This window comes from Cherax quadricarinatus, chromosome 11 (genome assembly GCF_038502225.1).
Source record: "Cherax quadricarinatus isolate ZL_2023a chromosome 11, ASM3850222v1, whole genome shotgun sequence".
Taxonomy (NCBI): domain Eukaryota; kingdom Metazoa; phylum Arthropoda; class Malacostraca; order Decapoda; family Parastacidae; genus Cherax; species Cherax quadricarinatus.
In genome coordinates this window covers 54,886,437-54,958,525 of record NC_091302.1, presented here as the reverse complement: position 1 = coordinate 54,958,525, position 72,089 = coordinate 54,886,437, and the positions used below count along the sequence as shown (strand labels likewise).

Genomic DNA, 72,089 nt, shown 5'->3' with positions numbered 1-72,089 from the left:
TCACAGTCATCTGGGAGGACGGTAGTACTTCCCTGGGTGGTTGCTGTCTACCAACCTACTACTGTATATATATGCTTGCACATATATGTGTAGTGTGTCCTAAGTGTAAGTAGAAGTAGCAAGACGTACCTGAAATCTTGCATGTTTCGAGACAGAAAAAAAGACACCAGCAATCCTACCATTATGTAAAACAATTACAGGTTTCCGTTTCACACTCACTTGGTAGGATGGTACAGTAGTACCTCCCTGGGCAATTGCTGTCTACCAACCTACTACCTAGGTATTCTTATATATTTTCATAAATTTTGCTTTTAGAGTTTATTAATTAAAACAACTATACTAAAAATCTAAAAACGCTTTCCAAGGATAATGATTTTATTCAACAGACTTCTGTCCTAGCTGATATAAAATGGTTATGCAGCTCATACTTCTGAAATGACACAAAATCAACATTCTCATAGAAAAATTAAAGATTCAAATTCAGTTCAAATTCAGAATTTTATTTCTTTTCATGCAGTACAAAGATAATGTAGTTTACATGTAATAAAACATTGCTAGGCATGACTGAAAGCCACTAGTATGCAGTGCATATTGGGCAAACTAAAAGTTAGTTAAGATGGTAGTCATTCCTGCATAGAACAGTGTAGGAGTGCTATCATTAATCAGCAAAAAGTGGCATTTAAAAATTTCACTGCCTGATCACTTCCACAGTCATACTATAGACTTAGCCTCCTATTAAGATTAAGATGTTTATTCTGACATGATGCATGGTTGTACAGAGGAATATAATAGTTGGGTATGCATACCAAAAGCCCCTTTGTATGCAGAGCACTTCAGGCAAATTTAAAGATTAACTTAAGATTTGGAGTACATCAGGTCTCATTTCAGGGTTCATTATATTTTCTGTTGTGAATATCAAGCATCAGACAGTAAACATAGGACACATTATTTTAATTATTTCAAGGTATTTACACATAAAATAACCTAATATTTTAAGCTCATATATTTCCAGAAGTTTTCTATTTTCCTTAGTGGGGAAAAAATCTATACAGTTATCATCAGTGATCAAGTACACTCTGGGGGTAGTGTGTGCCAAATTTTCAAAAACATCAGATGATCATATTATCTTTCATGGTCCTTTGTTGTAGCACTTTTTTTTCCTTTGCATTACCTCTTCAATGGCCAGATTGAACAAGACACCAGATAATGTTGGATGCCAGATAATTAGTGTTTTGCTGTACAGTGCTGCACTTTTATGCAGAACCCTGGAAGACTTATTTTATCTTTCTCTTATGCTTTTTTTTTATTTCCGTGGTTTGCTAAAAAAAATTAATTGTACCTTTATGATGTAGGATTGACTTTACAGGAAACAGAATGCCTGGAATTAGAGCTTTGTGGCTTGTGCAATAATTCGTTGCTTCCACTCTTATGCATACCAAAGTCACTCACCAGCCTAAGTTTGGCACATAACCGGAACATCACTTCACTTCAGTTCCTGTCTCAGTTACCTTGTTTGTGTGAGCTTAACATTTCCGGAATAAATGTTAGAGGTAAGTTTATATATACAGCCTACAATAGTATAGCTGGAAAAAATGTACTGTATTTATTTTTAAGTTAAAAGATACATTAAATTTAGCATTAGGCTCATATATTGCTAAAATGCATTACAGACAAATGTGAACCCATTGGCAGTTTACCCCAGGGTTTACAATACCTCAAACTTGTGGGGTGCAGAGTCAGGTCAGCAGATCTGCAAGTATTGATAACAAGCAAGCACGTGCTAACTTTGCGTCACCTTGACCTGAGTGAAAATCCTTTAGGAGGTCCTGAAGATTTCTATTCACTTTGCAAACTCTGTCAGAAACTTCAGAAGGTTTGTACACTAAAAATTTACCTATGGATAATTACTGCATTTGATGACAGTTAGTTTAACCCTTTGACTGTCGCGGCCGTATATATACGTCTTACGAGGTACCGCGTTTGACGTATATATACTCATAAATTCTAGCGGCTTCAAATCAAGCAGGAGAAAGCTGGTAGGCCCACATGTGAGAGAATGGGTCTGTGTGGTCAGTGTGCACCATATGAAAAAATCCTGGAGCACGCAGTGCATAATGAGAAAAAAAAAACTCCGACCGTTTTTTTTTAATTAAAATGCCGACTTTGTGGTCTATTTTTGTATAGTATTTATGGTTGTATTCTCGTTTTCTTGGTCTCATTTGATAGAATGGAAAACATATTATAGAAATAGAGGTGATTTTGATTGATTTTACTATAAAAAGAACCTAGAAATGGAGCTCAAAGTAGGGGAAATGTTTGATTTTTGCCAATGTTCAAAAGTAAACAAATGATGCCATTGTCCAATAAATGTCCAACTAGCCATTCTGATATGCAGTCATGAATGGGTTGATGTTATTTATACAATTATTACAGTATTGCAGTAGTCTGCATAATAGTAAGTCTTAAATTTTTTGTTTGAATAAAAATTCAAAATAGAAAGCAAGAGTAATATCAGAGGGGCCTGGAGACATGACTGATGAGCAAAGAAAATGTTATTTTAGAGCCAGGAATGTCTGCATTGTTCATTCTGGACCTTATTTTGAAATTGTCATATTTTTTAGTTTTCATGAAATTGGCCAAATTGCAAATTTCTGACCACATTATTAGGTAGTTGAAATCGGTAAATGGGCAGTTTCTTGTACTCAATCGATAGAAAAAATGGAGTTCTAAAGAAATAGCTATGAGTTTGGGCGACTGGAACAATGGAATTAGCCGAAAATATGGCTTAAAGTGGGCGAAATCGCCGATTTGTAAACAGCACCGAGGTCGCTAACTTCGCGAGAGCATAATTCCATCAGTTTTCCATCAAATTTCGTTTTTTTGGTGTCATTACAATCGGGAAAAGATTCTCTATCATTTCATAAGAAATTTTTTTTTTTTTTTTTTTTAAATTTTGCGACACCAGGAGATACCTCAGGATTGGGGGTTGCGACAGTCAAAGGGTTAACAGCACTTGCTGAAGGTTCCTCCCAACACTAGGTCATCCGAATGTACAGTTGTAGTGGGGTTTGTGCCTAGGGGTAGGGGGCCTCTTCTTTGGGAGGGGTGCTACTCTTCCCACAGGGTGCTTGCCTAGGAACCCAGCATCTCTTGTAGAATAAATGGTAGCAGTATTATCCTTGTTAAAGTCTGTTGACACAACTGACGACATGTAACAAATTATGGCTCTGGATTGTGGATGTTAGACACAGAATTCCTGTACGTATCTTTAAAGTGCCATATAACTAAATGGTTCTTGGGCTGTTTATATACAATAAAACAAATAAAGCTTAATGAAAGTTTGTATACTGTATGATTGTTAAATCACCACTACCTTTATCATAAATGACAACAATTATGATATTAATAAATAAACTGTTTATTTTCCAAGATATTCCACCATTTCTGGTAAGACTTAGGGTAAAAAAAATTGCTGCCAAATTGTACACTTATGTAGGTTAAACAAAAGACAATTCATTTAATTAAATAGATTTTTTATAGAATTAAAGTGCAAACTACTTTATATCCACTTAGCATGGTAGCTATTTTTTTATTTTAAATTAACACCTACCATTTCCCACCAAGGCAGGGTGACATTAATGAAAAATCACGGTGCAGTTTAAAAGCATGCAGTAAGAAGTATATTTATATTGCACAGATGAATTAGTGTTAGCCTCCAAACATTATTAAGCTAAACATTCGAAAATCCTACAATTTTTAAGTGAAGTTGTGTACACCTTAGCTTCCTTCTGGCAAGCAAATTAAGTAAGGTTATGTGGCCAAGTCAGTGACTGGGCAATAAGTACATGGGAGATCACTGATGACTGAACACTTGGTGGAAGATCATTAACCCTTTCAGGGTCGGCAGGCCCTCTCCTAAACTTGTTCTCAGGGTCGGAAATTTTTTGAAAAAAAAAAAAAAAATTTCCAATGAAATGATAGAGAATCTTTTCCCAATCATAATGACACCAAAGGTATGAAATTTGATGGAAAACTTACGGAATTATGCTCTCGCGAAGTTAGCGGTCTCGACGGTGTTTACGCATCGGTGATTTCACCCACTTTGAGCCCTATTTTCAGTCAATTCCAATGTACCAGTGAGGAAAATCATAACTATTTCACTAGAACTCCATTTTCTCTATCGAATAAGTACAAGAAACCACTCATTTATCGATTTCAACTATCCAATAAAGTGGTCAGAAATTGGCAATTTTGCCAATTTAACATAAATTTCAAAAGATGCCAGTTTCCAAATAGGGTCCAGAATAAACAAGACAGACATTTCTGGCACTAAAATAACATTTTTCTGTTCATTAGTCATGTCCCCAGGCCCCTCTTACATCTCTCTTGCTTTCCACTCTGAATTTTTATTCTCACAAAAAATAAAAGATTTACTGTTATGCAGACTACTGCATTAGTATAGAAATGGTGTAGAAATGGTATAAATAATATCAGTGCACTTGTGAAAGAATATTAGACTCACCAGTTGACGTGTATTGGACACTTGACATGATTTGTTTACTTTTGAAATTTGGTAAAAATCGAACATTTCTGCTACTTTGAGCTCAATTTCAAGGTACTTTTCATTATGAACTAATCAAAATCATATCAATTTCTGTAATATGTCTTCCATTCTATAAATTGAGACCAGGAAAACTAGAATACAACCATAAATACCATTCGAAAATACACTGCAAAGTCGCTGTTTTAAACCAAAAACACGGTCGGAGTTTTTTTTTTTCTCATTATGCACTGTGTGCTGCAGGATTTTTTTTTATAATGTGCACACTGACCACATAGACCCATTCTTTCATATGTAGGCCTACTAGCTTTCTCTCACTAGATTTGAAGGCGCTAGAATACAGGCATTCTAGTACGTCAATAACCCTAGTGCGTAAGCCATACTAGTACAGTGGACCCCCGCATAGCGAACTTAATCCGTGCAAGAGGGCTGGTCGTTATGCGAAATGTTCGCTATGCGAATTAATTTTCCCCATAAGAAATAATGGAAATAAAATTAATCCGTGCAAGACACCCAAAAGTATGAAAAAAAATTTTTTTTACCACAAAAAAATGTTAATTTTAGTACACACAAACTGAAAAAGGCATGCACAATTACATGACACTTACTTTTATTGAAGATCTGGTGATGATTGATGGGATGGGAGGAGGGGAGAGAGAGTGTTAGTGTTTAGAAGGGGAATCCCCTTCCATTAGGACTTGAGGTAGCAAGTCCTTTTCTGGGGTTACTTCCCTTCTTCTTTTAATGCCACTAGGACCAGCTTCAGAGTCACTGGACTTCTTTCGCACAACATATCTGTCCATAGTGGCCTGTACCTCTCGTTCCTTTATGATTTGTCTAAAGTGGTTCACAACAGTGTCATTGTAACAGTCACCAGCACGGCTTGCAATAGCTGTGTGAGGGTGATTTTCATCAAAAAAGGTTTGCACTTCAAGCCATTTTGCACACATTTCCTTAATCTTTGAAGTAGGCAATTCCTTCAATTTCTCTCTCCCCTCCTTTGAACCAGTTTCCCCAGGTCTGGCCTCTTGCTCTTGAAGTTGATCTATCAGCTCATCAGTGGTTAGTTCTTCATTGTCCTCCTCCACCAACTCTTCCACATCCTCCCCACTAACCTCCAACCCCAAGGACTTCCCCAATTCCACAATTGATTCCTCAACTGGTATACTACTCCTCTCAGGGTTACCCTCAAACCCTTCAAAATCCCTTTTGTCTACACATTCTGGCCACAGTTTCTTCCAAGCAGAGTTCAAGGTTCTCTTAGTCACTCCCTCCCAAGCCTTACCTATAAGGTTTACACAACTGAGGATATTAAAGTGATCCTTCCAAAACTCTTTTAGAGTCAATCCAGTGTCTGTGGTCACTTCAAAGCACTTTTGAAACAGAGCTTTTGTGTACAGTTTCTTGAAGTTGGAAATGACCTGCTGGTCCATGGGCTGCAGGAGAGGAGTGGTATTAGGAGGCAAAAACTTCACCTTAATGAAGCTCATGTCCCCATAAAGTCGCTCTGCCACGTCTGTAGGATGACCAGGGGCATTGTCTAACACCAGGAGGCACTTAAGGTCTAATTTCTTTTCAGTTAGGTAATCTTTCACATTGGGGGCAAATGCATGGTGTAACCAGTTATAGAAAAATTCCCTAGTGACCCATGCCTTACTGTTTGCCCTCCACAGCACACACAAATTATCCTTGAGGACATTCTTTTGCCTGAACGCTCTGGGAGTTTCAGAGTGATACACTAATAAAGGCTTAACTTTGCAATCACCAGTAGCATTGGCACACATCAACAAAGTAAGCCTGTCTTTCATAGGCTTATGTCCTGGGAGTGCCTTTTCCTCCTGAGTAATGTAGGTCCTGCTTGGCATTTTCTTCCAGAACAGGCCTGTTTCATCACAATTAAACACTTGTTCAGGTTCCAGTCCTTCAGTTTCTATGTACTCCTTGAATTCATGCACATATTTTTCAGCCGCTTTGTGGTCCGAACTGGCAGCCTCACCATGCCGTATCACACTATGGATGCCACTACGCTTCTTAAATCTCTCAAACCAACCTTTGCTGGCCTTAAATTCACTCACATCATCACTAGTTGCAGGCATTTTTTTAATTAAATCGTCATGCAACTTCCTAGCCTTTTCACATATGATCGCTTGAGAGACGCTATCTCCTGCTAGCTGTTTTTCATTTATCCACACCAATAAGAGTCTCTCAACATCTTCCATCACTTGCGATCTTTGTTTCGAAAACACAGTTAAACCTTTGGCAACAACAGCTTCCTTGATTGCCGTTTTCTTGCCCACAATAGAAGCGATGGTTGATTTTGGTTTCTTGTACAACCTGACCAGGTCGGTGATACGTACTCCACTTTCATACTTATCAATGATTTCTTTCTTAATTTCAATGGGTATTCTTACCCTTTGAGGTGTAGGGTTGGCACTAGAAGCTTTCTTGGGGCCCATGGTCACTTATTTTCCACAAACAGCACCGAAAACACTGTAATAATACGAAATATTCCGAGTGTATGCTTGAATGTTACCGCGGAGGCTAGCTGGTAAACAATGGGACGGGCGGCACATGTGAGGCTGGCTGAGGGCCCACATTGGACGTGTCTCGGACGAAGTTCGCTGAGCGGGTTTTTGTCTACTATGCGGGGCAAAATTTTAGCGAACAAAGCGTTCGCTATGCGGATTGTTCGCTATGCAAGGCGTTCGCTATGCGGGGGTCCACTGTACGTCGGAAACCCTGAAAGGGTTAATGACTGAACACTTGGTGGGAGATCATTGATGACTGAACACCTGGTGGGAGATCATTGATGACTGAACACTTGGTGGGAGATCATTGATGACTGAACATCTGGTGGGAGATCATTGATGACTGAACATCTGGTGGGAGATCATTGATGACTGAACACTTGGTACTTGCAATCACCTTGCCCTTCAAGGCTGAAAGGGGATGGGGGGGGGTTGCCTTGATACTAATAAACAGCTCTTGATCCAAGGAAATGGATCTAATCATCCCATGTATCAAGTATGATTACCTCCCATTCCCTAGGCAATGTATGACCCCCATGGGTTTAACAGCTTCTCTGGAATCTTTATTTTGAAGGCTATCTTTGGTAAATTAATTTTTGTTGTTTCCAAATGTTCCTTAGACTTTTAAGAGCAGATCACTGACTTTTTCTCTTCTGTATTTAATTTCAAACATATAAAGGAAAAAACAAAAAGATAGATAGGAGGCTCAAATTGTGGTGCTATATCCAGCACTCTACCGCTGAGCTACTGGGCTTCTAATAGCAGCAAAGCACTAGACCTGCCACCATCAGAGCCAAGGTTTGAGCCTCTTGTCCATCTTTCTGTTTATTCATTTACAGTTGTTTATTACAAGTTAAACTGAGTTCACACGAAGGAAATTTTAAGAAAATTCATTTTTACTTTTTTTTTCAGGTGTCAGTGCTGGAAGTTGAAAATTGTAATTTAAATACCGTGATTCCTGAACTTCTAACACAACTGATCAACATTCTTACACAAATGCCCACCTTAGCATTCTTAAGACTTAATAGAAATGACTTCTCATCCTGGAGTATTACAAAGCATATTGTATGCCTGGGATACAGCAGAACCATGAGGTGTTTGTGTATGACTGTACCATCTGAAGTCTATATTAGTAAGTTTTTCACTTTTAAATATTTGTTTTGTTAACAGTAATAAGAAACATTTTTTTTTTCAATATACTGGCCATCTCCCACTGAGGCAGTGTGACCTGAAAAAGAAGAGTACTATAAAGTTTATCTTCTTTTTACATATAGTAATTTATACAGAAGGGGTTACTAGCCCCTTGCTCCTGGCATTTTAGTCACTTCTTACGATTCAAATTCAAACTTTATTCTCTATAAGTATTACAATGCTGAGTTTACAGAATTTGGTTATTGTGTGGTTTACATGTAGTAAAATAATAATTACAGAGTGTACCACTAGAATGCCTAGCATGGCTAGGCATTTCGGGCAGTCTTATATTAAATCTTAGGTTTAAAATGTTCCAAAATTATGAGATAAGTTGGTATTATGGCTAAGTGACTAAATACTAGTTGTGAGTTTAGCAATGTGAATGCTTTTGTTTTGGCACTATACATAGTTTCAGTATTGGAGTATAACAGGCCAACTTATGACTAGTTAAGATTCATTATTTTGAGATTGAGATTGATATTTCTGTTTATGGTCAAATGGGTGAGTGAGTGTAAGTGTGAACCACCAGGTGGTATTCGTATTATTAGTTAACAGGGTGTATCAGGGAGATAAGATGTTTTCTGATGGTAGTTTTGAAGGTGATGAATGTGTCTGCAGTTTTGGAACTTTCAGGTAGGGTGTTCCAGATTTTAGGGCCTTTGACATACATTGAATTTTTGTAAAGGTTTAGTCGGAAACGGGGAATGTCAGAGATGTTTGTGTCTGGTGTTGTGCCTGTGGGTTCTGTCACAACTATCAAGAAAGCGTTTTAGGTCAAGGTTAATATTGGAATTTAAGGTCCTGTAGATGTAGATTGCACAGTAGTAAGTGTGGATGTACTGAACAGGGAGTAAGTTTAGATCTATGAAGAGTGGGGGGGGGGTGTTGCCAGGGATGGGATTTAGTGATTATTCTTACTGCGGCTTTTTGTTGGGTTATTATTGGCTTTAGGTGTGTTGCTGCAGTTGAACCCCAAGCACAGATAGCATAGGTGAGGTATGGATATATAAGTGAATGGTATAGTGTGAGAAGGGCAGTTTGCGGCATGTAGTATCGTATCTTGGAGAGGATCCCAACCGTTTTGGATACTTTTTTGGTTATGTGTTGGATATGGGTGCTGAAGTTCAGGTTGTTGTCGAGGTATAGGCCTAGGAATTTGCCCTCATTATGCCTGGTAATTAGAGTGTTGTCAATCTTAATGTTAATTTGTGCATCTCCTGCTCTGCTACCAAACATAATGTAGTAGGTTTTGTCAACGTTAAGCGTAAGTTTATTGGCTGTCATCCAAGTCGATATTTTGATCAGCTCCTCATTAACAATGGTGTTGAGGGTTGCAAGATTAGGGTGAGAGATGACGTAAGTCGTGTCGTCAGCAAAGAGAATGGGGTTCAGGTGTCGAGATACGTTTGGAAGATCATTGATGTATGTGAGGAAGAGCAGGGGACCAAGGACACTTCCCTGCGGAACTCCAGTATCAAGTGGCTGTGTTGTTGATGCTGTGTCTTTAATGGTGACATACTGATACCTATTAGTAAGGTAAGATTTGAAATATGCAAGCGCATGGCCTCTTATACCATAATGGTCAAGTTTGTGGAGTAGGATGCCGTGGACTACTGTGTCAAAAGCTTTTCTTAGGTCAATAAAAATTCCTGGTGGATATTCGTTATTTTCCAATGCTGTGTAAAGCAGATCTAGTATTTTTATAATTGCATCGTTAGTGCTTTTATTTTATTGGCAGGGGTTGAGTATGTTTTGTGACGTTATAAATGAATATAGTCTCCTGTGCATGAGTTTCTCAAAGATTTTGGATAGCAATGGTAAGTTTGATATTGGCCTATAGTTGTTTAAATCTGTAGGGTCACCACCTTTATGTATTGGTGTAGCCCTTGCCGTCTTGAGTAGTTTCGGGAAGGTGCTAGCTTCTAGTGACTTGTTAAAAAGCAATGAGATAGTATGCGAGAGGACATGGGCCGCTCTCTTGTACAATAATGGTGGGACATGAGACAGATTCCCTGAGTTATTTTTAAGTGACTTTATAATCTCGGTGACTTCCGTGGGCTCAGTTGGAGCAAGATAGAAGGAATTTGGGAAATTCCCATCTAGGTAGTCCCCGGCATGGACATTGGTACGTGGGATTTTATTGGCAATTTTATTACGATATGCATGGCTTATGGAGGAAAGATTCTTTTCCCACTTCTCCACGAAGAAAGCATTTTCTTATAAATAATTAAGTATTTTTCTAACATATTTATATTCATCCAGTTCCAGTTATATTTCTGCCTCAGTTTTTTCCTTCCATACATTGAACAGTGGCCTGGATGGCAAAGCTCTCGCTTCACACACGGAGGGCCTGGGTTCGATTCCCAGCGGGGTGGAAATAATTCAGTGCGTTTCCTCACACCTGTTCTGTTCACCTAGCAGCAAATAGGTACCTGGGTGTTAGTCGACCGGTGTGGGGTCGCATCCTGGGGGACAAGATTGAGGACCCCAATGGAAATAAGACAAACAGTCCTCGATGATGCACTGCCTTTCTTGGGTTATCCTGGGTGGCTAACCCTCCGGGGTTAAAAATCCAAACAAAATCCTATCTTATCTGATTTTAGCATATCTAACTATTTCTTTGTTAGCATTTCTGCATTTATGCAACCATGGGGTTTGAACCCATGGCAAGCAAGTCCTAGAACTCCAGGCCAGTGCATAAGCCACTCGACCAGCTGGTTCCAACTAGGAATATTTCTATACACCATAAGGAAGTTAGCATGGGTCCATACTAACTTCCCTACAAATATGTAATTACATAGTACACATCACATAGATAGGAGTGAATGGAGACAAATGGTTTTTAATACTTGACGTGCTGTTGGAGTGTGAGCAAAGTAACATTTATGAAGGGGTTCAGGGAAACCGGCAGGCCGGACTTGAGTCCTGGAGATGGGAAGTACAGTGCCTGCACTCTGAAGGAGGGGTGTTAATGTTGCAGTTTAAAAACTGTAGTGTAAAGCACCCTTCTGGCAAGACAGTGATGGAGTGAATGATGGTGAAAGTTTTTCTTTTTCGGGCCACCCTGCCTTGGTGGGAATCGGCCAGTGTGATAATAATAATAAATAAAACATCACATACAGTGCACATAATGTATTACTACTAATATTTATTTTAAATATTATTACAGGTGATGACTATACAGTTATTGACAAAAGGATTAAGAAGCTCTGCACAGATTTCCTTAGCAGTCTGCAAGCAATGAATGCCACACATGTGGCTGTTGAATGGATTGAAGAATCTCTGTACAGTCGTTGGTTCCACACCATTTGAAAATTTGTCAAAAGGTGATGGTGTAGTTCCTTCATAAAAATTAAATATTCGTCAAGATACAGTTAAAAATATATATAAAATACTGTGTATTACAGAGCTCAAAATTCTAATTTCTTAACAGTGAAATCAGCAAGAGTTATTTGAATGCCACATAAGCTTACTTATGGTACAATATTTCGTAAATAATTTTCAATAAAAACTCTGTATTGCCATACTGTACGATCAAATCCATTAACATACTGGTACACACATACATGGTAGAAATTATAATAAAATGCATGGCTGCAAATATATAAAAAAAAAAAAGATACGTAGGCAAGTACATATTCATACACACAGTGAGATGTGTGGACTAAGTTTACTGTAATCCCTAAATTAGGGATTATCTTTTATTAGTGTTCTACAAGTGATATGCAGCCTTGATGACCACAATGTAGTCAATAAGTTCTAAACTTAATAAATCAACTGGTATCTTCTAGTTTCATTTACTCATCCAATGTAAATCATTTTTATACATTCCATTCTGTGGCCTGGTGGCTAAAGCTCTCGTTTCACTCAGCAAGGGTCTGGGTTCGATTCCCAGCAAGGGTAGAAACACTGGGCGTGCTTCTTCACATGGGTGTCTTCCCCGTCAGTAAAATGGGAACCTAGGAGTTAGTCGACTGGTGTAGGTTGCATTCTGGGACAAAACTGACCTAATTTGCCCGAAATACTCTGCATAATAAGTGGCTTTCTATATAGTAGTATGTCATTGATGTCAGCTATGCCTGTATACCTTGTGCATGTTTTTTTTTTTTTCAACAAGTCGGCCGTCTCCCACCGAGGCAGGGTGACCCCCAAAAAAAAAAAAAAAAAAGAAAGAAAATCCCCAAAAAGAAAATACTTTCATCATCATTCAACACTTTCACCACACTCGCACATTATCACTGTTTTTGCAGAGGTGCTCAGAATACAACAGTCTAGAAGCATACACACATAAAGATACACAACATATCCCTCCAAACTGCCAATATCCCAAACCCCTCCTTTAAAGTGCAGGCATTGTACTTCCAATTTCCAGGACTCAAGTCCGACTATATGAAAATAACCGGTTTCCCTGAATCCCTTCACTAAATATTACCCTGCTCACACTCCAACAGATCGTCAGGTCCCAAGTACCATTCGTCTCCATTCACTCCTATCTAACACGCTCACGGACGCTTGCTGGAAGTCCAAGCCCCTTACCCACAAAACCTCCTTTACCCCCTCTCTCCAACCCTTTCGAGGACGACCCCTACCCCGCCTTCCTTCCCCTATAGATTTATATGCTTTCCATGTCATTCTACTTTGATCCATTCTCTCTAAATGACCAAACCACCTCAACAACCCCTCTTCTGCCCTCTGACTAATACTTTTATTAACTCCACACCTTCTCCTAATTTCCACACTCCGAATTTTCTGCATAATATTTACACCACACATTGCCCTTAAACAGGACATCTCCACTGCCTCCAACCGTCTCCTCGCTGCTGCATTTACCACCCAAGCTTCACACCCATATAAGAGTGTTGGTACTACCATACTTTCATACATTCCCTTCTTTGCCTCCATAGATAACGTTTTTTGACTCCACATATACCTCAACGCACCACTCACCTTTTTTCCCTCATCAATTCTATGATTAACCTCATCCTTCATAAATCTATCCGCCGACACGTCAACTCCCAAGTATCTGAAAACATTCACTTCTTCCATACTCCTCCTCCCCAATTTGATATCCAATTTTTCTTTATCTAAATCATTTGACACCCTCATCACCTTACTCTTTTCTATGTTCACTTTCAACTTTCTACCTTTACACACATTCCCAAACTCATCCACTAACCTTTGCAATTTTTCTTTAGAATCTCCCATAAGCACAGTATCATCAGCAAAAAGTAACTGTGTCAATTCCCATTTTGAATTTGATTCCTCATAATTTAATCCCACCCCTCTCCCAAACACCCTAGCATTTACTTCCTTTACAACCCCATCTATAAATATATTAAACAACCATGGTGACATTACACATCCCTGTCTAAGACCTACTTTTACCGGGAAGTAGTCTCCCTCTCTTCTACACACCCTAACCTGAGCCTCACTATCCTCATAAAAACTCTTTACAGCATTTAATAACTTACCACCTATTCCATATACTTGCAACATCTGCCACATTGCTCCTCTATCCACTCTATCATATGCCTTTTCTAAATCCATAAATGCAATAAAAACTTCCCTATCTTTATCTAAATACTGTTCACATATATGCTTCAATGTAAACACCTGATCTACACATCCCCTACCCACTCTAAAACCTCCTTGCTCATCCGCAATCCTACATTCTGTCTTACCTCTAATTCTTTCAATTATAACCCTACCGTACACTTTTCCTGGTATACTCAGTAAGCTTATTCCTCTATAATTTTTACAGTCTCTTTTGTCCCCTTTCCCTTTATATACAGGGACTATACATGCTCTCTGCCAATCCCTAGGTACCTTCCCCTCTTTCATACATTTATTAAACAAAAGTACCAACCACTCCAACACTATATCCCCCCCTGCTTTTAACATTTCTGTCATGATCCCATCAGTTCCAGCTGCTTTACCCCCTTTCATTTTACGTAATGCCTCACGTACCTCCCCCACACTTACATTCTGCTCTTCTTCACTCCTAAAAGATGGTTTACCTCCCTGACCAGTGCATGAAATTACTGCCTCTGTTTCTTCCTTAACATTTAAAAGTTCCTCAAAATATTCTCGCCATCTACCCAATACCTCCATCTCCCCATCTACTAACTCCCCTACTCTGTTTTTAACTGACAAATCCATATTTTCCCTAGGCTTTCTTAACTTGTTTAACTCACTCCAAAATTTTTTCTTATTTTCATTAAAATTTCTTGAAAGTGCCTCTCCCACTCTATCATCTGCTCTCCTTTTGCACTCTCTCACCACTCTCTTTACCTTTCTTTTACTCTCCATATACTCTGCTCTTCTTATAACACTTCTGCTTTGTAAAAACCTCTCATAAGCTACCTTTTTCTCTTTTATCACACCCTTTACTTCATCATTCCACCAATCACTCCTTTTTCCTCCTGCCCCCACCCTCCTATAACCACAAACTTCTGCCCCACATTCTAATACTGCATTTTTAAAACTATTCCAACCCTCTTCAACCCCCCCACTACTCATCTTTGCACTTGCCCACCTTTCTGCCAATAGTCGCTTATATCTCACCCGAACTTCCTCCTCCCTTAGTTTATACACTTTCACCTCCCTCTTACTTGTTGTTGCCACCTTCCTCTTTTCCCATCTACCTCTTACTCTAACTGTAGCTAAAACTAAATAATGATCCGATATATCAGTTGCCCCTCTATAAACATGTACATCCTGGAGCCTACCCATCAACCTTTTATCCACCAATACATAATCTAATAAACTACTTTCATTACGTGCTACATCATACCTTGTATATTTATTTATCCTCTTTTTCATAAAATATGTATTACTTATTACCAAATTTCTTTCTACACATAGCTCAATTAAAGGCTCCCCATTTACATTTACCCCTGGCACCCCAAATTTACCTACTACTCCTTCCATAACATTTTTACCCACTTTAGCATTGAAATCCCCAACCACCATTACTCTCACACTTGATTCAAAACTCCCCACGCATTCACTCAACATTTCCCAAAATCTCTCTCTCTCCTCTACACTTCTCTCTTCTCCAGGTGCATACACGCTTATTATAACCCACTTTTCACATCCAATCTTTATTTTACTCCACATAATCCTTGAATTAATACATTTATAGTCCCTCTTTTCCTGCCATAGCTTATCCTTCAACATTATTGCTACTCCTTCTTTAGCTCTAACTCTATTTGAAACCCCTGACCTAATCCCATTTATTCCTCTCCACTGAAACTCTCCCACCCCCTTCAGCTTTGTTTCACTTAAAGCCAGGACATCCAGCTTCTTCTCATTCATAACATCCACAATCATCTCTTTCTTATCATCTGCACAACATCCACGCACATTCAGACTTCCCACTTTGACAATTTTCTTCTTCTTATTCTTTTTAGTAATCTTTACAGGAAAAGGGGTTACTAGCCCATTGTTCCCGGCATTTTAGTTGACTTTTACAACACGCATGGCTTACGGAGGAAAGATTCTTATTCCACTTCCCCATGGATATAAAAGGAAAATTAATAAAACCAAGAACTATTAAGATAAAATCAAAGAAAACTCAGTTGAGTGTGTATAAATAAATGTGTACATGTATGTGTAGTGTGACCTAAGTGTAAGTAGAAGTAGCAAGACATGCCTGTAATCTTGCATATTTATGAGACAGACAAAAGACATCAGCAATCCTACCATCATGTAAAACAATCACAGGCTTCGTTTTACACTCACTTGGCAGGACGGTAGTACCTCCCTGGGTGGTTGCTGTCTACCAACCTACTACCTGTGCATGTACTTTAAAAATAAAATTATTATTATTATTTGTACATGACTTTACTATAAGTTGGTGTTGTCTGAATCCTCATTACCCTTATAAAATTTGATGGTGCATCACTGCTTATGAGACCACATAAAAAATTAAGCTTAAAAATCAGAGTGAGCAAGAGTACCCTGTTTTATTAAGCACTGTTATGTTTGATGTGGTAGAGGCCAAGACAGTTTAACGTACAGTTTCCACAAGAAAGTGCTAGATCTGAAAGTCATACTGTACTGAATGACAGGGAGGAGATGCAGTATAAAAAGGTGGCTTATGGCTCCAGTGATAATGCCATAGTACACCGTGGCACTGCCAGGACTCGATCCTGGTATGAGTGGAAATGTTAGGCATGGTTCCTTACATCTATTGTCTCTGTTCACCTTAGTATACCTTGGATATGGCTGGGTTTTGAAATGAGTTGAGGGAGGATAACTTATACTGTCAATTCTGGATAGCTTGTAAGACAATTTAGGAGTTTGAAACAACATATATGGACATAGTTGCAATGTGTATGAAAATGGTGAGTATTAAATATATGTCTCTGCTGTAAAAATGTTGGGGAACTCGGGTAAATGTCCTTGGATTACTCTATCTGGATCCCTTCAAAGAGGAACTCTTAAGTTGCCCAAGGGCTCTTGATCCAATGAAAGGTGCTTCTTCCCCTTCCTCAGATCAAACCTAAATGCCTGCCCCAACCCTCCCTCTGCTCTTGGCTGCATTATTTGGAATATTTCCCTTTATGAAGCCCAGCTACAACACAAGAAAAAACAAATCACTATTGGCCGTTCTAACAGCTTTTTTTTTTTTGGTAGGGCTGTGGTGGTTGGGTCACTACTGGATGGAAATTTCATCATCATAGTGCAAGTGAGTGGCTTAGCGCTTCTTTTTTATTATAATAATAATAGTGCAAGTGAGGTGATCCTCTGTGAGACATCAGATGGTCATCTGGCCACCTGATGTTTCATTGGAAGTTACATGTGGATCCAGAAGTGGCAAATGAAGATACATGGCTCCTGCCATTTTGCTTGCCACTAGTATTAGCTGAAAGACAGTTGCACAGTTAGTTCTCTTGTCTGATCAGGTGGTTTTCCTAAGAATTTTTCTGTTAATTCTGGAGGTGCCATTCTAGTGTTGTACATCAGTTAGGGTAAGAGATGGTTTCAAGGGAACAATAGCATTACGTTTCCTCAAGGGATGTTACTTTATGCCTCTGTGAGGCTCTTGATCTGAAGAACTGAAGTTGTCCTCCCCTCTCTTGGATTGAACATGACTTGCCTCCCCTTCCTCCAGCTGCTGTATGACCCCTACAGGTTTAACAGTTCTCCCTAAATAAAATAATCCTATTCCAAAGGTCCTATATGTGTCTGTGGGTTTTGTGCTCCATATGAATATGAATATGAGGGACTTCTAAACTGTCGTATCAGAGTGCCTCTGCAAAGACAGTGATTATGTATGAGTGATGGTGAAAGTGTTGAATGATGATTTTTCTCCCTTTTTTTTTTTTCTTTTTGGGTCACCCTGCCTCAGTGGGAAACGGCCGATGTGTTAAAAAAAAAATGAATGTGAGCAAGGAGCCTTTAGAGTGACTAGGGGATGTGTAGATCAAGTGTTTACATTGAAGCATATGTGTGAACAGTATTTAGATAAAGGTAGGGAAGTTTTCATTGCATTTATGGATTTAGAAAGGGCATGTGGTAGAGTGGATAGGGGAGCAATGTGGCAGATGTTGCAAGTGTATGGAATAGGTAGTAAGTTACTAAATGCTGTAAAGAGTTTTTATGAGGATAGGCTCAGGTTAGGGTGTGTAGGAGAGGAGATTACTTCCCAGTAAAAGTACGTCTTAGACAGGGATGTGTAAAGTCGCCATGATTGTTTAATATATTTATACATGGGGTTGTAAAAGAAGTAAATGCTAGGGTGTTAGGGAGAGGGGTGGGATTAAATTATGGGGAATCAAATACAAATTGGGAGTTTACACAGTTACTTTTTTGCTGATGATACCGTGCTTATGGGAGATTCTAAAGAAAAGTTGCGAAGGTTAGTGGATGAAACCATACCACGGGCGGGGATAGAACCCGCGATCAGAGAGTCTCAAAACTCCAGACCGTCGCGTTAGCCACTGGACCAGCTAGCTGGTCCGGTGGCTAACCCAAAGGTCTGGAGTTATGAGACTCTCTGGTTGCGGGTTCTATCCCCACCCGTGGTATGGTTTGTTTGCAATCGCGTCATTTCGATTTCGTGAGTTAGTGGACGAGTTTGGGAGGGTGTGTAAAGGTAGATAGTTGAAAGTGAACGCAGGAAAGAGTAAGGTGATGAGGGTATCAAATGATTTCGATGAAGAAAAACTGAATATCACATTGGAGAGTTTTCAGATACAGCAGGGCCCCGCTTTACGGCGTTTCGCTTTACGGCGTTCCGCTAATACGGACATTTCAAATTATGACCAAAACTCCCTATACGGCTCCCCCCACCTGTCTTTCTAATACGGTCACAGCTGCCCACCGAGTTTGTTTACATTCTCCCTGAGCACATCTCCTTATTATGTCTGGAAACTTTCCAAAATTTCAAGTGTTTTAAAGTTATTGTATATTTTATATGTATTGTACTTGATAATTAAACTTGTGTATACCTGTACCTAAATAAACTTACACACTGTGCTGGCATGTAGGTACACATGAAAATCACTAAGTCTCTCTACTCTTGATGCAATAATAATAATAATAATAATAATAATAATCTCTTGGGCGCATTAATGTCGCATATTACGTTAATATAGACATTTCCCTTAATCTATCTATGATATTTTTTTCAAAATTATATAAGAAACACATTATGTAACACACAAACATGATACATGCACCCACAGTATAAAAATTTATACAAATATATATGAGATGTTTACCAAACGGTTTGTAGAAGTTTCGGAAGAATTACGTTTTCTCTAGCCCGTCACCTGTTACTAGGGATAACTAGAAAAATATTCCTTTCGTATGCCTTCACTTTATAGCTATAATTCTGTACTAACTTGTACACAGTGTAAGAGTATTTGTTTCGTGATTTAATTATTATAATAATAATAAAAATATTATAAGGTAAAAGTTTCACAAACTCTTACAAATGTACATGAATGAACTAAAACTGGACACGTATTAATACCGTCTATTTCGCCTGACCGAGTGATCGTCCACAACCTGTTCAGTTTGTTTGTTTACGCTGTCTGAGCTCGGTGTATCATTAAATGTTGTATATTACGTTAATATACACATTTTCATTAATCCATCCGTGATATTTTTTTCAAAATTATATAATAAACACGATACATAACATAAATACATAACAACATATGTGTAGAGAACCTAGGATAACCCAAAAAAGTCAAGAGTGACTTACTTCCATTGCCTTCACTCAGAGCATCATTTCTTCTCAAAATGATTTACATGAGAATGGGAGTGTTCTTCTTTATTTATTCTACTGTATCAATGTAGAGACAACCTGTACACAATGTAACTTGTACACAAACTAGACGTGTACACTGTTTACAAAACTTACCTTCGCCTGGTTTGTTTACATAACTCTGCGCCTGTCCTCTCTCATGCACTCATTCTTTCTCTCTGGTATGGTAGCCTGCCTGACTACCATACATACCACACTTGATTTTTTACAATAAATACTACTCATCTCACCCTATATTTTAAGGTAAGTAATGAGTGAACTGTATATACATTTTATCGCTCTGGGATGCTTAAATATCATAGAATAGTATGTGTGGGTGGGGTGGCCTGGTATGGTAGCCTGGCTGACTACCATACATACCACACTTGATTTCTTAGAATAAATACTACTTGTCTCACCCTAGATTAAGACTATAAATATTTTAAGGTAAGTAATGAGTGCACTATGTGTGTATTGTACTTTTTTATTGTTTTTTTGATGCCTGGTTCTATTGCTAACATAATATATGTTAGTGTAAACTTGTTATCTAGTGTTTGTATGCATTTGTAAGTGGAAAAAAAGGGTGTTCCACTTTATGGCGGTTTCCGCTTTACGGTGGTAGCCTGGAACCTAACCCGCCGTATAAGTGGGGCCCTCCTGTATTTGGGAGTTGACTTGTCAGTGGATGGGGTTTATGAAGGATGAGGTTCGGGCTCAATACGCCGTATGCTGTCAGTGGCCCTGAAACCCAACAGAAGAAGAAGAAGAAGAAGAAGGATGAGGTTAACCATAGAATTGATGAAGGAAAAAAGGTGAGTGGTAAATTGATGTATCTGTTTACCTGGAGTTTACCTGGAGAGAGTTCCGGGGGTCAACGCCCCCGCGGCCCGGTCTGTGACCAGGCCTCCTGGTGGATCAGAGCCTGATCAACCAGGCTGTTGCTGCTGGCTGCACGCAAACCAACGTACAAGCCACAGCCCAGCTGATCCGGAACTGACTTTAGGTGCTTGTCCAGTGCCAGCTTGAAGACTGCCAGGGGTCTGTTGGTAATCCCCCTTATGTGTGCTGGGAGGCAGTTGAACAGTCTCGGGCCCCTGACACTTATTGTATGGTCTCTTAACGTGCTAGTGACACCCCTGCTTTTCATTGGGGGGATGGTGCATCGTCTGCCAAGTCTTTTGCTTTCGTAGTGAGTGATTTTCGTGTGAAAGTTCGGTACTAGTCCCTTTAGGATTTTCCAGGTGTATATAATCATGTATCTCTCCCTCCTGCGTTCCAGGGAATACAGGTTTAGGAACCTCAAGCGCTCCCAATAATTGAGGTGTTTTATCTCCGTTATGCGTGCCGTGAAAGTTCTCTGTACATTTTCTAGGTCGGCAATTTCACCTGCCTTGAAAGGTGCTGTTAGTGTGCAGCAATATTCCAGCCTAGATAGAACAAGTGACCTGAAGAGTGTCATCATGGGCTTGGCCTCCCTAGTTTTGAAGGTTCTCATTATCCATCCTGTCATTTTTCTAGCAGATGCGATTGATACAATGTTATGGTCCTTGAAGGTGAGATCCTCCGACACGATCACTCCCAGGTCTTTGACGTTGGTGTTTCGCTCTATTTTGTGGCCAGAATTTGTTTTGTACTCTGATGAGGATTTAATTTCCTCATGTTTACCATATCTGAGTAATTGAAATTTCTCATTGTTGAACTTCATATTGTTTTCTGCAGCCCACTGAAAGATTTGATTGATGTCCGCCTGGAGCTTTGCAGTGTCTGCAATGGAAGACACTGTCATGCAGATTCGGGTGTCATCTGCAAAGGAAGACACGGTGCTATGGCTGACATCCTTGTCTATGTCGGATATGAGGATGAGGAACAAGATGGGAGCGAGTACTGTGCCTTGTGGAACAGAGCTTTTCACTGTAGCTGCCTCGGACTTTACTCTGTTGACGACTACTCTCTGTGTTCTGTTAGTGAGGAAATTATAGATCCATCGACCGACTTCTCCTGTTATTCCTTTAGCACGCATTTTGTGCGCTATTACGCCATGGTCACACTTGTCGAAGGCTTTTGCAAAGTCTGTATATATTACATCTGCATTCTTTTTGTCTTCTAGTGCATTTAGGACCTTGTCGTAGTGATCCAATATTTGAGACAGACAGGAGCGACCTGTTCTAAACCCATGTTGCCCTGGGTTGTGTAACTGATGGGTTTCTAGATGGGTGGTGATCTTGCTTCTTAGGACCCTTTCAAAGATTTTTATGATATGGGATATTAGTGCTATTGGTCTGTAGTTCTTTGCTGTTGCTTTACTGCCCCCTTTGTGGAGTGGGGCTATGTCTGTTGTTTTTAGTAACTGTGGGACGACCCCCGTGTCCATGCTCCCTCTCCATAGGATGGAAAAGGCTCGTGATAGGGGCTTCTTGCAGTTCTTGATGAACACAGAGTTCCATGAGTCTGGCCCTGGGGCAGAGTGCATGGGCATGTCATTTATCGCCTGTTCGAAGTCATTTGGCGTCAGGATAACATCAGATAGGCTTGTGTTAACCAAATTTTGTGGCTCTCTCATAAAAAATTCATTTTGATCTTCGACTCTCAGTCTGGTTAGCGGCTTGCTAAAAACTGAGTCATATTGGGACTTGAGTAGCTCACTCATTTCCTTGCTGTCATCTGTGTAGGACCCATCTTGTTTAAGTAGGGGCCCAATACTGGACGTTGTTCTCGATTTTGATTTGGCATAGGAGAAGAAATACTTTGGGTTTCTTTCGATTTCATTTATGGCTTATAGTTCTTCCCGCGATTCCTGACTCCTAAAGGATTCTTTTAGCTTAAGTTCGATGCTTGCTATTTCTCTGACCAGTGTCTCCCTACCCATTTCAGATATATTGACCTCTTTTAGCCGCTCTGTTATTCTTTTCCGTCGCCTGTAAAGGGAGCGCCTGTCTCTTTCTGTTTTACATCTACTCCTCCTTTTTCTTAGAGGAATAAGCCTTGTGCATACATTGAGTGCCACCGAGTTAATCTGTTCTAGGCATAAGTTGGGGTCTGTGTTGCTTAGTATATCTTCCCAGCTTATATCGGTTAGGACTTGGTTTACTTGGTCCCACTTTATGTTTTTGTTATTGAAGTTGAATTTGGTGAATGCTCCCTCGTGACTAATCTCATTATGTCGGTCTGGGGCTCCGCGCATACATGACTGAACCTCAATTATGTTGTGATCTGAGTATATTGTTTTTGATATGGTGACATTTCTTATCAGATCATCATTGTTAGTGAAGATGAGGTCTAGTGTATTCTCCAGTCTAGTAGGCTCTATTATTTGCTGGTTTAAATTGAATTTTGTGCAGAGATTTAAAAGCTCGCGTGAGTGTGTGTTTTCATCAGAGCTGCCTCCTGGTGTTATTACTGCAACAATATTATTTGCTATATTCCTCCATTTTAGGTGCCTTAAGTTGAAATCCCCCAGGAGCAAGATGTTGGGTGCAGGAGCTGGAAGGTTTTCCAGACAGTGGTCAATTTTTAACAGCTGTTCCTGGAATTGCTGGGATGTTGCATCCAGAGGCTTGTAGACTACCACAATGACTAGGTTTTGGTTCTCGACCTTTACTGCTAAAACTTCCACTACATCATTTGAGGCATTTAGCAGTTCTGTGCAAACAAGTGACTCTGCAATGTACAGGCCAACCCCCCCCTTTTGCCTGTTCACTCTGTCACATCTGTATAGGTTGTAACCTGGGATCCATATTTCGTTGTCCAAGTGATCCTTTATGTGGGTCTCAGTGAAAGCCGCGAACATTGCCTTTGTCTCTGCAAGCAGTCCACGGATGAAAGGTATTTTGTTGTTTGTTGCTGGCTTTAGACCCTGTATATTTGCAAAGAAGAATGTTATCGGACTGGTGGTATTGTTGGTACTGGGGGGATTTTTTTTCTGTGGAGACAAAAAATGTTATCCATGGAGGCAAAGAAGGGAATGTATGAAAGTACAGTGGTACCAATACTCTTTTATGGGTGTGAAGCTTGGGTTGCAAATGCTGCAGCAAGGAGGCAGCTGGAGGCAGTGGAGATGTCTTGTCTAAGGGCAATGTGTGGTGTAAATATTATGCAGAGAATTCAGAGTGGAAATTAGGAGGTGTGGAGTTAATAAAAGTATTAGTCAGAGGGCTGAAAAGGGGTTGTTGAGGTGGTTTGGTGATTTAGAGAGAATGGATCAAAGTACAATGACTTGGAGAGCATATAAATTTGTAGGGGAACTAAGGCAGGGTAGGGGTTGTCCTCGAAAAGGTTGGAGGGAGAGGGTAAAGGAGGTCTTGTGAGCGAGGGGCTTGGACTTCCAGCAAGCATGTGTGAGCGTGTTAGATAGTTTTTGGGACCTGACGAGCTGTTGGAGTGTGAGAAGAGGAATATTTTGTGAAGAGATTCAGGAAAACCGGTTAGCCGGACTTGAGTCCTGGAAATGGGAAGTACAATGTGTGCACTTTAAAGGAGGGGTTTGGGAAATTGGCAGTTTGGAGGGATTTCTAAACTGTCGTATCTGAGCGCCTCTGCAAAGACAGTAATTATGTATAAGGTGAAAGTGTTGAATGATGATGAAAGTATTATCTTTTTGGGTCACCCTGCCTCGGTGGAAGACAATTTGTGGTCTTTATTGAGGTTTTTATATGGTCTTTGGTCTTTATATGTGGCATTATTTGTCTTCTATATATGTATGTGGCATTTACATGTGGTTTTAGATGTGATCTTAATATGAGGTCTTTATATATGGTCTTTATATATGGTCTTTATGTGAGGTCTTTATGTTAGGTCTTTATGTGAGGTCTTTATGTAAGGTCTATATGTGATGTGTTATATATGGTCTTTAGTGCTTTCTTGTCAATGTAATAAAAATAATTAATTTGTGGTCATGGTAACCCAACTCTTCATTGTCAAGGGGTGACTTTTGTCGTGCTACCCTCCACTGCCCTGGATCAGAGCTTATTATTTCCCAGCACTGTTCAGCCCCTATGGGTTTAGTGCTTCCCCACGAATACAATAACAACATTACAACATTTTATTTAAAGTTTGTAAATGGGAGAAATAATCGCAAAGTTGATAAAGAATGACAGGAAAGAACTACATCCTCTAGCTGCAGATAAGTATGGCACAGTACTGCAAGCTCCATTACTGCTACAGTGCCAAGGATAGGCCATACTACCAGCTTCAATGCCTACAACTGATCATACTAATGGCTACAGTACCAAGAACAGGTCATACTATGAGCTGCAGTGCCAAGAACAGGTCATATTACTGATTGCAGTGCCAGGGACAGGTCATATTATTGGCTAGTGCCAAGAACAGGCCATACAACATCTGCAGTACCAAGAACAGGTGATACTGCTGTCTACAGTGCTAAGAACAGGTAATACTACTGTCTACAGTGCCAAGAACAGGTAATACTACTGTCTACAGTGCCAAGAACAGGTAATACTACTGTCTACAGTGTCAAGGACAGGTTATTCTACTGGCTACAGTGCCTAGGCCAAGTCACTATCGGCTACAGCGCTTAGAACAGGTTACTATTGGCTACAGTGCTGATCATGTCACTACTGGCTACAGTGCCATAAACAGGTCATTCTACTGGCTGCAGTGTCAAGAATAAGTCATATTCGAGCTACAGTGTTGAAAACAGATCATACTACCAGTCAGTGCCAAGGACAGGTCATGCAAACAGCTTCAGTGAAAAGAGCGGGTCATACTACTAGATTAAGTGTCAAGGCCAGGTCATATTCCGAGCTACTGTGGTAAGGACAGGTCTTATTTCCAGCTACAGTGCCAAGAACAAGTCACACTACCAGCTACAGTGCCAAGAACAGGTCACACTACCAGCTGCAGTGCTAAGGACAGGTCATACAACTTAGGGCTGGTCATACTCCTGCCGATGTCAGAAGCCGCACAATGGCACTAACAAACTCTCAGCAGAATACTGGATGACCTTTTAATGGCAATGGACCTGACAATGATGATAAACGTCCTATAAGTGGAGACAGGTCTTCCAAGCCTATTGCTGCTGCTGGCCAACCTATCGCTGGAAATGGATGGGACTGGTGGCTGTATATAGGTCTTGTGTTCTTTGCTACAGTGGCTGTTGGCGAGGAAATGACTGACGAAGCTGGTAAGTCTCTTCACTGGTCATTTTTTTTTGTTGTTGTTGGTTTAAAGCCTATCAACTACACTGAGGGTTATTAAAGTTACATATCACCTGTACAAAACTAGTCAGGATAATTTAATACCTGAAAAAGGGATTATGGAAATACGTCCTAATGTTTCCAGCTGTACAACGTTGCGATCTCACTCTCATTATCTCCATGTTGGTGAGGGGCTCTTGATTTAGGGAATTGGATCTGTGCTCCAGTTCCCCGAATTAAGCCTGAATGCCTTCCACATCCCCCCCCCTAGGCGCTGTATAATCCTCCGGGTTTAGCGCTTCCCCTTGATTATAATAATAATAATAATCTCATTATCTCCAACAGGTTGTATAGTGAAGCACATAGAGCAGAACCAGACCTCAGCCAAGTACCGCTTCAAGGACGGAGAGTTGGTCCTTGGCTTCCTTCCTGAAAAATCTATCGACCAAGTTCTCTCTGGAATTAATTTCACTATTTATAAAAATTTGGAAGAAGCCATATTATCTGCAAACGTTCAAATTCTAAATTTTTCTTCTGTGGCTTGCTACAAAAACAACAAATTAACAGAGTCAAGCGAAATAAAAAAATTTGCCAGCGATAAATATTTTGAGTGGCAGCATATTCATTTGTCTGTCAGCAACAAGACTTTGATTATCAACGGGACTAATGTGGTGTGCTCAAAAACACTATTGGATGACAAATCTTCCTACATAACGGTGACACCAACCAGAGGTCCCATTTATCTGGTTCACAACTGTCATGAAGGTAGGTCTCTCTTCCCTGCTGTCCAGCAGGTAATAGATAATTATGCGTAGGTATATTGTAAGTCACATCATGTGAGACAACTTATAAAAAGATCCATAATATAAATACGCCACAGTGCTTTACAACCTGGTATTACCCAGAGTTTACAATCCTAGTGTTAATAATCATGTAAATATTAAAACAGCAATAAATTTTCACCATATATTATTATCTCGCCTGCAGCTTGTCCTGTCTTCCTGAACTCCATTACTGTTAAAAAAACGTCGTTTAATGTGTCTATGGTGAATACCACCTCAGAAAAAGAGATGAACATGACCACCCACATTAACTGGTCCAACAACACCAAGAACAAGGATACTCACATTATTCCCTCCTCCCTGGACTCCTTCTGGCACCAGCTGCATGTTGAAGTTAGTGGATTTTGTTTGGTGTTACTTGTTGCCAGTTACTACGAAAATAATGATTTTTTAAGTTGTGTGTAAATCACCTGAGGAACAATAAATTTATTCTTGAGAGTTTTTTTGCCCAGAGCATTTTGATCACCTTGTCCAGGCTTCAAATCTAGAGCTTTGATATAATTTTCTTTATTATAATATTGAAGAGGGAGCACTAAACTCATAGGGGTCATTAGCTCTTTGGGAATGGGAGGAATGGGGTAACGAGGAAAGAATAGTTCTATTTCCTTGAACCAAAAACCTTTCACCAATATTAAAACACTAACTACTCTCGAAGGGTAAAAAGTCACAGATTAGATTTAGATTTTGCCACCGAAGTGGCTAGTTTATTGTGCACCCCATATCCATCCTGTGGACGGTAGCGCGAGAGCATATGGATACATCTATCTTATCTGTTACAAGCAAATTTAGGAAATTTGCTTAGTATATCATAGTTATTTGTGGGTGTGTATACAATCTTCACAACAAAACATCTACACACAAAACACAACCAGTATAAATTCATATAAACTCTAATTTTCTCCTGTTTTTTTTTCCTCTTTAGCTTAATCATACACATATAACACTGAAGGTCGGAGACTCCACGATGAACTACAAGGTTGACAACACCAAGGTGATACTGACTGGAAACTCTGTAGCCTGGGTGGTGAACTGTGATCCTGGTACCCTCAAGGACACCTGGAAACAATATTATAGTATGTACTCACCTATGTGCACTTTTATTTATGATTGTTGGGGTCGATTATCAACTGATCCCGCCTCTTCGCTGCTGCTACTGGGTTCCCTCATTATTACCTAGACTGGATTAGATTAGATTTATTATTTTGACAAATTACATGGTTGTACAGAGGAATATAATAGTTGGGTGTACACGAGCCCTATTATGCCTAAATAACAAAAAAGGCACAATACCGTGACTGGAACGATACACAAATAACCCGTGACCGTCAATGGTCCAAGTCCGGACCAAAACGTCGTCGTGAGCTTCTCTCTTTTATGTGCGGGTTATTTGTGTACCTATTATGCCTATTATTAAAGTTAGGTTTAGATCCTGCCTCCGCCACTTCGCTGTACGTATAAGTCTTTCTACTTCCTGATCATTTTAAGGCAAAAGGACTATTTCCAGATTTACCTGTGTTCGTGTACCCGAGACCCGCCTCTCAGACCTACTCTATCCACCATGTCAACCTCTTTTAGCATTTTCTACGCCATAATCGTGCCACCCCTGGCCCTTCTGGTTTTTTTTTTCATATCATCAGGCTTATTTTCTTTAGCCTCCCCACATAGCTTATACCCTTTAAATTTGAAACTAGTCTCGTTGCAGACATTTACACTTTTTTTTTTTTTTTTAGCTTCTTGACAAGCTTTTCCAGATGTCGGTTCCAGTTTCGCTTTTGCTGTAGGCGATTATCACGGTCGATGTGCGCCTCAGGCGATATACTCGGAACTATTTTCTACCTCGAGGTCTTCCTCTTTCACGAGAACTTGCATCCTTTGTCCCAGAACTTATACTCTGTTTACAACCGTCTTTGCCCTTCCCTTCCTCGATGGTCATAATTTTGCATGTACTATGGTTAAATTCTAATAGCCACTTGTCAGACCAGTCCTGAAGCTTGTCCAAATCCGTAGGTCTTTCCTGGTCTGCTTCTGTTTGTAGTCCTCACTAGTTTCAGGTCATCTGCGAACTCTGTGTACTCCTCTATTTGTACTCACGTATTTGTGGTTGCAGGGGGTCGACTCTCAGATCGTAGCCCCGCCTCTTAAAGCGCTAATTGCTAGATGCACTCCCTCATAACCTTGTGGGCCATTAGTACCTAGCTTTAAAGCTTTAAAGCTAGGCATGGTGAAGCCTGCCACAGGATGGATATGGGGTGCACAATAAACTAGCCACTTCGGTGGCAAAATATAAAAAAAATCCAAATCCTCCACCACTTCCTCATCGAGATCATTCCATTTCTCGACCACTCTGAAACTGAAGAAATATTAAAGAACAAAAAGACACAATACCGTGACTGGAACAATACACAAATAACCCCGCACATAAGAGAGAGGAGGAGCTTACGACGACGTTTCAGTCCGACTTGCACCATTTACAAAGTCACACAAACAGAAAAGAAAGGTTAGGTAAGGTTGGTCAGGAAACAGGACAAGTGTTTCCTGACGCGGGTCTTAGATATATATGATGACCCGTCATTAAACCTTTTGGCCATCTGACCGAGGCCTTCCGCTGGCTTACCGGTCCACCCTCCCCCTGAAAAATTATGGTTATAGTTATAACAATTTTTTTTTAACAGAAAGGAAAGGAGGAACCAGTATATATAGGCAAGCTGGCAGGGATGGAGACCTGGAGAGAGTTCCGGGGGTCAACGCCCCCGCGGCCCGGTCTGTGACCAGGCCTCCTGGTGGATCAGAGCCTGATCAACCAGGCTGTTGCTGCTGGCTGCACGCAAACCAATGTACGAGCCACAGCCCGGCTGGTCAGGAACCGACTTTAGGTGCTTGTCCAGTGCCAGCTTGAAGACTGCCAGGGGTCTGTTGGTAATCCCCCTTATGTATGCTGGGAGTCAGTTGAACAGTCTTGGGCCCCTGACACTTATTGTATGGTCTCTTAACGTGCTAGTGACACCCCTGCTTTTCATTGGGGGGATGTTGCATCGTCTGCCAAGTCTTTTGCTTTCGTAGTGAGTGATTTTCGTGTGCAAGTTCGGTACTAGTCCCTCTAGGATTTTCCAGGTGTATATAATCATGTATCTCTCCCGCCTGCATTCCAGGGAATACAGTTTTAGGAACCTCAAGGTGGAAGTAGTAGTAGAAGTAGGGCAGGTAGTGGAAGTAGTAGTGGTAGAGGTAAGGCTGGTAGTAGAAGTAGTGGTAGTGTGAAGTAGGGAGAGTGGTTGGCGGGACAAGAAATAGAAAGGGAGAGAGAAGGTAGGAGCCAAAGGTAGCAGGGAAGGAAGTAGCAGTAGTGGAGTCAGTCAAAGGCCATGAAAGAGGAGCACTGCAGGAGAGCTAAGAGCCCACAAGGGGTAAGACCAAAAACACAGAGGGGGATGGGGGTGTAAAGGATAAAACACCCAAGGCAGAAGAAAGGAAACCCAAAACAAGAAACAGGAAAAAAAAAGGGAAAGGAGAAGAGGTAGAAAGGGGAGAAAAATAATTAGGTTAAGTCAGGTGTGTTCTGAAGTCTGGAGCAGTTTGACAATATAATGGGAAAAGGAAGGCATCTACAGAGACAAAACTAGGACTAAGGTTCATACAAGGAAAGTTATGTACATAAATAGTTCAGAGAACCGACAAGTTGATAAATCAGACACATGTACAACACTTGAGTATCTTTATTGATGAAACGTTTTGTCACATAGTGGCTTCATCAGTCCATACAAAGAAGAATGAAGAACACAAGGAGTTTGAGGTAATCAGTCCCTCAGCCTTGAGTCAATGTAATCAGTCACAGCCATATTCTGCATTCTTTTCAATACTGATTGACATTGCATCGACTTAAAGCTGAGGGACTGATTGCCTCAAACTCCTTCTGTTCTTCACCATTCTTCTTTGTATGGACTGATGAAGTTACTGTGTGGCGAAACGTTTCCTCAATAAAGATACCCAAGTGTTGCACTTGTGTCTAATTTATCAAGGAAAGTTATGTTTTTGGTCTTACTCCTCGTGGGCTCTTAAATCTCCTGCAGTGCTCTTCTTTCAAGGCATTTGACTGGATGGAAATAAATGGTATAAAATATTGACACATTCGTCTCTCGACCTGCGGGGAGAGAGGACGCTTCTACAGTTTCTCTTGCACGCCACCTGGTGAGGAAAACATAGCATTAGCACCAAGATGGCGGACCAAATGAGCCGGCACATAAATCCTGTCTGCATCGAGCTGATCAGGGGATCTTTAAGTAGCGCCATGATGAACGTTCTCCTGCCAAGCATTATCAAGGACGTTTATGGCATCCCCAATGAAGAGTTGTATGGTTTACCTGGAGACCTGGAGTTTACCTGGAGAGAGTTTCGGGGGTCAACGCCCCCGCGGCCCGGTCTGTGACCAGGCCTCCTGGTGGATCAGCGCCTGATCAACCAGGCTGTTGCTGCTGGCTGCACGCAAACCAACGTACGAGCCACAGCCCGGCTGATCAGGAACTGACTTTAGTTGCTTGTCCAGTGCCAGCTTGAAGACTGCCAGGGGTCTGTTGGTAATCCCCCTTATGTGTGCTGGGAGGCAGTTGAACAGTCTCGGGCCCCTGACACTTATTGTATGGTCTCTTAACGTGCTAGTGACACCCCTGCTTTTCATTGGGGGGATGGTGCATCGTCTGCCAAGTCTTTTGCTTTCGTAGTGAGTGATTTTCGTGTGCAAGTTTGGTACTAGTCCCTCTAGGATTTTCCAGGTGTATATAATCATGTATCTCTCCCTCCTGCGTTCCAGGGAATACAGGTTTAGAAACCTCAAGCGCTCCCAGTAATTGAGGTGTTTTATCTCCGTTATGCGCGCCGTGAAAGTTCTCTGTACATTTTCTAGGTCGGCAATTTCACCTGCCTTGAAAGGTGCTGTTAGAGTGCAGCAATATTCCAGCCTAGATAGAACAAGTGACCTGAAGAGTGTCATCATGGGCTTGGCCTCCCTAGTTTTGAAGGTTCTCATTATCCATCCTGTCATTTTTCTAGCAGATGCGATTGATACAATGTTATGGTCCTTGAAGGTGTGGCGCTAAATGGTATGTCAAGGGTCTTCGTGAAGTTCATGAGGGCCGACTTCTACTCCAGCATCGTCGACGAATTTCAAGAAAGTGAGGAGGAGCGTCAATTTGGCAGTGGAAGTATGCTTGCATGATGTTTCTAAGTATTTTACTTGGGTGAAGGTACGGAATGTACCTTGTTATGGGGATATAGGACCCAACATGTATTTATAAGTAACAGTTACTATAATAATACCTAATTATATTGAATTGATGGGGACTTTGCTCTAAATGTCAGAAGGACTGATCAACCTTATGACTGAGAGGCAGCTGGGTCAAACCTATTTTTCTCAATATAATAGGTTATACTATAGACACATAAACACACAATTTAAATAAGTAGTTTATAAAGTTGTATTTCTTTTTGTAAAAGTAAAATTAAGGTGTGGTAGAATTGTGGTAATTGGAGAAGTGTGCTTGGCAACAGTCTTTTGTTTTGGTGGGAGGAGCTTAGGTAGGCTTCTCTCTCTCTCCCTCTCTCTGACTCTCTCTCTCTGTGGCTGACCTTCAACCTGGCAGGATCTCTGGGTCCTTCTCCTATCTTTTGGGGCATCATGTGTGCTCCAGGGGTGAGTTTTTATAATTTAAGTTTTCTCCAGCATACCCAGGGTGACTAAAGTGTGTCAAAACACTGGTTAGCCCAGAGTTATGTCAAGGAGAGAGAAGGAAGAGTGTTGGAACACACCATGTGGAGCACAGTATGGAGTGTGTAGACTGTTTTGAAAATGGAGGCTGTGATTGTATATTCTGTACATATCTATTGAGAATACAGTTATATTTTTATAGTAGTAGTTTACATAACCTGTGAAGAGGGCTGGTGAAAGGGTATCAGAGACACTCAAGATGATCAGCCATGATGTAAGTATTACCCCTAGACAAATAAGGCCATTAACCCTTTGAGGGTTTTCGTCGTACTAGTACGTCTTACGCGTAGGGGTTTTTGTCGTACTAGTACGCATAAATTCTAGCGGCCTCAAATCTCACAGGAAAAGGCTGATAAGCCTAGATGTGAGAGAATGGGTCTGTGTGGTGGGTGTGCGCAGTAGGAAAAAAATCTGGGACCCAGTGGTGCATTGTGGGAATGCCATCATAGTACACAATTTCCACCGTGCCCTGTGGTAAGAAGTTCCTCACTCCTCGGCGAATTGGGACACTTTTGTTCCCCAGTGACAGTTCTAATACAGATGGAAGTGACAGTGAAGATGAGTTTCAAGGTTCTGGTGAGGTTTTGACCGAAACTAATGACCATAATATGGGTAATAGTGAGGAAAACCCAGACAACCCACAGCCTTCCACCTCTGGTGCTGGGCCGTCGTTCAGTTGTACCAGAATCAAAGAGGAAACTCCTATTTCCCAAAATCCCAGACTCAGATGTGAGCATTGGTGATGATAATGATAGTGATTATGAACTACAAGCTCTTCAAACTTGTTCCGAGAATGGAGGAGGAGGAGGAGGAGGAGGCAGAGGAGGAGGAGGCAAGAGGAGGAGGAGGCAAGAGGAGGAGGAGGCAAGAGGAGGAGGAGGCAAGAGGAGGAGGAGGCAAGAGGAGGAGGAGGCAAGAGGAGGAGGAGGCAGAGGAGGAGGAGGAGGAGGAGGAGGAGGAGGAGGAAGAAGAAGAGGAGGAGGAGGAGGAGGAAGAAGAGGAGGAGGAGGAAGAGGAGGAGGAGGAGGAGGAAGAAGAAGAATACGTAATGATAACAATAATACATAATAATAATACATAATAATAATAATACATAATAATAATAATAATAATAATAATAATAATACATAATAATAATAATAGGTAATAATAATAATATGTAATAATAAATGTTCACCCATGACAGTAACAAGATAAGGGGAGATAACATCTGATAAGTGCTGACGTTTGATGAGGGTAAATGAGGGTAGAGCTGATGCCAAAAGATGAGATGAACATCGCCCTCCCTTTGTTTTTGCTGGTATACTAACATTTCTGTCTGTCTATTTGCCTGTCTGTCAAGCTCCCTGTCTATCCATCTAGCTCTCTGTCTCAGAGAGCCACAAGACTGCGTCATCACTTTTACTCACATCTTCAAGCAGAGTATAGCACTTTGTCTGGGTTTCTTGGGTTATCCTAGGTAATTTATACCATGTATTCTTGTATTTATGTGTACCTGTGAGACAGAGATAGACAGACAGATAGAATGAGGGAGAAAGATAATTAGATAGAATGGAGGAGGGGAAGCAGCATCCGACCCCATTGTTTTGACAGGCCGAGGGGGAAAGAGTAATGAGCCAATATGTCACTTTGACAGCTGCGGACTCCTTGTAATTTACACTATGGACAAGGAGGAGAAGGAGTAGGGGGAAGAGGAAGAAGAGGAGGAGGAGGAAGAGGAGGAGGAGGAAGAGGAGGAGAAGGAAGAGGAAGAGTAGGAGGAAGAGGAATAAGAGGAAGAGGAGGAGGAAGAGGAATAGTACGAGGAAGATTAGGGGGAAGAGGAGGAAGAGGAAGAAGAGGAGGAGGAGGAAGAGTAGGAGGAAGAGGAAGAAGAGGAGGAGGAGGAAGAGGAGGAGGAGGAAGAGGAAGAGTAGGAGGAAGAGGAAGAGGAGGAAGAGGAAGAGTATGAGGAAGAGTAGGGGGAAGAGGAGGAAGAGGAAGAAGAGGAGGAGGAGGGTGGAACACTAGTACACTGGTACTGGTACACTAACATTTCTGTCTGTCTATTTGTCTGTCTGTCAAGCTCCCTGCCTATCTGTCTATCCGTCTAGCTCTCTGTCTCAGAGAGCCACAAGACTGTGTCATCACTTTTACTCACATCTTCAAGCAGAGTATAGCACTTTGTCTGGATTTCTTGGGTTATCCTAGGTAATTTATACTATGTATACTTGTATTTATGTGTACCTGTGAGACAGAGATAGATAGACAGATAGAAAGAGAGAGACAGATTGAAAGAGATAGAATGAGGGAGAAAGATAAAACACCATTGTGTATGACACCATGTTTCAGAGTTCCACAAGCTGCAGAACTAATAGGAATATGTTCAGTGACTGTATATTGGTATATATATTATAGAACAATAATAATAAACAATGTTTTGTATTGTTTGTTTTTGTAAACAAGTTTTGTAAACAATATATTGATAATTATGTTTGTGTGCTTATTGTGTTGTATACAACGAGTGTATATATGTACATTGCACCTTACTTTGGTCTCATAGGCCACATAAGTTATGTGAAAAAATAAAATAGTGAAAAAAAACAACAAACCTTCAAATACAAGTAAACTAAAGTTTACCGGGTGAGCGGCAGTCGCCGCTGTTGCCATACGCGGCTCATTTTCTGCAAACTTCATGCATCCATATCTCCGTAAGTATTGATGGTAAATTTTTTTTGTTTATCCTATAATGTTTAGAAAAAAAAAACTCTATTTTTTCATAAGAAAAAATAATTTTTTTTTTTTTTTGAAATTTGGCCGACCCTGAGAACGAGTTTCGGAGAGGGCCTGTCGACCCTCAAAGGGTTAAGTAAAAGCTACCCCACACTAGAACATGTAGTGAGAACCTTACAATCAAAGTAATAAGGGACAAACCAACGTAACATGGGAGCTTGACCGGGAGAGTTATTTGACTGCTAAAATAACTCAAAACATTCTTTGAACTATATGTGCTGGTATGGGGTAATAACAGTTGCATGTTTCTGGTAGAAGATTTACCAAGGTGGTGTCAGTGGAAGTGTTGTTTTCATATATTAGTTTACAGGTTGTTTTTCTCCTAAGGTGGGGGAAAGGGAGTAACACATTTTTGTTGTGGTTATGGTAAGTGCTATGTGCATAGTTTACATTCAATTTGTGTTATTTTATGTGCCTGTGGGAAAACTTTGTCCACTGATACTGTAAGAGGGAAGCAAGTGTTTAAAGATAAAACTATGTCAGAAGATGAGTCTTCAGATTTTTTAGGCTTCAGGGAAGAAGGTAATAATTCATCAGTAAACATGCCTGTTAATAGTGAAGATGAGGAATCACCTACTCCAGGTGATATGGAAATGGAGAGAATGAGACTGAAATTAGCTGTACTAGAGGCTGAAATGAAATTAATGAAAGCTAAGGAGAAAGAACGTCAAAGGTTAGGAGGTTCAGAACAAGAGCCTGAGCAGTACTTTAACATAACTAAAGCTGCAAATTTTGTCCCTAAGTTTACAGAGAGTGACCCAGATAGATATTTTTCTTTTTTTGAGAAGACTGCTTTGGAGCAAGGATGGCCCAAACAGAAGTGGGCTACCCTAGTTCGCACACAACTTGTAGGTAAAGGATTCCAAAGAGTAGAGACTCTGGAGGGGCAAGATTTTTCTGATTATGATAAGATTAAAGAGGAAGTATTGCTTGCCTACCAAATGATACCTGAGAAATATAGACAAAAGTTCAGAAATAAAAAATTTCGGGATGGGCAGACCTTAACTGAGTTTGGGAATGAGAAACTGTTCCTTTTTAAGAAATGGGTTTGTTCTAAAGGAGTTAATAAAGACTATAACAAATTAGTAGATCTAATGGTTCATGAGGAATTGTACAATACAATCCCTGTTGACCTCAGAGAATATTTGGAGGACAAAAACCCAGATAATCTTTCAGAAGCACTGGATCTAGGTGACCGATTCTTGGCTCGCAGGGAATTGGTAAGTAAAAACAGTCATGCTCCTGAAAATTTCCCCACTCGTTCTAAATCTTATCCCAAGTCCTATGGTCATAAAGGTAAGTGGGACAAGAATTTTCAGGGACAAATGAAGGCTGAGGCACCCTCTAAAATAGAAAGAAAAGGTAAGTCAGCTGGAGCTCAAAGTTTACCTAGACAATCAGATAATTTTTCAGGTCCTCGAGTAAACAGTACCAGTCCTACACCAAATGGTAAAAATACCTTTAAGAGTTTTATCTGTTACTACTGTAACAAAACTGGACACACACAAAAGTTTTGCTGGTCAAGGCGGCGAGATCAGGAAAGGGAGGAACCACCCCAGAGGACCCTAACTGCAGAGATACATCCAGTTGCCTGCATTAGGTCTTCAAGGCAAGGTGAGGAGGAACCTTTGGATCTAGACCCCAGGATGTGTATATTTTCTAGTAGGTCCGCAGTTGGTTTGCAAAAGGATGTAGGCAGAGTTGAGAACATACTGTCCTTGAGAGATGGATGTAGCACCTACTCTTTGCTACGTGCTGGAGTGCTGCCAGTGTCTAAGGATACCTATACTGGGGTAGATATATTGTTGAAGGGTATTACGGGTTCAACCATAAGGACACCTGTACACAAATTATGGGTAGAATCTGCATACCAAGTTGGCTATCTCCCTGTAGGTATCTCAGATGAAATTCCCTTCGAAGGGGTCGACCTCTTATTAGGGAATAATGTTATGGGCCTGTTAGACAGTGAGGAACAACTAGTTTGGGGGAAACCAAGTCCGAAATGTTGGGAGGAAATGGCTAGGAAAACCCTGCCAGACCTTCTCCCTGATGGTTCCACCATGAGAAGCATGGCTCATGATCATGCTACCAACAGTCTTCATGATATTTCTCATGAGGATGGTGAGGGCTTAAGTTTGGTAACTCTGCTTTCTGATGTTGAACTGCAATCAACTGAAGAAAAGGATGTTCCAGCCAGAGCTGAGCATGATTGGAGAATGGATCAGTTAAATAGTGTGAGAGAGGCTGCACCTGCTAGGGTGCAATTAATTTCTGTGCAGGAAAATGTCGCTGTTGCTGAGGAAGAGATTTTACAGTTAAATAAGTGTTTTCATTTCAGGGAGGAAACTCTTACAAAGAATTCACCTCTGTTTGCAGTATCGATGGAAGGAGAACAAGGGTCTTATCCCCAGATGGCGATGTCCAAGGTTTCCAGGCATTTCTTCTGGTCTCAGCTGTGGGAGACTGTCAGAGAGTATATTGAGACCTGTCATGTCTTTCAATTTATAGGGAAACCTAGTCGAAGTATTAACCCTGTTCCCCTTCAGGCTATTTCAGCACCAGGTGAACTCTTCAGCAAGCTGGTAGTAGATGTACTTGGTCCATTCCCAAGGACCAAACTGGGAAATGATTATTTACTCACAAATATTTGCTCCACTACCAGGTACCTGGAAGCAGTCCCTCTGCATAAGATAACTGCTCATGTAGTCTTAAGGGTTTTGATGAAGTTCTTTTTTCATGTTGGTTTTCCACAAGCAGTACAAACAGATCAAGGGCCTAACTTTACCTCAAAGTCTTTTAGAAATGTTTTGAAGGGACTAAAAGTAGAGCCTCAGTGTTCAACTGTGTATCACTCTTCATCTCAAGGGGAAATAGAGAAATTACATCAAACCCTCAAGACAATGATGCAAGCCTATGGTATAGACAATACTAACAACTGGGAGGAGAGGATCCCTTTCTTTGTATTTGCTGAGTGGGGAAGCACTCTGGAATCTCTTGAGCTATTGGCTTGGGGATGATGGTGATGCTCCCCCCTCGGAGCTTTTTCTCAGTTTCAGATACTGTTTGGCTCGTATGAGGTGGATGGTACCAGTGAACGTGCCCATCAACCAGACCAGGATGATGATGTGGGACCATAATGTGAACCATAATACTCTGGAGGCTGGAGGGGAAGTGCTGATACTGGAGCCAATTCATGTGAAAATCTGTATGGCAAGTTGCTGTGAGCTGAACATGTTGTGGGGGAAGTTCCCAGGGGTTAGATATAAAACCCACACCCCTGAGCAGAAAAAGAATGAGTATAATGTACACAGTAACCGGTCAAAAGGTTTGAAGTTATGTCAAAAATTCAGAGAGACCAATGTTTTAATGGAATGTAAAGGGCTGCAAAACAATCTGTATGAAATACCAAAAGCGTATTTAAGAAATAACATGTGTGTAAAAGATTTTAGGAAATGCATGCTTGGGTTTAATGAGAAAAATGTTGGAGAGTTGGCTCAGCCACCTTGGAACTACGTATATAAAAGTTTGGGATGTCAGTAATGGGGAAAAATTGAAACTCCATGAGGAAATTGTTAAGGAAACTGAGCCAATTCAACAATTTTGTGTGGGAAAAATCTGTATGAAAAATTGGAGATGGAGGAAGAAGTGAAATTCTTCCAACACCAGTTTGTAGTGCTTAGTGAGAGTCAGTGGGCATTCCCATGCTTCATGGTTCCCAAATTAGATGGCACCCTGGGCATAAACACTGACTACCACAGAGTACGTTTAACAACTAAGGTTTACAGAATTAGAAAGATTGATACTTATGCACTAAAAGATGCAAACATTTTAAATAAGCTAAAACATGGAAGATGTGATTTCCATGGCCTGTGTTCCAGTACCATTTTAATGTGTGTAATGCAAATTGTGTTCATTGTGTGCTTAAAATTTGTGTGTGAGATGGAACGTGATGGTATTTGTGTAAACTTGATGTATCCAACCTGGGTGCAAAGAGATGTCTTTGGTGTTTGTTGTTGCACTGCGAGAGGTTGCAGAACTGTTACTGTCTATGAACAACCTTCTAAGTTTAAATGTCAACATTTTACCACAGGAAAGAAAATTTTCATTTTGGGGCTGGCTATTCAGCATTTGTACATGTCTCAGGATCTCTTCATCCTGTTCCTGTGTATAGTGACTAAAATCAGACTCTTAAAATGGGCTTTGTTCCTACAGCCTTTTAATTTGAAAGTTAAATATATAAAAGGCTCAGAGAATGTGGTTGCTGATGCTCTCTCTAGATGTTTCATGTAGATGCATGGTGCGTACTTTGTACATAGTGTTTGTCGTGTGCTGACCTTGTTGTTTTTGCAGTGGTGAACTCTCGGCGAGCCTGAGTACTCCCTACCAGCCATCTGACTGTGAAGGAGTCGAGTCAGAGCCAAAAGTGTGACGAGGGTCAGGGTGTACTTAAATGTGAGTTGAGGCAGTGGTTGACAACCTTCGGTAACATGAGACGTTCAGGAAGGTATGTGATGTTGTGTCTTGGTGTGCTCTATATACAAAACGGCCCGACGGTTTGCCTTTGTGGTCCCCTGGACCCCTCCATATTCTATGTCAGCCTCCTCTTCATAAGTTTGGAGGATCTGTGTGGAGTGGGACCTCGGAAGATGGGCTTGGATCGTGAGTGTTGACTGGAAGTCTCACTGTTTGGTTCGGCCACCAAGTGAGAGACACCTTGACATGTTTTGTGAAGTTTCCTGCCTGGTGTACACCTGACTGCTCTGGGTTTGGCTCTACTCTCGTCTCCTGATCAGGAAGATGCCACCCTGGAGTACCAGTTGCTTGCTGGATTACCGTAGCAGAGGCACAGGCCTGTTGGTGCGGGCTTTCACAGTGGGCATTGTGTGCAATTTTTGCATTGTAATGTGTATTGTTTAAAAGTCACTAAAATTGTAAATAGTTACACCCTTGAGTATATGGGTATGGTTAAAATGCTTTTATAAAAAATTCTGCAATCTGTTGTAAATAACAGTAAAGTGAGGAGTAGTTATGGTGCTAGGAAATATGTAGCATTTCTAGTAGTCTTGTTTACCGCCTTCAGACTTAAGCAATATACTTTTTACTAGCCGTATCCTGAGGGACACGGCTAGCTTTTGTGAGACTTCGTCTGGAGGTGGGGGTGTTATGGGGATATAGGACCCAACATGTATTTATAAGTAACAGTTACTATAATAATACCTAATTATATTGAATTGATGGGGACTTTGCTCTAAATGTCAGAAGGACTGATCAACCTTATGACTGAGAGGCAGCTGGGTCAAACCTATTTTTCTCAATATAATAGGTTATACTATAGACACATAAACACACAATTTAAATAAGTAGTTTATAAAGTTGTATTTCTTTTTGTAAAAGTAAAATTAAGGTGTGGTAGAATTGTGGTAACTGGAGAAGTGTGCTTGGCAACAGTCTTTTGTTTTGGTGGGAGGAGCTTAGGTAGGCTTCTCTCTCTCTCCCTCTCTCTGACTCTCTCTCTCTGTGGCTGACCTTCAACCTGGCAGGATCTCTGGGTCCTTCTCCTATCTTTTGGGGCATCATGTGTGCTCCAGGGGTGAGTTTTTATAATTTAAGTTTTGTCCACCATACCCAGGGTGACTAAAGTGTGTCAAAACACTGGTTAGCCCAGAGTTATGTCAAGGAGAGAGAAGGAAGAGTGTTGGAACACACCATGTGGAGCACAGTATGGAGTGTGTAGACTGTTTTGAAAATGGAGGCTGTGATTGTATATTCTGTACATATCTATTGAGAATACAGTTATATTTTTATAGTAGTAGTTTACATAACCTGTGAAGAGGGCTGGTGAAAGGGTATCAGAGACACTCAAGATGATCAGCCATGATGTAAGTATTACCCCTAGACAAATAAGGCCATTAAGTAAAAGCTACCCCACACTAGAACATGTAGTGAGAACCTTACAATCAAAGTAATAAGGGACAAACCAACGTAACATACCTTTTGAAGCGACAGCATACAGCCTACAGGATGTGTTCAGTGGTTATGGGACTGTACACTCGGCGAGCATGGGAATGTGGAGGGACGGCCCCTACGAGGGGCTGCCGGAAGGATCCTTCACACTGAGAATGACCCTGAGGAGGCCGATACCATCGTACGTCACATTGCATGGTTATAGAACTCAGGTTTTTGTACACTATGCAGGGCAGCGGAAGACGTGCCGTTTATGTGACTCTTATGAGCACATGGCGGCACAATGCCCCAGGAGACAGGGCCCTAGGGTTCCAGAAAAAGCTTCTGAAAACAAACAGTTAGAAGCCTTGGACGTTATGACAGGTGATTGGAAGGCCGGGGGAAGAGCCTATGGAGTGAGGAGGCTGAAAGAGCAGAGGTGGCCTTGGAGATGTGTGTTACACTACCAGAGGAAATGGGGGGTGGGAATATCGCTGTCAGACAGACCGTTAGGTACTACAGATTCAGCTCAGGAAGGGATTTTGGAAGCTGTGCTGAAGGATTTTTTGGAAGAGTCGGACCATGGTGTGGAAGACGATGTGAGGTTAGGTGATGTCAAGGTGATGGACGATCAGAAACGGGGTAAGGAAGACTTGAGTGAGGTTAGGATGGAGAGCAATGTGGTGGTGGAGGTCCATCAAGAAGATGTGATTGAAGAAGATATGTGTAGAGGGTAGCTCCCGCAAGAGATCAGCGGGGGCATCAGACATGGATGAGGTCCTCACACCAGCTCAGCGGCCTGGGAAGAAGGTTTGGGCAGCTGTGGTGGAAACGGCGAGACAGGGAGGGGGGGGGAAGCAATGGAAAGATCGGCGGGAAGGGACAGGAAGGCAGGAACGAGGGATTGCTGGTGGACCGAGACCTATGAAAGGAGGATCAAGTAAGCCTCAGCGGCATAGGGGTAAGCTGCCATTCTTGTAATTTCAGGTGTGTAACTTTCAATGTAAACGGTCTTAAGACTGAGGCCAAGAGGGTATGGTTAGAGTGGTTTTTAAGGAGATTTAGTATTGATGTCTGTTTTTTGCAGGAACATAACCATAGGTTAGGATGTGAGTTGGTTTTGAAAGGTTATAGGTTGTTTACCAGTGATACTTTGAGGTTGAAAGGAGGTGTGGCTGTGGCGGTAAAGGAGACCAGTCCTTTGCGTATCCTGGGTTGGGAGGAGGGGGGGGGGTGGGAGGGTTGTCAGGGTGGATGGGTTTTGGGGGGCCAGGAGGGTTTGTTTTGTAGGTGTGTACATGCCAGCAACTAGTAATGCTAGGGGTGAAGGTGGATTTTGTACGCGATGTCTTGGTGTATCATTTGAGAGGTTTGCCGGCTATTACAGTGCTTGGCGGGGATTGGAATTGTGTAATTAGGAATGGGGATGTGGTTCTGAGGGGGGCAGGTTGTGTTTTGGGGGCTCTGAGAGACGTTTTGCCAGATGTTGGAGTGGTAGATGTGGTGGGGAGTAGGGGATATGGAGTGGAGCACACTTTTATCTGTAGGGGATATGAGGCACGGTTAGATAGAATTTATGTTAGGCAGGGAATAGGTGTGGAGAGGGTGAGGACTATAGATGTGGGTTTTTCTGATCATCGTGCTGTTATAGCAGATTTGAGGGTAGATGGTATAGTGTGAGTTCATACGGGATACTGGAAATTAAATGTGAGGCTCCTTAGGGACGAGGGTGACACTACAGGATTTGAGGATTGGTGGAAATCCTTTTGGGAGACTAGGAATAGGGAGATGGATTTGCTGGATTGGTGGGGAATGAGGGCTAAAGTTGGAATCGTGATTTTTTTTAAAGTACGGGGTAAGGAGATGGCGAGGTGGAGCTATGGTCTACAAAATTATCTTGAAGGTCAGTTAAATGACTGTTATGCAGAGGACCGAGTGGGGCAGAGTGAGGACATGGAACGTTTGTGAAATAGGTTGGCGGAAATCCATAATGAAAAGTTTGAGGCAATTAGAGTTAGGGCGGGGTTGGAGGATGTTTTAAGGGGGGATAGGCCATCGGGATTTGTACTCAGGAAGTTTAAGGAAAGGCAGACGAAAACCACCTTGGTGTATATAGTGGCAGGAACAGCGGGGGGGGGGGGGGATTTGAGGAGGGTCAAGGCCTATCCACCGCAGAACATATTAGTTTGTATGCCAATTTCTGGTTTAGGGAGAAATGGAGGAGGGTTGGTGGGGGAGTGGGTGAGGGACGTTTTGGGGATGAGGGGTTTAATAGGGTTATAAGTGAGCAGGACAGTGACAGACTCGAGAGTAGTATTAGTGTAGAGGAGGTGGAGGAGGCAGTTTTTGGGCTGTTCCAGGGTAAAACCCCTGGGATAGATGGTATACCCAACGATTTTTATAAGTGTCATTGGGGGAGTGTACAGCATTGTCTGGTGGGGGTTTTGAATTGTATGTTAGGTAGTGGGAGGATGGGACAATCACAAAGAATGGGTGTCACGGTTTTATTGCCCAAAAAGAAGGAATGCAGAGTTTTGAATGATTGCCGTGCAATTACGTTAATGTGCTTGGATTACAAGATTTTTACTAAGATTTTAGGCAACAGAATGAGGAAAGTGTTGGGTTTAGTGTTACATAGGGGGCAGTTGGGGATTCCGGGAAGAAGGATGAGGGATAGACATGGTTTTATTAGGGATTTTCTAGAGAGTTGTACGGGAGGGGGAATACTAGGTTTAGATTGGGAGAACGCATATGATTGCGTGGACAGAGATTTCTTAGGGGTTTGCTTAGAGAGGTTGGGGCTTCGGGAGGGGGTAGTGAGGTGGGTAAACACCCTGTATGCTGAGGCGGAGGTGAGGGTACAGATCAATGGGAGGTTGGGTGAAAGTGTACCAATGGAGAGAGGTTTAAGGCAGGGTTGCCCGCTATTGCAGCTGCTTTTTGCGTGTGTGCAGAATCCTTTTTATGAGTCTGTTGAGCGAGTGATGGATGAACAGGAGAGGAGAGGTGCAAAGGGGGCATAGTTGGGTATGTGGATGATACTACTGTTTTGCTATGGGGTAAGGAGGAGCTAAGGAGGGTGGGTAGAGTGATTCAGATGTTTGGTATGAATACAGGGATGCGAGTTAATACGGTGAAATCAAGGTTACTAGAGGTGGGTAATTGGATAGGGGGAGGGGCTTGGGGTTGGGGTTAGGATGGACAGTGGTTGATAGACTCAGGGTATGTGGAATATGGTATATGGAGGGGATGCAGGCCTGCAGAAGGGTAAATTCGGAGTCTGTCACGGGTAAGGCATTAGGTAGACTGAGAGGTTTAAATGCGAGGGACCTAGCTTTACATCAGAGGGTAGTGGTGGTAAATTCACTTGTCTATAGCAAGGTATGGGGGTGGCAGAGGTTCTTCCCTTAGAAGTACAGGACATTGTGGAAATGCAGAGGAGGGTGCTAAAGTTTGTGTGGGGATTTGGGAGGGCATGGTTAAGTAAGGAGGTAGTTATGATGGATGTTCAAAGAGGGGGTTTAGGTTTGTTGCCTTTAGGACTGAGAGTAATGGCTATATATATCAAGCAGAGGTATATTAGGGAAGGGGGTGTGAGGGGAGCTAACGTAGGAAGAGTTATGGAGGAGGCACGTAAATGGTGGAGTGGCAAGGACCTGCGGGTTTGTGAAGATATGTTAAGATTTTTATTGACAGTGCAACAGGTGGATAACATCAAAGTGAAAAGGTTGGTGAGAGTAGTGGGAGGTCAGGGAATTTTGCAAGGGGTAGCCGTGTATCCAACGTATGATTGGGGGGTTATTTGGAAGGATTTTAGTAAGCTTAGGATACCGGCTAGGGTAAGAGAATTAGTGTACCGTTTCAACATGGGGATTCTGGCCTCCAAGGAGGTGTTAAGGCATATGGGGTTGGTGGAAGAGGCTTTTTGTCAAGATGATGTTGAAACGGCATTTCATGTGGTCTTTTTTTGTCCCTCCTTGGAGGGGGTGAGATCATGGATGGGTGGGGTTATCAGATTGTTGGGGGGACGTTTGCTGCTTTTAAGGGCTTTACTTTTAGATGTAAGGGGAGTGCCTAGGGATGTGGGACGGACTATAATGTATGTCATTGTAGATTATCTGGATATCTCATGGGGAATGAGGGAATTAAGGAGTGATACGAGGATAAAAGCGTTGGCGGCTAGATTCTATAGGACAAAGTGTAGGAATATGCTGGTTTATGGGGCATCCTGGGAAAAATGTTTCCCAGAAGGTTATAGGAACCTCACTGTGGGTTCCCTTTGTCAGGGTACCTGAGGATGGGCAAAGGGGTGGTCTCCTTCTGGGGGGATGTAAAGGGGGGTGGGGGGTTTTGTTTGACACTGGATTTTTTGTGGTGTGTAAGAAGAAGGTAGTGGCAGTTTGGTATGGATGGTAAGCTCTGTTTCACGGGAATGTTTGTCATAGTGAGATATAAGAGTGGCTTACAAGGTTAACTTTTCTAAACCTGATGGTTATGTTCACTGTGTAAGAAATCTTCGGAATCATCGGGAATCATCGTGGAAGGTGTGGCGAGGTCTGCTGCTTGATGGCAGCACCGGTTAAGGGCGTGTGTGTCTTGGGGCGCCAGTTAGCGTGCGCCTTGAGGGTGGGGCATGTGCCCAGTGTTAGGATGAAAGTGGCTTGATATGTGCTGTTCAGATGTGTCTGCAAATTGTGGAGTATGAGGAGTGTTAGGTCCTGTTTAGAGGTGTTGCTGCCTACGCCTATGTGCGCCAAAGGTACGCTGGTGTGGTTGAGGTGGTGTATGCTGCTGCTGTGTGTATGAATCTTGGACTATTATGTTGCATAATATTATGGGGTGGGGTCTGTATGGTGGAGGTTTGAGGGGCATCCTTATGTTCTATGTCAAGTATTGGGTATGTATTTTATACCTATGCATACACACTGTATAAAAACACTGGTAGTGTTAGTTGTGAGGGACCTGCTGTTATGAGGCCTTTTGTATGCACATGGACAGACCCTTTGTAATAAGAGGGAGTCCCAACATTCACTTTAGTATCCTAGTTATTACTTGAGGATGTTGTGAAATGGGCTGTGTATATACATGTACTGTATCAATGTGTTAAGATGTTGTATTCATTTTCTTTACTGAAGTTAGAGGTGCTGTCCTGGGAGACAGTAATGGTGAAGCTGGAGATTTTGTCCAGGTAGTCGGGAATTATACGCAGGATGGAATGCATATAAATGACCTCATAGGGGACAGGAGCCGTAGTGGGGAAACAAGTGTAGTCAAAGATAAGATAAAACCAATACTGCAAACTAGAAATACCACAAGAAATAGCAAACAAGAGGACTCCACTAGCAATAGTGAGGATATGTTACCAAAAGCAACTGGTGGGAGCTCCATTGTTGGTGCTAGGGAGGATAGGAATAAGACAGGTAAACATGCACCAACAGGGAATACAGTCACAGAAACCCAAGGCAAATGGAAACCAAGCCTGTGCACATACTATGCACTTGGTATCTGCAGACATGGGAAATCTGGAAAAACAGATGGGACGTGCAATTATGACCACCCTAGAAAATGCCATGCCCATATGACAACAGGAAAATGCAAACTCCCTTCCTGTAAGCTTTTTCACCCTGAAATGTGTACCTCTTCAGTACAAGAAAGACTGTGCTATAACTTAAATTGCCAGGCACACCATCTAAAGGGGACAAAAAGATACAAAACATCCAGGCCATGGGAAAACCTGGGTAGCCACAGCCACTCAAGAGGGAGAGGTTTTTTAGTGCCAGGAAGGAAAAAAAACTGGCAGGAAATGGCAGAAATTGTACACCAAATCCAGTCATTCCTGGAGTGGAACCACAGTCGATGGCCTCCACTCCAAACCAACAGATACAGATACTAATGCCGGAAAAAAAATCCCCCCCCCAGTACCAACAATACCACCAGTCCAATGACATTCTTCTTTGCAAATATACAGGGTCTAAAGCCAGCAACAAACAACAAAATACCTTTCATCCGTGGACTGCTTGCAGAGGCAAAGGCAATGTTCACGGCTTTCACTGAGACCCACATAAAGGATCACTTGGATAACGAAATATGGATCCCAGGTTACAACCTATACAGATGTGACAGAGTGAACAGGCAAAAGGGGGGGGTTGGCCTGTACATTGCAGAGTCACTTGTTTGCACAGAACTGCTTAATGCCTCAAATGATGTAGTGGAAGTTTTAGCAGTAAAGATCGAGAACCAAAACCTAGTCATTGTGGTAGTCTACAAGCCTCTGGATGCAACATCCCAGCAATTCCAGGAACAGCTGTTAAAAATTGACCACTGTCTGGAAAATCTTCCAGCAACTGCACCCAACATCTTGCTCCTGGGGGATTTCAACTTAAGGCACCTAAAACGGAGGAATATAGCAAATAATATTGTTGCAGAAATAACACAAGGAGGCAGCTCTGATGAAAACTCACACTCACACGAGCTTTTAAATCTCTGCACAAAATTCAATTTAAACCAGCAAATAATAGAGCCTACTAGACTGGAGAATACACTAGACCTCATCTTCACTAACAATGATGATCTGATAAGAAATGTCACCATATCAAAAACAACATACTCAGATCACAACATAATTGAGGTCCAGACATGTATGCGCGGAGCCCCAGACCGACATAATGAAATTAATCACGAGGGAGCATTCACCAAATTCAACTTCAATAACAAAAACATAAAGTGGGACCAAGTAAACCAAGTCCTAACCGATATAAGCTGGGAAGATATACTAAGCAACACAGACCCCAACTTATGCCTAGAACAGATTAACTTGGTGGCACTCGATGTATGCACAAGGCTTATTCCTCTAAGAAAAAGGAGGAGTAGATGTAAAATAGAAAGAGACAGGCGCTCCCATTACAGGCGACGAAAAAGAATAACAGAGCGGCTAAAAGAGGTCAATATATCTGAAATGCGTAGGGAGACACTGGTCAGAGAAATAGCAAACATCGAACTTAAGCTAAAGGAATCTTATAGGAGTCAGGAATCACAGGAAGAACTAAAAGCCATAAATGAAATAGAAAGAAACCCAAAGTATTTCTTCTCCTATGCCAAATCAAAGTCGAGAACAACGTCCAGTGTTGGGCCCTTACTTAAATAAGATGGGTCCTACACAGATGACAGCAAGGAAATGAGTGAGCTACTCAAGTCCCAATATGACTCAGTTTTTAGCAAGCCACTAACCAGACTGAGAGTCGAAGATCAAAATGAAATTTTTATGAGAGAGCTTCAGAATTTGGTTAACACAAGCCTGTCTGATGTTATCCTGACGCCAAATGACTTTGAACAGGCAATAAATGACATGCCCATGCACTCTGCCCCAGGGCCAGACTCATGGAACTCCATGTTTATCAAGAACTGCAAGAAGCCCCCATCACGAGCCTTTACCATCCTATGGAGAGGGAGCATGGACACGGGGGTCGTCCCACAATTACTAAAAACAACAGACATAGCCCCACTCCACAAAGGGGGCAGTAAAGCAACAGCAAAGAACTACAGACCGATAGCACTAACATCCCATATCATAAAAATCTTTGAAAGGGTCCTAAGAAGCAAGATCACCACCCATCTAGAAACACATCAGTTACACAACCCAGGGCAACATGGGTTTAGAACAGGTCACTCCTGTCTGTCTCAACTATTGGATCACTACGACAAGCTCCTTGATGCACTAGAAGACAAAAAGAATGCAGATGTAATATATACAGACTTTGCAAAAGCCTTCGACAAGTGTGACCATGGCATAATAGCGCACAAAATGCGTGCTAAAGGAATGACAGGAAAAGTCGGTCGATGGATCTATAATTTCCTCACTAACAGAACACAGAGAGTAGTAGTCAACAGAGTAAAGTCCAAGGCAGCCACAGTGAAAAGCTCTGTTCCACAAGGCACAGTACTCGCTCCCATCTTGTTCCTCATCTTCATATCTGACATAGACAAGGATGTCAGCCACAGCACCGTGTCTTCCTTTGCAGATGACACCCGAATCTGCATGACAGTGTCTTCCATTGCAGACACTGCAAGGCTCCAGGCGGACATCAACCAAATCTTTCAGGGGGCTGCAGAAAACAATATGAAGTTCTACGATGAGAAATTTCAATTATTCAGATATGGTAAACACGAGGAAATTAAATCTTCATCAGAGTACAAAACAAATTCTGGCCACAAAATAGAGCGTAACACCAACGTCAAAGACCTGGGAGTAATCATGTCGGAGGATCTCACCTTCAAGGACCATAACATTGTATCAATCGCATCTGCTAGAAAAGTGACAGGATGGATAATGAGAACCTTCAAAACTAGGGATGCCAAGCCCATGATGACACTCTTCAGGTCACTTGTTCTATCTAGGCTGGAATATTGCTGCACAATAACAGCACCTTTCAAGGCAGGTGAAATTGCCGACCTAGAAAATGTACAGAGAACCTTCATGGCACGCATAACGGAGATAAAACACCTCAATTACTGGGAGCGCTTGAGGTTCCTAAACCTGTATTCCCTGGATCGCAGGCGGGAGAGATACATGATTATATATACCTGGAAAATCCTAGAGGGACTAGTACCGAACTTGCACACGAAAATCACTCACTACGAAAGCAAAAGACTTGGCAGACGATGCAACATCCCCCCAATGAAAAGCAGGGGTGTCACTAGCACGTTAAGAGACCATACAATAAGTGTCAGGGGCCCGAGACTGTTCAACTGCCTCCCAGCACACATAAGGGGGATTACCAACAGACCCCTGGCAGTCTTCAAGCTGGCACTGGACAAGCACCTAAAGTCGGTTCCTGATCAGCCGGGCTGTGGCTCGTACGTTGGTTTGCGTGCAGCCAGCAGTAACAGCCTGGTTGATCAGGCTCTGATCCACCAGGAGGCCTGGTCACAGACCGGGCCGCGGGGGCGTTGACCCCCGGAACTCTCTCCAGGTAAACTCCAGGTATAATTTGTATGTTTGGTTGTGATAGGTTTGGGTGGGAAATGCAAGGGGAAGGAGGGGGTGAGGCTTCAGACACGTTTGTGCTGGGGAGAATTTTTAGGAATAGGTGTCATTACCTGTAGTGAATTACTTATGTGTGCTACATGTATTTTATGTTGTAGCAATGTAATGTTTGTTGTGATATATACCTAAACCATGACTGTTAGTACACTGTTCAAGCAGTCTTGTGGTCGTGTAATACACTTTGTGGACTAGCATAACAACTGTAATATTAATGTATATATGCCAACATGTCTGTAAGATTAATGCAGGTTGCTGTGGTAAACCTGTTTGATTTAGAATAGGAGGGGGGACATGGGGGGGGGTGTTGGAAGCCCACACGGGGTTGTGTGTGGTTAATTAGGCAATGGAAGGTTATTACATCTGTTGCCGGATAGGTCTTGTATTATTTTATTTATTAACTGTTCTGTACTGTTTTAAATAAAATATATAAAAAAAAAACTACTACTACTGCTGTGATAAATGGTTTAAAACCGACAAGTTGAAGATTGAGACACTTCTGCAACGTATGGGAATCTTCAATAAAGAGTCCCATATGTTGCATAAGTGTCTCAATTTTCTACTACTACTGCTACTTCCTTCCCTGCTATCTTTGGCTCCTACCTTTTCTTTTGACTTTTTTTTTCTCTCTTCAATTTCTTGTCCCGCCAATCACTGTCCCTACTTCACACTACTGCTACTTCCACCACCTGCCTTACCTCTACTACTAGTAAGTTTATTCAGGTATACACAAATACAGTTACATAGATTATCATACATAGCAGCATATGTGTAGAGAACCTGGGATAACTCAAAAAAGTCAGACAGAGTGATTTATTTCCTCCCACCTCTCTTGACTCGTCCCTGCCAGCTTGCCTATAGTATATGCTGGTTCCTCTCCTTTCAGTTAGTTTGACTTTATAAATGGTCCAAGTCGGCCGAAACGTCGTCGTAAGCTCTTCTCTCCTATGTGTGGGTTATTTGTGAAGAAATATTCTCTGGCATCCCAGTGGTTCAGCTGTCTTTAGCTTTCAGCTTCGTTCCCAGGTTCCCGTTTTTCGCCATTCAGTCAACTTGTCTCTGTCCACCCTATCAGTTCCCTGAGCACTGTATTGTCTTCTTGTTTTCCCTGGTTCGTCTGTCCTCCAGTGTCATTAGATTTAATTCCATTATCTTCTCCTCGTAACTTATACCCCTTAGCTCTGGAACAAGCCTTGTTGCATACTTCTGCATTGTCTCCTGCTTCTTAACATGCTTTTTCAGATACAGGTTCCATATTAGGGCTGCATACTTCAAATGGGCCTGACATATATTGTATAAAGGGCCCTGAATGACTTTTTTGTTGAGATTCGTGGTGTGTGTGTGTGTGTGTGTGTGTGTGTGTGTGTGTGTGTGTGTGTGTGTGTGTGTGTGTGTGTGTGTGTGTGTGTGTGTGTGTGTGTACTCGCCAATTTGTGGTTGCAGGGGTTAATTCATAGCCCCTGGCGCCATGCGCGCGTGCGTGCATACGTGCGTCTGTGCATGAGTGTACCTATCTGTAAATGGTTGCAGAGATTGAGTCCCAGCTCTTGGCCCCTCCCCTTGCCCCTTGGCTGATTCACTCCCTTTTAGCCCTATCATACCTGTTTTTAAACTCTCTATTATCAGAACAAATTTCTTAAGATTTCTTTTAATTTTCATTACAGGTGACATAAATAAGGATTCTGGGGACATCTCCAGCAGCAAATGGTTGGCACCAAGTATTATTATCATACTAGTGTTGCTTCTGATCCTCATCCTAGTCCTCTGGTTTAGGAAGCTGCCAGGAAAGCGATGGAATAAAGTAATCTACCGTGCTTCATCAGGACACATATGCTTAGAATCTATCAACAGCAGGACTAACCCGAGCCACCTCTCTAACTCTGAGGATATGGGTGGCATCTCTTTAGAGGCGGCACCTCCTCCTGGGCATGTTCTGACACCCGTTTTACCCACAATGCGCCTTCCAGAACCCCTGCCACCCACTGTTTTACTCACGATGCGCCCTTCAGACCCCCTTCCACCCACTGTTTTACCCACGATGCGCCCTCCAGAACCCCTGCCACCCACTGTTTTACCCACGATGCGCCCCCGAGACCCCCTGCCACCCGCCATGGAAGAAAGCAAGTATGCCAAACTGATGGACGACAACCAGGAAGAACACTTATATTGTTACGTGGATTTGGAAGCTTTACAGAATGAACTTAAAAAAGAAAAGAAGACGTGTAAAAATAAAAGGGAAAAAGGAAAAAAGGAGTACACGAGAAACAAGGGAGATGGAGGCAATGAGGATGAAAATAATGAAGAAAGCAACAAGATGAACTTGTACCGCCACGATTCAGAAAATTCATTGTATGGTAAGTATAAGTGACAGCAGAACGAGAACTAGTCAACAACAAACGCTCGGAAAAATTAGCAACAAAAATCCAAAACAAAAGAAACAGTGCATTTTAGAAATATAAAGTAAATACAAATTTGAAAGTTAAGACTGGTGGAAGAGACTACACAGCACCGTGTCCTTTGCTGATGATACCAGAATTTGCATGACAGTATTATCCATCGAGGACACTGCAAATCTTCAAGCGGACATTACCCAAGAAAACAATATGAAGTTCAATGACAATAAATTTCAATTACTCCGCTATGGAAAACTCAAGGAAATTAAAACTGTATCGGAGTATAAAACAAATTACTATCACAGAGTAAAGAGAAAAACTAATGTGAAAGACCTAGAAGTGGTAATGTCAGAGCATCTCACTTTCAAAGATCACAACAATGTGTCTACTACATCTGGTAAAAAAATGATTGGATAGATAATGAGAACATTCAAAATTAGAAATGCCAAGGCTGGAAAAATCTGCTCTAATCTCTAGGCTAGGGTTTTTCTGTACACTAACGGCGTCTTTCAAGGCAGGCGAAATTGCAGACCTGGAGAATATACAGAGAACTTTTACTGCATGCATAAGTACTGTGGAAAATTTTTAATTTTCCAAAACTATAGCGCCTAATAGGTGTTTTATGTGCCGATACGAGACAAAAATGTATTTGAAAATAGGGTAGAACCAAGAGTTCCCTTGGCGCATGCGCGGATGTGCGGGGGAGAGTGGCGGGTTTGTTTTGAGGGTGGAGAGGAAGCGGGGAAAAAGCATGGAACCACGAAATTGGCATTCACGGCGGCCTAAGGATTAATATAGGCCTCATTTCGTAATAGGAAGTGTCGTAACTGTTCCTGGTGGAGAGTGAGGGAACGTGATTTACGGGACCACGGTAATAGAGTGGTAATTGAGTGAATAAGGGTAGGACCGTGGGTGACTGACGCGTCGTCCTGGACTGTGTCCCGAGGAAAATTACCCTTGGTTTAATCATCACTCATCGGTCTCAGATCTTAATGGAGTGATCTCTAATGTGTATAATAATTATGAGCCATTAAATCGTCTTGTGAATTGTAATGTAATTAATGATAATAACGCTAAGTTAAGAGAATGCGTGAAGTGAAATAAGTCGTCTTGCTCCGAGTGAACACGTTAGACCTCGTTGCTCCCGAGACGAGGAAAGTGAAGCTCCTTGAGTCACGACGTTTAAAGCGGGACAAACCAGCGGATACCTCGTCCTGCTGGAATGAGAACCGTGTCGGTGTAGCAGGACATCGAAACTGAGATGGTGAATGGAAGAAATAAGGAGTATCAATCACCCACAGTTAAGTAACCCTTCTAATTATAACAAACTTAGGCTGGCCAGTTGTGTTATGTTGTAATTAGATAGGTTATGAGTGATCCAGCTACATCAAGGGACCACCAGAGAACATCTGGTAAGTGGTGGGATTATGTACAAATGTTTTCCTTGATGGATGTATCCAGGTGTATCCTACCCCCCTTCCCTTCATTCAGCTAAATTAATATAATCTATACAGTCCACAATTAATTAGTAGCACCGTACTTGTGGGTGCTATCCAATCCATACTGGTCTCGGATAGATATGGATAAGATTGTGAGGTCGAGGGGACCACTTGGCGCGACCAGGGGTGGTTAAGTTTTCTCACATGTCTACACGGGGTGACTACGGTAAACAATATGATTGTCTCCCAATGAGATTACTGGTATGTATATAATGTTGAGGTACATACAGGTAAGCACCCTAGAAAATTTTCCATATCTGCCCGTTGGTCCTTCATGAACCGGATGCAATCAGTGAAAAAATTAATTGAATTAATTACTTAATAATTAAGTGACTGATTGAAGGAAGTGGGTGTAGGGTGCACGAGTTTAATCGATCGTGTGATGGATGATAATTAGCCCAATAAATTGCTAGCACATGGGTGGCTAGGATTTATACAAGAGTAAAGTGCAAGAATTACTCTTATAAGGCGTCTACTTAAGTAGTATAATGGGTGATTATTAATTCCCTAACCATGGCTGGGTCTGAGGAAGTTAGTGCGACTGGCAAGTCCATGGATGCCAAAGCAAAGAAAGCGTCACTACAAGCTCGGAAGGGTCATGTTACTAAATCATACAAGAAGTGTATGGAGTTAATGAAACAAGAAATGGTAAACCCTGATGAATTAAAGCTACACCTAGATGCCTTAGGAAATAGACATGAGTCATATAGATTGTGGTTTAAAGACTATGAAAAAGAGCTGCTAGAGAATTGTGCAGATGATGCTGAAAGGGAGCGACTGCTGGAGCAACATTATGAAGTGGAGGACAACATTGTGTACTGCAAAACTAAGGCTTTGGAGAAGGTAAAGGGTGTAAACAATGTTGTTGGTCAACCTAGTAAGGAAAGTCAGAGGCGTCTGCCAAAACTCCCAGAATTATGTATGCCTGTGTTTAATCCGGGAGAACACTGGGAGGAGTTTTGGTCTATCTTTAAAGCAGTCGTACATGATAGGAGTGATCTTGCAAGTGTTACCAAATTATGCTATTTAAAGGGACAAGTAAGGGGAGATGCGCATGTTCTCATACAAGCATTCCCAAATGTAGATGACTCCTATAGTGAGGCAGTTGACTTGTTGGAGGTCACTTACGGTAACTTGGAGCAAAGTAGGCTGGACCTAGTAGCTAATTTGGCTAATTTGAAGACTCCAGATCACAACCGCAACAGCTTACAGCAGTTTAGGATCAAACTAGAAAGCACTCTTAAGACCTTGAGTAATAAATATGATCTGGAGGGAGCAGAGTGGTTGTTGAGTGCCTTGATTCAGAATAAATTGAACCACAAGACCATAGAGTGGTTATCTAACAGATATCACAAGGGTTACTTCAGGTTGGAAGAAATAAGAGTGGGACTGCAAGAGCTAATTGTCCAACTGCAGACCAGCCAACCCATTACCTCTAGGAATACCACGTCTACAGACCCCAGTGCACCTGCCAAGTTCCACAAAGGGAAACCTTATCCTAATATCAATAATCCTAAGCCACCTACTACACGGGGTTACGTAGGCACGTATCAAGTGACAGGTGCCAGTTATAGTGGTTCTCCACCTCCAAGCAAGAGGAGGAAGTACCACAATAAGGGTAGCCCAGTTGATAAGAGGTCAGGCAAAGAAAGGAGAGATTGTATCTTCTGCAACGGTACTCATTTCTCTAAGAACTGTAATGCCTATAATTCATGGGATGTTAAAGTGGAAAGATTGGAAGAGCTTGCTAGATGTATCAGGTGTCTAGGAAATCATAATGTAAGGGATTGCCGTGCTAACTTGCACTATTGTTATCAGTGTAACAAGGGAAGACACCACATAGCTATGTGTAAGGGCAGACCTAATCGTAATGATGGTAACAATAGTACTGATAGTGATAATAACCCGGACACAACAGTAGCCCACGTAAAGATTGCAGCTAACGTCGGTAATGATGGCCTAGCTGAGGTAGCTTTGCCTGTGTTGGATGTGGTGATTAATGATAAACGGCGTAAATCCAAAACTGTAACAGCATTACTGGATCAGGGATCACAACGTACCTTCATAAAACGTAACTGCCTTAATGGGATGAAGGTACAAATGGGAGATCCTGCTATACTCAAGCTATCTGGCTTTCTCTCGAATAAGAAGGCCCAGTCATACGACACTGTTTATGTAACTGTCCGGCTGGGCAATGAGAGAAAACGTATTAATGCCGTAATTGTGGATAGGCTCCCAGAGAAAATATCTACAATAGGGCTTGGTAACGCTACTGAAAGGCTTTCGAGTAAGGTAGATTTGGCACCTTCTGGTATAAATAATGATTCGGTGGGGCCAATAGATATTTTGATAGGTAGTGACCATTATGCCACCTTTGTAAAGGGTATGACAAAGAAATGCGGAGTCACCCTTCTAAGGACCGCAGGAGGTCACGTGATGTATGGCAGGCTTCCTCGTACCGATAATGAATGACTGGAGGAATCCATAAATACAGTTACGGTGTGTCTTACTCATGAAGTATCACCCCAGTATAAATATACTTCAATAGAGGATGAAGTTGAACCTGTGTATAAATTATGGGAATTGGACAGCATAGGGATCAATGTAAATGAAGAAAGTCCAGATGATTCCTTTACTCAAGAACAATACCAGAAGGATGTTAAATTTGAATCTGGACAATACTGGGTGAGACTTCCGTGGAAGCTGAACCATCCAGACCTACGAACTAATTACCGGATGGCGTATGGACAATTAAAGGCTCAGCTCCACGAATTGAGCAAGACACCAGAACTGTTGACTGCTTACGATGATATAATTAATGAGCAGTTAAATAATAAATTCATAGAGGAGGTACCTCCCGAGCAAACCCAGATTTATGGTCACTATTTGCCACACCACGGAGTGAAGAAGGATTCTAAGACCACTCCTCTGAGGATTGTGTTTAATTGTAGTGCCAGGAGTAATAAAAGTGTACCTAGTTTGAATGACTGTTTGATGACAGGTCCGTCGTTGACGGAAAAACTGGGAGACATACTATTAAACTTCAGGGTTAAGAATTATGCCTTTACGGCAGACATAAGTAAAGCTTTCCTGAGAGTGGGTCTGCAGGAGGCTGACCGGGATTGCACTAGGTTCTTATGGCCCGAGAATCCTAGTGACCCACTTAGTCCCCTGAAGACTTTTCGCTTCAGGAGTGTATTGTTTGGTGCTACCTCCAGTCCGTTCCTACTCCAGGCAACGATAAATGCACACCTTAAGCGTACGGGTGGTCCACTGAGTGGAGTAATGGGTAAACAATTTTATGTGGACAATTTCCTGGGGGTGACGTCTACTGAAGAGGAACTAATGAGCATATACGCAGGGGCTAATGAAATAATGCAAGGTGCAAATATGCCCCTGAGGGAATGGAACAGTAATTCGTCCAGTTTAAGAGTTCAAATAAATAAAGACAACCCTGGAGTTGAAGTGTCCAAATATAGTAATGTGCTGGGACTGACTTGGGACACAGAGGGAGACTTGTTATCGTTAAAGTCTAATGACTACAGCATGCCCAATAAATTAACCAAGAGAGTCTTGCTTGCAGAAGTTTCAAAATGCTTCGATCCACTAGGCTTAGTGTCCCCACTTACCATAAGAGGAAAATTGTTGATACAAGAAGCATGGAAGCTTAAGTGTGCTTGGGATGAAACCCTACCTGAGGAATTTGTTGAAAGGTGGGAAGAACTAATAGGGGAATATGTAAAATTACCAATGTTGAAGTTCCCCCGTAATGTGGCCAGTCAAGATGGAGAAAATGTACTCCACATTTTTTGCGATGCTTCGAAATTAGCATATGGAGCAGTCGCTTACCTTCAATGTAATAGTGCCATTTCTCTTGTTATGTCTAAGGCTAAGGTGGCTCCAATCAAATCACGCACCTTACCTCAGTTGGAATTAACGGCCATTTATGTAGGTGTCAAATTAGCCAATTATATAAGAAATAAATTGCGAGAGATAAATATCAGCGACACCGTAATTTGGTCTGATAACGAGGTATCCTTACAATGGATTCGTAATGGTAACAGTAAGATTGTGTATGTACAAAACAGAGTCGCTGAAATCAATCAAATGCAGGAGAAATATAACAGTTTGGGTCAGCATATGTTAACCTTTAATCACATTCCTGGTGACGAGAACCCAGCTGACTTCTTGTCTCGAGGCTTGACTTATGAAAAATTTGTGAGGGCTTTATCGTGGTTTAAAGGGCCAAGTTGGCTGGTGGACAAAATTAACTGGCCGGTGCAAAAGGCACATATTGCTCCTGTCGAAATTACGGTGAGCACCGCTCCGGTCAGTAGTCCCTCCTTAGCCATTGATATGAACAGGTATTCTTCCTTACCTAAGCTGATTAGTGTGACCAGGTTAGTGTTTAAATTTATAAGTAAGATGAATATCTCACATAATTTTCCCCATCCCCTGAAATACTGGCTACAGAGGGTACAAGAAGAAACCTACAGGGATGAGATTAAATTCATGATGGACGGAAAAATTGTGAAAGGCTCAATAATAGAAAAGCTGGGGCTGTATTTAGAGGATGATGTAATTAGGTGCAGAGGCAGGTTACAAAATGCTGAATTGGGGGAATATGCTAAGCACCCTATCTTGCTGCCCAAAACTCATCACCTGACAACCTTGATTGTCTTTAATGCCCATAATAACGTGATGCACGGTGGGGTACAGGATACCTTAAACTGTATTCGGGAAACCTTCTGGATTCCACAAGGACGGCAAAGTGTAAAAGGGGTTATCAAGTCGTGTGTAATATGTCGCCGGGTGGATGCCAGAACCTACATGTACCCAGGTCCTCCACCATTGCCCAAGGAACGCGTGCAGTTGGTAAAACCATTTGATGTGACCGGAGTGGACTATAGTGGGCCAATCATTTTGACAGGTACTTCAGATGGTGTCCCCTTGAAGGTGTATGTATGTCTATTTACTTGTACAGCTACTAGGGCTGTTCATCTAGAAGTGGCTCAGGACTTGTCTGCAGAACAGTTCATACAGCTGTTCCGGAAATTTGCAGCTAGACGATCCTGTCCAAGATTGATGATCTCAGATAATGCCACCAATTTTGTAGCGGGTGCTCAACACTTGATGAAATTAAATGAGAGTGATGATGTACAGTCTTTGTTGACCCAGCGAGGGTGTGTCTGGAAATTTATTACTCCCAGAGCCCCTTGGCAGGGAGGACTGTACGAAAGAATGATAGGTACAGTGAAAAGATGTCTTCGTAAGGTGCTACACAGGAAGAGAATTGATTTGGAGGAGTTCCGGGCAGTGTTGGTGGAGGCAGAGAATCGAGTGAACAATCGCCCTCTGTCATACATGAGCGACACTCCTGACGCGGAGATACTGACTCCCTCTCACCTAATATGTGGACAAAGGTTAGAAGCTGCACCTATCTATAGAGATAATCCCGAGGGAAGTGATGAGGATTACAATAACGTGACTGTGTTGAGTGACAAGTTCAAGATGTTAAATAAGGTAATTATTCATTGGTCTGATGTGTGGCGTAAAGAATATCTTCTTACACTACGTGAACACTTTTATGGTGCGCCAGAGGCAGTAAACCGACAGAACATTCAACCAGGTGACATTGTGTTAATTGATACTGAACAACATCGAACATTGTGGCCTCTGGGCAAGGTAGTTACATTATACCCAGATGCACAAGGTGTTGTCAGAAACGTCGAAGTGTTGTGTCGTGGTCAGGAAAGTTTGCGTACCATTAATAAATTAATTCCCTTAGAATTAAATGGTGTTCAATCCAGTGCAGATGGAAACCTAAGGGAAAGTGACACGAGTGATATTGAAGACACTGACCGGGTAATGCAAGAAGAAACTGTAGTAAGACCCACTAGGAAAACAGCAGCGCAATCTAGAGAGGGCTGGAATCGTCTCCTGGAGGAAGACGCAATTTAAGTCGTCTAACAACGACTTCCGCCCGGCCGCAGTGTGGAAAATTTTTAATTTTCCGAAACTATAGCGCCTAATAGGTGTTTTATGTGCCGATATGAGACAAAAATGTATTTGAAAATAGGGTAGAACCAAGAGTTCCCTTGGCGCATGCGCGGATGTGCGGGGGAGAGTGGCGGGTTTGTTTTGAGGGTGGAGAGGAAGCGGGGAAAAAGCATGGAACCACGAAATTGGCATTCACGGCGGCCTAAGGATTAATATAGGCCTCATTTCGTAATAGGAAGTGTCGTAACTGTTCCTGGTGGAGAGTGAGGGAACGTGATTTACGGGACCACGGTAATAGAGTGGTAATTGAGTGAATAAGGGTAGGACCGTGGGTGACTGACGCGTCGTCCTGGACTGTGTCCCGAGGAAAATTACCCTTGGTTTAATCATCACTCATCGGTCTCAGATCTTAATGGAGTGATCTCTAATGTGTATAATAATTATGTGCTTATGCAGATTACTGCGAGTATCCACTACTAAACTCTGCTAGATTGACAGCATCATCTGAGCTTGTCACCAGAGAAGCAAATAAAGCAAGATTATATGGTAAGTATAAAAAAATTTTTATTGATTTTTTGAGTCTTGCTATATAGTATGTATAAATTGCACAATGTTAATTTACTCTTCTGTAAGATGTATATATCCTGTGTGGGTGTTCTAGAGAAAAAATATAGTATAAACAGTATATACGTACCAGCTTAACAAGGGTTTCTTTCCTGGCAGACTGATTCCAAATCTTCAAGATAAACATGTTTCCCATTTTGACTCCTATTATATTTATTAAGATCCTGTATGCTCCAGCTAAACTATAAGAACAAGTTGAAAATTTATCCATTAAATTTAATACTGCGGTGAAGTACAATAACCTCTCGCAAAATTACTACCAGTTGTTACAGGGCAGTTGGTCTTCAAACAAGTTCTGTGTTTTGTGAACCCTTCACCAAAAACCCTAGGATGATGTTTTGGTCAATCCTGATCTATTGATTTGACCGTGGTTTAGGACATGCTGGAATGTCATCCTAATGTTCCTCTCCTAATGGAAGTTTTGTTGAATTGTTCAAGCTGCAGTACTACTGTCACTCTTTTTCTTTAATGAACCCTTTTTTTCCACATACACACGAATGTTATAATCATAGATTCCTACCAGGATTGTAATATTCCATGTACAGTGGAACCTCGGCTTACGAATTTAATCTGTTCTGTGACCTTGTTCATATCACGATTTGTTTGTATGCCGAGTCAATTTTCCTCATTTAAATTAATTGAAATGGCATTAATCCGTTTCAGCGGAATTCCTGCTCTTAGGAGGCACGACAAAATACAGTGGACCCCCAGTATTCGATGGCATCGGTATCCGTTAAATCCGGTATTCGGTACATTTTAACGCAAAAATTTTGCCTCACCACTCGTTAAAAAACCCGCCATACGCGATTCGTCCGAGACGTGTCCACATGTGGCGTGAACTGCCCCGTGCGTGCCAGTGTTTACAAGCCAGCCAGTGTGCTCGCATCTAAGGATACATTCCATATTATCACAGTGTTTTTGGTGCTTGTTTCTGCAAAATAAGTCACCATGGGCCCCAAGAAAGCTTCTAGTGCCAATCCTGGGGTAAAAAGGGTGAGAATTAGTATGGAAATTAAGAAAGATTTTGAAGGGTTTGGGGCTAGCCCTGAGAAGCCTATGCCAGTCGTGGAATCCATTGTGCCTACTTCAAAAATTAAGGAAATGTGTGCAAAGTGGGTTGAACTGCAAACCTTTATGGATGAAAATCACCCTAACACAGCTATTGCAAGCTGTGCTGGTGACTATTACAATGACAATGTTGTGGCCCATTTTAGACATATCGTAAAGGAACGGGAGGTACAGAGCTCTATGGACAGATTTGTTGTGTGACAGAGGTCCATTGATTCTCAAGCAGGTCCTAGTGGCATTAAAAGAAGGGAAGTAACCCCAGAAATGGACTTGCTACCTCAAGTCCTAATGGAAGGGGATTCCCCTTCTAAACAATAAGTTCGACACTCTCCCCTCCTCCTATCCCATCAATCATCACCAGATCTTCATTAAAGGTAAGTGTCATGTATTCTATTGTTAGTAGAGTACTATGTGCATGTCTTCTTCAGTTTGTGTGCATTAAACTTAATATTTCATGTGGTAAAATTTGTTTTTCATACTTTTGGGTGTCTTGCACGGATTAATTTGATTCCCATTATTTCTTATGGGGAAAATTAATTCGCCTTTCGATAATTTTGGCTTACGATGAGCTCTCAGGAACGGATTAATATCGAATACCGGGGGTCCACTGTACTTCAGTATGATGCTAATATCAAATCTACGGCTTATTTATATATCACAGTTCATCTAATTTCACCATCACTCAAGGAATGCACAACAGGTGCATCATCGTCAGTGTTCAGCATTTCTTCGATGTCAGCTTCCTGTAACTCCATTAGCACACAGTCAAGACGAGTAAATAGAATTGTCAACACTTATTGCTTGGGTACATTTATTCTGTTAGTGGGCTGGATCTGTGAAGGACCTGCCTAGTATGGGCCAACAGGCCTACTGCAGTGTTCCTTCTTTCTTATGTTATTATCAAGGGACCACCAGAGAACATCTGGTAAGTGGTGGGATTATGTACAAATGTTTTCCTTGATGGATGTATCCAGGTGTATCCTACCCCCCTTCCCTTCATTCAGCTAAATTAATATAATCTATACAGTCCACAATTAATTAGTAGCACCGTACTTGTGGGTGTTATCCAATCCATACTGGTCTCGGATAGATATGGATAAGATTGTGAGGTCAAGGGGACCACTTGGCGCGACCAGGGGTGGTTAAGTTTTTTCACATGTCTACACGGGGTGACTACGGTAAACAATATGATTGTCTCCCAATGAGATTACTGGTATGTATATAATGTTGAGGTACATACAGGTAAGCACCCTAGAAAATTTTCCATAAGTACGATAAAGCACTTAAATTACTGGGAAAGGTTGAAGGACCTCGACCTGTACTCCTTGGAATGTAGACGAGAAAGATGCATGATAATATGCACTTGGAAAATCCTTTAAGGACTAGTGCCAAATCTACACCGAAATCACTCCCTACGAAAGCAGAAGACTCGGCAGGTGGTGCAACATACCCCCAGTGAAAAGCAGGGCGCCAGAGTACGCTAAGGAGACAACACGATCAGTGCCAGGGACCCAAGACTTTTCAACTACCTCCCAATACATTTTCAGCTATTTTCAAGAGGGAGCTGGACAGACACCTGGGGCATCCAATGAATAATTAGTTACTTTACTAATTTTAAAGCCTTTCGATAAGACGAGGGTCATTAAGGGTTACATATCATCTGTACATCACTATTCAAGGATAATTTAACCCTTAATCATAGTGATTAGGGTTTACTCTATTCACTCTTCCGTGTGTATATACTGCTGCTCTCACTTCATATACATCAAGACAGATACTCAACATATATACAAACCTCAGACATCAGCTCCTCATGGGAAAATCCTTGATGCAATTAGTTTAACAGCTTTATCGTGCACCCTAAACCCATCCTGTGGGCCATAGTCAAAATACAGAGGCACAGACTGTTCAACTGCCTCCCAGCACACATAAGAGGGATTACCAATAGACCCCTGGACAGGCACCTAAAGTCAGTACCTGATCAGCCAGGCTGTGGTTCGTATGTTGGTTTACGTAACCTGGAGTACCCTCCAGGTACTCCAGGTTACGTGCGGCCAACAGTAATAGCCTGATTGATCAGGCCCTGATCCACCATGAGGCCTAGTCACAGACTGGGCCGCGGGGGCGTTGACCCCCGAAACCCTCTCCAGGTATACATAATGGGTCCAGGGACTGGGCCTTAAAATTTTAAATATTAAGCAAGTTTAAATGGTATAACACACTTACAAGTTTATGTTTTAAAAGCGATAATGAGTAATTAATGCAGACACGAATCCAGTCACAAATAAAACATGTAACTTGAATGTGGTTATATCTTATTTATAATAGCTAATATTTTAGCAAGGTATGAATATATTTAGAAAAGTTTAAGTTGTTATAAGTTATTTACAATATTAACTATAACAACCATACTAACACTATGCTTGTGGAAAATATATAGTATATTTTCCGAAAATAGTGTATTGGTATGTAAATTAATAAAATATATTGTATTTAATAAAAATTATGTTATAAAAAATGGGAAGCCTGCGCAGACGAGACTCGCCATTGTGTTTTGAATGAGCCAAGAAAACGTTAGTGAAAATAAGAAGAATTTTCGTGCTCTAGAGGTTAAAATTGGGCTGACACCTCTCAAATAAGAGCTGAAATTGTTGGATGTGCATTCCTGCATAACTTGAGATATCAGGCGACTGGACAAGACAACTCCAGGAACCTCAGATAATTCTGTTAATGTTTAACTCTGGCCAGTGTTATTTTCATGTATAGACAGTGAGGTTTTCTGAGTATGATACACCTTGATCTCCAGTCAAATTGGTGAGTGATTTTAAGATATTCTCCTTCTGTTATGTAAATGTGTATATATAATCCTTTATTAATTTAATATACAGTCCACCAAATTTTATTTTTCAGAATTCTTGTTGATGTATATTTCATTTGTAATTAATAGTTCTAGAGCAACTTGTGGATAAGACAGTTGTAGGTATCGAAGGGGGACATTTTTGCGACCTAGGTGTCCCAAATCCCTACTTGTCTATATAACTGATAAATAATAATTATCTTTGTTATCATTTACTGTTATGTACATAATGAGTTACATTCAGATAAATGCAATTTTCCACAATGCTAAATCATTTAACCAGTTTGAAACGACTTAAACAATCCCCCCAAAATTACAATATCTTAATCAAATAAAACATTAATACATACATAAAATTGTACTGTTGTGTCATTGTAAATTGCACTAATTATAATGCTGTTATTTGTTATGTGCTGCATCACTACTATAAATCTTTCTGGCTACTTGACTGTAGTAATAAGGTAAAATAATCATTAAAATTTACCACTTTAACCTGTCTAGTTTTAAGTAGTGTGTAAGTATTAGTCTGCCAGAAATGTCCCGGCATGTTAGTCACTTTCTTTGTAGTTAACAACACTTTATTAAATGTAATCACATTGTAACCTTTGCAGAGAAATTTGTTTGTATATGTAAAATAAGAGAATATTTTCATTATGGCCGGTAGTATACAATAAAGTTATCCAAATATGACACATGTGTTTTATTAATCAACTTGCTTCACACGGTCAAGTCCGGGTTCAGTTCCTGGCGAGGGTAGAAACACTGGGTGTGTTTCCTTACGCTGGTTGTCTATGTTCACCAATCAGTAAAATGGGTACCTAGGTGTTAGTGGACTGGTGTGGGTCACATCCTGGGACAAAAACCAAAATTCTCAGCATAACAAGCGGCTTTCTGTACAGTAGTGTCACTGATGTCATCTATGATCTGTATACCTTGTATATGTACTTGTAGTAATAAGATATTATCTTAAGATATCCATCATCTCAGACTGGGCTCTGGACATGAACTCTACCTATTTATTTATGTCTACAATATATACAATATGTGCCCTCAGACCCAGTGTACAAATATATTATACTGTGTAAAATCATTCATACAATTCCTAAATAAAGCTTGTCTCATATTATTTAATAAAAGTATCACGTAATAGAAGTAAGTCATATTGCTTGACTTTTTTTTGTCTATCCTGGGTTAAATTCTTCTTAAATTACTATATAAAACCTATTCTTTCACAGTGGTTGTTTTGCATATTCTGATTCGACCGTGCCCACGCTTACAGTGGATCCTGTGGGGCCTGAGGTTTTGCCACAGGATAAGTTGCTGGAAGACGTGTTGCAGGACCTTCTAGATGGAACAGAACATGGTCCTGTTGTTTCGACGGCGTGTCGTGAGTTAACGACTGAGGAATCCCCTAACATGGAAATGCAGGACAAAACCACGTTCGTACGGACGCATGAGGTGGTGGTGGAGGTTCACCAGGAGGCTTCGTCCAGCGAGGAGATGCATGTGGATGGCAGCTCCCGCAAACGTTCGGCGGGAGTGTCGGATATGGACGACGTCTTGACACCAGGACAGCGCCCAGGGAGGAAATCGTGGGCGAAAGTGGCTGAGCCGCCTGTCACAGAAGGGATAGTTTCAAGGTCCCAGCATAAGGGTAGAGTGCGGGGGGAGGGGGGTCTCGAGAAGCCGAATGACAAAGACGAGCAGTCTAATGTGCGAGTGGGAACAGGAAAGACCCAAAAACATAGAGGTAAACCACCTTTTTTGTAAATTCAAGTGTGTTACTATCAATGCCAATGGCTTAAGGACTGAAGTTAAAAAAGTGTGGATGGAGTGGTTTTTGCGTCGTTACGATGTGGATGTATGTTTTATGCAAGAACATAATTATAAATTTGGTAGAGAGTTATGGTTGAAAGGCTATCGAATGTATGTGAGTAATTCTTTAAAATTAAAGGGAGGGGTGGCTATAGCGGTGAAGGAGTCCAGCCCTTGGAGCATCTTGGGATGGGAGGAGGGGGGAGATGGAAGGGTGGTAAGGGTGGATGGGTATTGGGGTGGGGTTAGAGTTTGTTTTATCGGAGTTTATATGCCAGCGGACAGTAACTCTAAAGTTAAAATAGACTTTGTGAGGGAGGCTTTAACGTTTCACATCCGGGGTTTACCTTTAATTTCGGTCTTAGGTGGGGATTGGAATTGCATTATCCGCCATGGGGATGTTGAGCCAAGGGGGGCGGGGTGTGTTCTACCTGTCCTAAGAAATCTGCTGGGGGATGTAGGGGTTTATGATGTAGTGGGGAGGGGTGGAACATACGTTTGTGCGCAGAGGTTACGCGGCCCGACTGGATAGGATTTATGCAACACAAGGAATTCGAGTGGGGCGCGTGCAGACCCTTGATCTGGGGTTTTCCGATCACCGTGCAGTGCTAGTGGACTTGGACTGAGATGGAATGATCAGGGTTTATTCAGGGTATTGGAAACTGAATGGGCGGCTCTTGGAGGGGGAAGGGGATGGGTCCGCTTTTCAGGATTGGTGGAAACATATCTGGGAAACGCGGAGGGCAGATGAATGTTTGTTGGAATGGTGGGAAACACGTGCCAAACCCGGAATAGCGAGTTATTATAAGAAGCGGGGAAAGGAGGAAGCAAGGTGGAGGTTTGGGCTACAAAACTATTTGGAGGGGCAGCTTAATGATTACTATGTGGAGGGTGGAAGTAGTAGGTATGACGACATTGAACATCTTCGTAGTCGACTTGCAGAAATTCACAATGAACGTTTTAATGCGGTTCAAGTCAGAGCAGGTATGGAAGAAGTGCTCTGGGGCGACAAACCTTCCGGTTGTGTCTTGCGCAAGTTCAGGGTCAGACAACAGGCGACGTCCCTCTTGCAATTGGAAGTATGCACGGGTTTGGGTGGTTACCTGCCGGGTCAAGTACTCCTCACCACAGACAGCATGAGTTTTTATGCTGATCTATGGTTTGGGGAAAAGCTACTGCGGGGAGTAGGGGGGGTCCATGCGGGTGGCCTGGTGGGGAGGGATTTCAGAAAAGTTATAAGTGACAGGGATAGAAAGGTACTAGAAGGTAGAATTCGAGTGGAGGAGGTAGAGGAGGCGATTTTTAGTATGAGTAAAGGAAAGGCACCAGGTATAAATGGCATTTCGAATGATTTTTATAGGGCGCATTGGGGAAGTATAAAGCATTGTTTGGTCTGAGTGCATATAGAGCTATATCTCTTATGTGCTCGGACTATAAAATCTTTGCAAAAGTTTTAGGAAATAGAATGAGGAAGGTTATGGGGTCGGTTATTCACGAGGGACAGCTAGGCATACCAGGTAGGATTAAATCCGAGTGGGGATCTGTAACAAGTGGCGTTCCACAGGGATCAGTCTTGGGCCCGTTGTTGTTTATAATATGTATCAATGATCTTGATGAGGGAATTACTAGTAATATGAGCAAATTCGCCGATGACACAAAGATAGGTAGGATAATTGATTCAAACGTAGATGTTATGGAACTTCAGGAGGATTTAAACAAACTCTATTCTTGGTCAGAAAAGTGGCAGATGCAGTTCAATGTAGATAAATGCAAGGTTCTGAAGCTTGGGAGTGCCCATAACCCTAGTACTTATAAGTTAAATGATGTAGAACTTAGCCATACAGATTGCAAAAAGGACTTGGGGGTTATGGTGAGCAGCAACCTTAAACCAAGACAGCAATGCCTAAGCGTACGTAATAAGGCAAATAGATTACTGGGATTTATATCAAGAAGTGTAAGCAACAGAAGTCCAGAGGTCATACTGCAGCTTTATACATCATTAGTAAGGCCTCACCTAGATTATGCAGCTCAGTTCTGGTCTCCGTATTACAAAATGGACATAAATTCGTTAGAAAACATTCAGCGTAGGATGACTAAATTAATACATAGCATTAGAAATCTTCCTTATGAAGAAAGATTGAAGACTCTTAAGTTACATTCACTTGTTAGACGAAGAATGAGGGGAGACATGATCGAAGTGTATAAGTGGAAGATAGGTATTAATAAAGGGGATATTAATAAGGTCTTGAGGATGTCTCTCCAAGAGAGAACCCGCAGTAATGGATTTAAATTAGATAAGTTTAGATTTAGAAAGGACATAGGAAAGTATTGGTTTGGAAATAGGGTAGTTGATAAGTGGAACAGTCTACCTAGTTGGGTTATTGAGGCTGGGACTTTGGGTAGTTTCAAATCTAGGTTGGATAAGTACATGAGTGGGAGGGGTTGGATTTGAGTGGGACTTTCACATCAGAGCTTATTTCTTGGGTGGCATTGAAAATTGGGTTGGGCAAATGTTTTGTAAGTGGGATGAATTGTAAAGGACCTGCCTAGTATGGGCCAGCAGGCCTCCTGCAGTGTTCCTCCTTTCTTATGTTCTTATGTTCTTATGAGGGACGGGCATCTACATATTAGGGAATTTTTGGAGGAATGTCAAGGGGGGGGGGGTGTCCTCGGGCTAGACTGGCAAAATGCTTACGACTGTGTTGATAGAGATTTATTGAGGCTTATTTTATTGAAGCAGGGTTTTGGAGAGGAGATTGTAAGATGGGTTGATACCTTGTATGTCTCGGCTATGATATGCGTACAGGTAAACGGTCCGTATGGAACTGGGTTTGAGGCAAGGGTGCCCCCTCTCCCAGCTGCTTTTTGCTTGTATGCTTGTATGCCGTAGTGCTAGGAATAAGATGGACGAGTTGAGATTAGTTGCTAGTGCAGGTAACATTGATGTATTTGCCTTAACTGAGACGTGGTTTAATTCAAAAAGTCGGGACATGCCTGCGGAATGTCATATTCAGGGTTTTAAATTGTTCCAAGTAGATAGAAGTATCGGGAAGGGGGGTGGGGTGGCATTGTATGTCCGAGATCGCTTGAACTGTTGCATAAAAACGGGTATTAAGTCTGAAGTAACACATACAGAGTCTGTTTGGATAGAATTTTCAGAGGGGCATGAAAAACTGATTTTAGGAGTGATATACCGTCCCCCAAACTTAGATAGGGACCAAGGGAGACTACTATGGGAGGAAATTGTTAAGGCCACAAGGCACGATAATGTTGTAATTCTAGGAGACTTTAACTTTAGTCATATTGATTGGAATTTCTTGACTGGGAATTTAGAATCATACGACTTCTTAGAAGTAGTTCAGGATTGTTTTTTGAAGCAGTTTGTGACAGAACCTACAAGGGGAAATAACCTGCTTGACTTAGTTATGCCAAACAATGAATCCCTTGTTAATAATTTAGAAATTTCAGAGGAACTGGGTGCTAGCAACCACAAATCAATTACATTTAGCATTGAATGGAAGTATGATAGTAGCAATAACTCAGTAACAGTCCCAGATTTTCGCTTAGCAGATTACGATGGGCTTAGAGAACACTTATCATCTGTTGACTGGGGTAACGAAGTGAGCTATCAATATGACAGTTTTCTGAACACTATACATGCTGCTCAAAGAACGTTTATCCCATATAAAGAAATTAGATCAAATAGAAATGACCCAAAATGGATGAATAATACACAAATAACCCGCACATAAAAGAGAGAAGCTTACGACGACGTTTCGGTCCGACTTGGACCATTGACAAAGTGACTTTGTCAATGAACATTAAAATGGTATAAAATACCGACAGGTTGTTAGGTAAGACACATATGCAACAGTTAGGTATCTTTATTTTGAAACGTTTCGCCTACACAGTAGGCTTCTTCAGTCGTGTACAGAAAAGTTGATAGAAGCAGAAGATACTTGAAGACGATGTAATCAGTCCATAAGAACATAAGAATGTAGGAACACTGCAGAAGGCCTACTGGCCCATACGAGGCAGGTCCTTATCAAAACGATCTCTACCTAAAGCCACCCAAGAAATAACTCCCGTACCCAATGACACCAATCAAACCCAGCCCCTCCCACTCATATATTTGTCCAGTCTCTTCTTAAAGCTACCCAAGGTCCTAGCCTCTATCACCCCACTGGGAAGACTGTTCCACGCATCTACAACTCTGTTAGAAAACCAGTACTTACCTATGTCCTTTCTAAATCTAAATTTACTAAGAAAACTGTGAAACAAAAGATATATGATTAGGAAAGCTTATCGAGAACATTCTGAAGAGTCGTGTGGTATCCATTTATTCCTCGCATCAAGATAGAGTCAAACTGTCTGTTTTCTCATCAATGTTTTTGAGAGCTTTACGAATTTGTAGTCCTGAGTTCATAGATGAGGAAATATCCAAAATTTATGAAATAGGTAATGATTTAAAATACCCAAGAAATGTAATTGATAAATCTTTTAAAGTTGCTAGAAACACTTTTTATAATCCAAAAAGGGGCAACCAGCATTATTCAACTAAAAATATGTTGGTTCTCCCTTACCATGAAAACTTGATTGATATGCCTTCTCTTCTTAAGACTTTTAATATTAAAGTTGTATTCAAAAATCTTGATACAGTAAAAACTTTTGATAAAGAATTCCCCCCAAAATGCTGATGGATGTGTCTATAAGATTCCTTGTAAAATTTGCGATAAAGTTTATTACGGTCAAACTGGTAAAAATCTCGAACTAAGATTAAAACAACATAAATATAGCATTAGAACTGGACAAGATTCCAATGCTCTATTTATTCATGTAAGAGATTTTAACCATCCAATTGTATTTTCAAAAAGTTGAGAAAGTAGTATCAAGCAAGTCCATGGTCGACAGGAATATAATTGAATCTTGTTTCATAAAAAGCAGTTTTGACAATAATATGAATGTTTCCTTTGGTTTATATAAATTAGATCCATTTATAATTAATAGAATTTGGGAAGAATTTAATAATACACTGGACAAATAAATAGCTTGGGGGTGACGTGTACTTAGCTAGGTGACGTGTACTTAGCTCGGTGACGTGTACTTAGCTCAGTGGTGACGTGTACTTAGCTCTGTGAAGACCTGTTTGTGTGCTCTCTGTGAATCTGAACCAGGATGCCCTCTCTTGAGCAGCTTTACCAGCAGCTGAGAGAAGAACTCAGAGTTGCTAAACTGGAGATACGGCGATTAACGGAGGAGAACAAGAGGATTCGTAGTAATCCTCCTGTTGTGAGTCCCCAGGTTAAGAGGGGAGCTTGGTCAGTGGCCGGGCAACATGGAACCAAGCTGAAGTTTAAGAAAACGGTTGGAGAGGCAGAAACAACGAGAAACCAGAAGACTGCCGTGGAAACTTCCAACTCATTCTCGGTGCTACCTGACGAATGTGAGTGTTCTACTGGGAATGCCACAACGAGCACCAAGGAAGCATTGGCAGACGTGAGTGAGACATCCCTAGAAACCCCAACGAAGACCATCGAGAACGTCATGACGAATTCTACAAGTGGTGTAATGCTACCTGGCGAATGTGAGTCGACTACTCGGAGCATCACTACGGACGACGCCAAGGAAGGTAAAAACATTGTTGTTGTTGGGGATAGCCAGATTAGGTACATGGATAGGGCATTCTGTTTGAAGGATAGGAGTAGGAGGCAGAGAGTGTGTTTTCCTGGGGCTGGGATGAAGGATATTGTTAGCCGTCTGGATGACATCATGAGAGGTAATGGGAG

At 41.6% G+C, this 72,089-nt stretch overlaps 2 protein-coding genes and 1 long non-coding RNA gene across 4 annotated transcripts in view; all 3 read left to right on the top strand.

Moving 5' to 3' along the window:
• LOC138852576 (uncharacterized) overlaps nt 1-12,064 on the top strand; it is a 38,594-nt gene extending 26,530 nt beyond the window's left edge. For both annotated transcript variants that reach the window (XM_070084170.1, XM_070084169.1), the window contains exons 4-7: nt 1,367-1,550; nt 1,671-1,873; nt 8,002-8,221; nt 11,450-12,064. In XM_070084170.1, the coding sequence (XP_069940271.1) occupies nt 1,367-1,550; nt 1,671-1,873; nt 8,002-8,221; nt 11,450-11,592 (750 nt within the window). In that variant the 3' untranslated portion in view covers nt 11,593-12,064. The remainder of the gene's footprint in view (nt 1-1,366; nt 1,551-1,670; nt 1,874-8,001; nt 8,222-11,449) is intronic.
• An 11,917-nt stretch (nt 12,065-23,981) lies between these two features.
• LOC138852574 (uncharacterized) lies at nt 23,982-54,897 on the top strand. The gene is made up of 5 exons (XM_070084168.1): nt 23,982-25,679; nt 26,038-26,457; nt 26,680-26,867; nt 27,457-27,607; nt 51,712-54,897. Exons 1-5 carry the CDS (start codon nt 25,664-25,666, stop codon nt 52,413-52,415), a joined length of 1,479 nt encoding a protein of 492 aa, XP_069940269.1. The 5' UTR covers nt 23,982-25,663; the 3' UTR covers nt 52,416-54,897.
• On the top strand, nt 30,466-32,433 carry LOC138852575 (uncharacterized). Its single transcript, XR_011391882.1, has 2 exons — nt 30,466-30,886; nt 31,613-32,433. It is a non-coding gene; the product is annotated as an uncharacterized lncRNA (long non-coding RNA).
• Nucleotides 54,898-72,089: the final 17,192 nt, after the last annotated feature.

Coding starts and splice junctions, on each gene's coding strand:
- LOC138852574 (XM_070084168.1), top strand. Junction 26,868..27,456: donor GGCACCAGCTGCATGTTGAA/GTTAGTGGATTT, acceptor TTTCCTCTTTAG/CTTAATCATACACATATAAC. Junction 27,608..51,711: donor CACCTGGAAACAATATTATA/GTATGTACTCAC, acceptor TTTTCATTACAG/GTGACATAAATAAGGATTCT.